The 71,186-nt window shown below is 41.0% G+C and overlaps 1 protein-coding gene across 1 annotated transcript; it reads right to left on the bottom strand.

The window, feature by feature from the left end:
* Positions 1–12,446: 12,446 nt before the first annotated feature.
* On the bottom strand, positions 12,447–68,110 carry LOC122640277 (calcium permeable stress-gated cation channel 1-like). Its single transcript, XM_043833426.1, has 12 exons — positions 67,733–68,110; positions 57,530–57,876; positions 54,396–54,542; positions 53,042–53,177; positions 52,214–52,315; positions 50,093–50,212; positions 49,894–49,974; positions 33,733–34,076; positions 32,301–32,552; positions 25,385–25,709; positions 13,660–13,893; positions 12,447–12,946 (listed from the first exon to the last, which is right to left on the bottom strand). Exons 2-12 carry the CDS (start codon positions 57,841–57,843, stop codon positions 12,695–12,697), a joined length of 2,307 nt encoding a protein of 768 aa, XP_043689361.1. The 5' UTR covers positions 57,844–57,876; positions 67,733–68,110; the 3' UTR covers positions 12,447–12,694.
* Positions 68,111–71,186: the final 3,076 nt, after the last annotated feature.

Raw genomic sequence — 71,186 nt, 5'->3', positions numbered from 1 at the left:
CCGAGAAAACTTGAACCAGCCCTATTTAGTGTGCTTTAGGGTTCACTTGGTTCATTCCAAAGAGCCAGAAAACCAGAGAGAAAAGAGGAAAAGAAGTGAAACTGAAGAACTGATTTCAGTGTCGATTCATCGTTGAATCAAGTTGCAAACAATGTAGGATCTCGTTTGCATTGAGAAGATCGAAGATTCAAGAAAAAGTTAGGGTTTCAAGCTGAGAAAAGGTAAACCCTAAATGCTTTTTTGGTTTATTTTTAGTTTTTGGATGTTTTGATCCATTAGAAAGTTGCATAGTACAGCTGTTATGCTGTAGGAATGAATTTCGTACAGAGAGGATAAGTTTCCTCAAAGTTATGTGGAAAAGAGCAGTAAAAACCCTAACTTTAGGGTTAGGTTTCCCAATTTTGGCCATTTTGTTGTCCAGTGCTGCCTAGATGCCCTAGTAGGGCTAAATAAATGATTTAAGTTTGGTCTGGATGATGGGAGATCATTTCCACCATTCCAAGAGTATAGAAGAGGAGATATTGATATTGAAATGGTATTGTAGTGATCCAGGTTGATCCACCGGTGATAGAGGAGCATCAGTTACACTGCTAATGGGATCCAGATTGATCCACCGGTGATAGAGGTGCATCAATTACATTGCTAAAGTGTAGTTGAGAGATAGTACAGTTGTTGTAAGTACAATATAGACACTTACAGACAGATACACAGACAGGTGAGGGGAATCCTATTCATATCTTGCATGTTTTCCCAATATTGATTACTTTATCATTGCCCCTATTCTACTGTTTTATAGAAATAAAAATGTATGGTTTTATGTTTGAAAGCTTACTGTGGCATGATAAGTAACAATAAGATACAGAACCGAACTGAAACTGAAGGTTGCAAATGTCTATTCCAACAACAGGAAAGAGAGGGATAGTATAGGGTCCCTCAATGTCCATTAAGGGATAGTAGAGGTTGTTCTATCAATGTCCTATCCATCCTGGGGTTGTTACAGGTATTGTGAACTAGAAGTGGAGGTAGGTAAAGAACAGTAAAGGAGCATCAGTTCAAAGTAAAGTACAGTAAAGGAGCATCAGTGCTCGAGTAAAGTACAGTAAAATAAGTAAAGGAGCACCAATGCTTGAGTAAAGTACTATAAAGAATAGCAAAGGAACCCTAGTGGTTCGAGAACAGAAAACAAAGTAAAGAACAGAACAGTAAGATCTCGTGACTGCCAACCCTTTCCAGTAGGGGTTTAAGTACTGGATGAGGCACAAATAGACCTCCCTTCCAGCATATGACGGCGATACGTAACAGTATGCTGGGGGCATGCGACGGCGATACATAACGGTACGTGTGAGATAGGTCTTCAGTGTGCGACGCTGATACATAACGGTACACTGGAGATGGCTATCAGAGTATGATGGTGATACGTAACGGTACTACTGATAGCGAGATATAGGCCTCAGAGTTATGATTTACAGAGTGGCAGGTCACTGTGAGACAGTTGGCCAGGCTTAAAAGGAAAAGTAAAAGACAACTTAAACATACGAAAGTACAGAGTGCATTGTTATAAATGCAAGTATGTTAGTTATATGTTCAGATATCATATTTCAGTTTTATAGTTGTCACAGTAGCATGTTTATAGCATGAGATTATCAGTACAACATGATTTGCTAGTATAGCATGTTTGTTTTACATTCATGAGTATGATATGAATTGTGTTTTTCTCACGGGGCTAGTTAGCTCACCCCACATATGTGATTCTTTTTACAGAGCATGTGCATGGGGAGTGCAAGTGTGTAGAGTGCACAAAGAGAGCCAGGGAAGTATACCATACTCCCCGAGTAGATGATCAGTGTGAGAGAGATACCTCCGAGATTAGATATTTTGTGTAGATACACTTTTGTATAATACATAGTGTTGCGTTAAGAAATCGTCCGGTGGTCCCTTCAAGTGTCGTAACCTGCAAAAGGACCAGAGTGATAAAGGAGAACCGTTGTGGTTCCGGCCTAGGACTCTCCGATGCCAAAGTCAGATCTCTTGAGCAAAGAGATGAATAGTAGAATTCAAGATGGGATTATGGGGTAGAGTACCTCCCTTTTTATAGTTGAGCATGGCGGTGTGGAGAGTCCCAGTTTGATGGCGAGTGAGCCATAGAGTGGATAGAGACCCTGGGTAGCAGGGCTCTTCCCTGGTTGGCCGTCTCCCTGCGGGAGGGAGTGTCCTGGCGGTGTTAGGGTGGATAGACACCTGCGTGTGGTGATAGCTCCTTGGCTCTTTGAGTCCGTCTGGGCGACGTGACTTCTAGGCGGTGGCCTAGAGTCCTAGAGGTAGCATATGTCTATAGTGATGACTGGATCATAGGCTAGGTGCCTTGACGTCCGCGTAGGTCATGTCTGGAGAGGTCGCGCCCATGGTAGAGGTTGCGCCCGAGGAGAGAGGCCACGCCCATGGGAGAGGCTGCGCCCGTGGGGGTCACGCCTGCAGGTGAGGCCGCCCTATGGGTGAGGCTAGGCCCGTGATCTTCCTTGAGGCTTACGTCCGAGCTGGTTCTCCCTTGATTCTGGAACGGGTTACTTCGTGGACCGGGACACGTGGTAGCCTCTGATTGGTTCGTATAATCTTGGATGTATCATTTGCCCCCCACTCTCTTGGAACGAAGTGTTTAAGAGAGTAATGCTTTCATGTAGCGAGGGGTTTTCCATGAATAAGCTTCTTTTGAGGGGCTTGCTGGTAAATCTTCTAGTGAGGTGGGAGAGGTTGTAGGTTTAAACCTCTCCTCCTACACCTTTTTATTTATTTATTTATATATATCTCCTTCCTTCTCTCTTCTTTTTCACTTTTCACTTCTTACTTTTTCTCACCATCTCTCCCTCACTTTTTGAAATCTTGTCTCTTCCTTGTACTTGTTTGACCTTTGTCTTTTTGGTGCCCATCATGTGTTTATTTTTTAACAACATAGAATACTGTGACCTTTTGGTTCTTTCTCTTTTGGTCCTTGGCCCTAGTGCATGCATAGTACTTGCTTGGTGCCTTGCTTAGTGCTTACTTGTGGTCACGTCCATCGCGTGATTGTGCTTCTTCGTTCAAGGTTTCGCCCCGTCCAAGTCTGCACTTACCCAACCCGGTTTGGGTTTGGGTCGTGCCCGAGGCCACGCCCATGTCTACATGAGAGGCTGCGCCCATCAGTGCCCGTATGAGAGGTCGCACTCGTGACACCAGAGGCCGCGCCCAGGGCTGCGCTAGAGGTCGCGCCTGTGACACCAAGCCACGCCTGTCCATACCCGCGCTAGAGACCGCGCCTGTTTGAGGCTACGCCTGTTTGAGGTCGCGACCGTCCATCCCTTTGAGGTGAAAATTCTCTCTTTCTTTCTTTCTCTTTTTTTTTTTTTTTTTGGATGTGCCCTTCGTGAATTACCTCTCATAGACTTGTTGGTTAACCTTCGCAGCTGGTCTTCTTCCTTCTGGTGTCAGCTCCTTGTCTTTGGGGGAGATCACTTTCTAAGTAAGTAATCCATCCTACTGTTGTTCATGTTGTCTTCTAGTGACTCTGACCCTGCCACGGTCGTGGTTGGATCCGTTGAGGAGTCTTCTTCGGGGTTGTTTTCCCCCGCGGATACTTCTTCTTCTTTGCCTTCCCCTGTTGCTAGTGATGGGGAGGAGGTTTCTGGAGACTTCGCCCCTAGTGGGGGTCGTAGGGCCTCCAGAGCTTTTATCTCTGTTGGTGATCCTAGTAGTAAGTTGGCTCACATTCCTAGCGTCTTGATTTCCTCGGACTTGGCGGTTCACGTTCTGGAGAAGACCTCTGATTATGACTTCTCGGGGTTCCCGGAGGTCACTTCACTGTTACCTGCGACTACTGCTGTGGCTCGTGTCTCTCCTGAGGATGGTGCTGTGGTGACAGAGGAGGGTGCAGTCTTGCCAGAGGAGAGTGTTGCTCGCCCCGCTGAGGCCGATATGATGTCCCCTACTGGGTCGGATGTCGCCCCTCCATCAGATGCTCCATGAGTTTATGGATGTTTTTGAATGTTGAACTTTTTGGATCTTGAACTTTGGATTGTGATCTCTTTTTGGCTTGTATATACTTAACTTTTTACCTTTTGATATGGCATGCCTATGATCCTTGTTGCTTCGATGGTTCTCTTACTTTTGCGACCTCAGGTGGTCTGTAGTCCTTGGTGGTATTGTGCCTTGGTGGTCAACGGACTTTGGTGGCTAACGGGCCTTGGTGGCATAACGCCTTGGTGGTCAACGGACCTTGGTGGCCAACGGGCCTTAGTGGCATAACGCCTTGGTGGTCAACGGACCTTGGTGGCCAACGGGCCTTGGTGGCATTGCGCCTTGGTGGTCAACGGACCTTGATGGCCGACAGGCCTTGGTGGCATAACGCCTTGGTGGTCAACGGACCTTGGTGGCCAACGGGCCTTGGTGGCATAACGCCTTGGTGGTCGACGGACCTTGGTAGCCAACGGGCCTTGGTGTGGTGGCAGTGATTCGACTTGAGTAGTAGAAGACGAGTATTCCGAAACCAACTCTCTACTTCAAATGAGAAATTTTTTCAAATTATCCTTAAACAAGATCGCCATTTATTTCTATCGCTACTATCACTTTGGTCTTCTTTGCTCATTGTTGCTTCCTTACTGATAGTACTTCTTCAGGTGTTCTGAGTTCCAAGTACCGTCTACCTTCTTGCCCCCCCGGAGTTTTCAAGCGGTATGTCCCTGGACGTATCTGCTTGGAAACTATGTAAGGTCCTTCCCAGTTTGGTGATAGCTTCCCTTCCTTCCGTGGCTGCGATGCACTTGCCCTCCTTAGGACTAGGTCTCCCTTGTGGAATAACCTTTCTCGCACCCTGGCGTTGTAGTACTTGGCTGTGTGCTGCTGGCATGCCACGTTTCTCAGTAGTGCCTTCTCTCGTACCTTATCCAGAAAGTCTAGATTTGCTCGTAGTCCATCTGCGTAGGCCCTTTCGTTGAAGTGCCGTACTCTATGGGACATGGCGAGGACCTCTACCGGTGCTAGTGCCTCTGTGCCATATGCCAGGCGGAATGGGCTTTCTCCTATGGGTGTCCTTACTGTGGTGTGGTATGCCCACAGGACATTCAGTAGTTCTTCGACCCACTTCCCTTTGGTTTCTTCCAATCTTTTCTTTATTCCATCCAGTAAGGTTCTGTTGGTGACCTCCACCTGACCATTGGCCGGTGGGTAAGCTACCGAAACAGGCCGATAGTCAATGTTGTAGCTCTGACAGAAGGCTCTGAACTTGGGGTTGTCGAATTGCTTCCCGTTGTCTGAGACTATGATCTTTGGCACACCGAACCTGTAGATGATGTCATCACGGACGAACTTCTCCATGTCATTCTCTGTGATTTTGGCCTCTACCCACTTGGTGAAGTAGTCTATAACGACCATCAAGTCTTTGCGGTTGCCTGATGCTGCTGTGAAGTCCCCCAAGATGTCGACCCCCCACATGGCAAAGGGAATGGGGTTGAGGATCAATGTAAGTTTGGTGGTGGGTAGGTGGGGTACTGGGGGGAACAATTGACATTGCTCGCAAGCCTTGACGTACTGTATTGCCTCCTCTTGCATTCTTGGCCAGTAGAGTCCCTGTCGGAGGATTTTATAGGCTAGAGCTCTTCCTCCCATGTGGTTTCCGCAGATCCCTTTGTGTACCTCTGCCAGGGCATACTGTGCTCCCTTAGGTCCTAGGCACCGAAGCAGTGGTGCTGTGGCCCCCCTTTTGTACAGTACTCCGTCCAGGACGGTGTACTTTGCAGCTCTCATCCTTATCTTCCTTGCTTCGACCTTGTCTTCTGGTAAGACGTCGTTTTGTAGGTAGTTGAGTATAGGGTCCATCCAGCTAGGCCCTTCCTCAATCTCGTTGACTTGCTTCTCCTGGTATGATGGTTCATGCAATATTTCGACGTACACTGTACTGGCCAAGTTTCTGAGTTCGTCATTGGCTAGCTTGGATAGTACGTCGGCAGTGGCATTCTCGATCCTTGGAACTCGAGCCATCTCGAACTTCACGAACTCCTCGATCAATTCTCGAGCACGTGCTAAGTATGACGCCATTCGATCGTCCTTCGCCACGTACACTCCATTCACCTGGTTCACTACAAGCTGGGAGTTACTCCGGATGGATAGATGTGTGACCTGGATGGCTTTGGCCACCCGGAGTCCAGCAAGTAATGCTTTGTATTTTGCTTCGTTATTGGATGCTGGGAAGTGAATCCGAGAGCATACTGGACTCGGAATCCTTCGGGGCTAGTGAGTATGAGGTCTGCCCCGCTTCCTGTGGAGTTACTCGAACCGTCCACGAACATCTCCCACGATCCCCGATCACGCTCTTCTGATTCCTTTGCTTCTGGTTCTGCCGCTGGTAAGGTGCATTCAACGATGAAGTCTGCCAAGGCTTGGCCTTTGATGGCAATTCTGGGTTAGAACCTGATGTCATGCTCACTCAACTCTATTGCCCAGGCTATCAATCGTCTGGAGACATCTGGCTTGTGGAGTACCTTCTTCAGCGGTAGGTCAGTGAGGACTATGATGGTATGGGCTTGGAAGTATGGTCGTAGCTTCCTAGCCGCGATCACTAATACATAAGCTACTTTCTCGATCCTGGTGTATCTGGTTTCTGCATCGATCAGCACATGACTGACATAGTAGATAGGTCTCTGTATCCCCTTTTCCTTTACCAGCACTGCGTTGATCGCTACGGGGGTCGCTGCCAAGTAGATCTGTAGTTCTTCATTGGGTTCTGGTCGCCCTAGCAGTGGTGGACTACGGAGGTATTCCTTCAACTCATCGAACGCCTTCTGGCACTCCTCCGTCCATGCAAAGTCTTTAGGACTTCGGAGGTTCTTCAACGTCCTGAAGAACGGCAGGTACTTGTCTCCCGATTGTGACACGAACCTGGAAAGGGTAGCGATCCTTCCATTCAATCTCTGTATCTCTCTGACTGTCTAAGGTGGTGCCATCACTTAGATGGCCGGATGGGTTGGCTTCTATTCCCCGTATTGAGACCATGAACCCCAGGAATTTCTGTGACGTCACCCCGAAGGCGCACTTCGCAGGGTTAAGTTTCATCTGGTTCCTTCTCAGCACAGTGAACGCCTCTTCCAGGTCAGCCAGGTGTTGATGGGTTGGACGCTTTTCACGAGCATGTCATCCACGTAGACTTCCATGTTGCGCCCAATCTGTTCCTTGAACATCTTGTTGACCATCCTCTGGTAGGTGGCCCCTGCATTCTTCAGTCTGAACGGTATGACACGGTAGTAGTAATTCTCCTTGTCTGTTCGGAAGGCGGTATAAGACTTGTCATCCTCATGCATGAGGATCTGATTATAGCCAAAGTAGGCATCCATGAAACTTAGCATCTCGTGTCTGGCGGTGGCGTCAATCAGCAGATCGATCCTGGGTAGTGGGTACTCGTCTTTTGGGCATGCCTTGTTCAAGTCGGTGTAGTTGACGCACATTCACCACTTCCCATTAGGCTTGGGTACCATGACTACGTTGGCGAGCCAGGTAGGGAACTTGTCTTCTCGGATGAATCCTGCTCGGCTCAACTTCTCGACCTCTTCTTTAATACCTGCTTGTCGGTTGAGGGCGAAATTCCTTCTATTTTGCTGGACGGGCTTCCTGGTTGGGTCTACATGCAGTCTGTGCTCTGCTATGGACCTGGGTATGCCTGGCATGTCTGCAGTTGACCATGCGAAGACATCCATGTTAGTCTGGAGGAGGTGCCCCAGCTCTTCTTTCTGTTCATCGCTTAATAATGAGCCAACCTGTACGACTTTGGAAGGGTCGTCTTTGCTGAGTGGCCAGGAGATGAGGTCCTCCACCGGTCTTCCCCTCTTTTCTGTTAGTTCATCTCTCTGGTCACTGACCAGGTTCTCTATGCACAGTGCCATCCCCCGTGTGTTGCCGTTGTTCTTCTTCACGAAGGTGGCATAGCAATCTCTGGCCTTCTTCTGATCACCTCGAACTTCCCCCACCCCGTTGTCAGTGGGGAACTTCATCTTCAGGTGGAGTAGAGACACCACATCTCTAAGGGCTATCAGGGAAGGTCACCCTAGGAGGCCATGAATGACACCACTGACCTGACGACCATGAAGTTTACCATGATGGTCACCTGTCGAGGGTGCTCTCCAAAGGTGACGGGTAGCTCTATGGTGCCTCTGATGGAGGCTGTAACGCTTGAGAATCCATGGAGGTAGGTGGGCTTTGGCTTGAGTTGATCGTCTACGAATCCGAACTTGCGGTAGGCTTCTAGTGAGAGTACATCCACGGACGCCCCTGTATCTATCAACACCCTGTGTACGGGTCGGTTGGCTATCTCTACCTGTACTACCAGGGCATCCTCATGTGGAAAGCTCATACCTTCCAAGTCCTCATCCGAGAAGGAGATTACCGTCTTGGTCTTTGCTATCTTGCTTGGCTTCTCTGCTACTCCCACGAACCTGGCATGGGCTTTAGCCTTCCTGGTTGATTCTTGCCCCGGTACTCCAAGTATGGTGAGGATGGGGGCTCCCTTGGTACCGCTGGGCTTTGGCACATCTCTTCTTTCGTCAGTGCGGTCTCTCTCCCTATCTTGGTCCCCTCTTCTTTCTTCCCTCCTTGGTTCTCTTTCTCGGTCACGTCCTTGATCTCTTTGGCCCGAACGGCCATCACGTCTCCCCTTCACGTACTTGTTCAAACTCCCTACTCTCACAAGGCCTTCTATCTCCCTCTTCAGTTGGTAGCAGTCTTCTGTGTCATGCCCATAGTCTTTATGGAAGAGACAGTACTTATTAGGGTTGCGCTTCTCAGGTCCTGTTAGCATGGGTCGTGGCCATCGAATTAGGTCACGGTCCTGGATCTACATAAGAATTTGGGACCTGGTGGTGTTCAGCGGTGTGAACTCTGGAATAGTGGTAATAAAACTCTGGCTTATTTCCACTAAAGCCATTCTCTACCTGTAATAGTCGGCTTATTACCACTAAAGCCATTGTTTTATATGACTTTTCATACAGTTTTGAGATTTTTTGATTAAGTTAACATTAGTTAAATCATGAAATTATCATTTCCTCACCTGCATTCCTCCCTTCTCAAGAGCTGTGGGCAGTTTCCGACCTTGGAGCCATGGCAGGCATGTGAATAATCTTGATACTGAAATCTGTCCCTGTTGTGGTCAATGGTGAGGCCAAAGATGCCATCTGGCCCTACTTCTTACAGGGTCCTCAGTGAGCTTGAACAACAATACCATTTTCTTTTTCTTTGACACCAATAATTGTTTTTGTGTACTTTGATTACCTAAAAATATGAACATAGTGAATCAATGCCAATTAAACCCCTGTGAGTGAAGAAAAATAAAATATCCACGGGAATCAATATAAACCCTCACAACTTTCGGGCTTCGGGTTCAACTCTGAGGATCTTTGAACCTGAAAAAAAAATCAACAATTTTATTCTGGATATAGAAAACTCTGCAAAATTTGATCAAAACAAATGAAGCCAATTAAACCCCTGTAAGTGAAGAAAAATAATTTATCCACAGAAATCAATATAAACCCTTACCATTTTCAGGCTTCTGGTTCAACTCTTAGGACCTTTGAACCTGAAAGTAATTTTAGTCTGGAATAAGGAAAACTCTGCAAAATTTGAACAAAACAAATGAAGATAAGCAGTATCATGATTGTGCATCCTTCAAAAGTGCAGCACTATATCAAGAAAAAGAGAGATCTCTGCTACTTCAAGTACAGTCTTTTGAATGGCAGAAAGATTCTCCCATTTAGAGAACATACTCCCATTTAGAGAACATAGAGACAAAGATACAAAATGTAAGACAAACAGAATAGACACCTCTACCTTGAGCTACCTCATTTCATCATCTCCATTAAGCAGTTTAGATCCCAAAGTACGATATCCTGTGTCTTTGCATGGAGTAGATGAGGATGGATTGGGACTATAAAAGGAACCTGATTCTTCGTATTTTACCATTGGAATTCACGCCAAACAAAGGCCATGGAAAGGGATTCTAAACCAGACTTTCTTTTTCCAAAATATTACACTAAGAATTTCAAATCCTTCATAATTACCAGCTCCAGAAATATCAAATACAAAAATCACTGAAAGGCAACTAAACAAGACTCCCAGATAACAATAAAACAGGGGGGGGGGGGGAAGAGATAGAAAAAGAGGGCCAAAAAGGAGCTGAAGGAAAACAACCTCCTATAATCTGATCTTCCAGAACTCCATGAACCCACACACAAAAGCATAAAATTGAACCTCAGATAAAAGGAGAATCCCCCTTCAACTATTCGAAGTGTTCTGTGAATGCTATGAGAAGACCCATCAGCCCAACCCTATTGAGAATCTTATATGAAGTTATGAGTAGTCACATCAGCCTAACAGAAATTAATAACCTCATTATAAGGAATATATTTGTATTTTTTCAAATGAGTCGTGAGAATTGATAGACATGGGTTACACAAATCAGAAGATATATAGACAGTGCCTTTTGTCTTCCAAAAGTATAACTTATCAGTTTATAGTCCTACTAACCCTGAATTGCACAGTTAAGGATCTTTGCAATAGGGTTCATTGCAATGAGTGGTCACTAATTGCGGTTAGAGTCAAGATTTTTGCTTCAAATGAACTTATGGTCGTTTACATCATGAGTAATAGAAAATTACAAAAATGTATAATTAAACAAGAGAAACACTTAAGAAATAATGTTCAAGAATATGGCAGTGAAAACAGAGGAAGATGGGAAAAAAAAAAAGACTGGCACATAAGAATATATTCAAAGGAGTCTTTTGTTGTGGTTCTATAACTATTGACAGAAAAGACAGAAACACAGGCACATAAAACCACTCAAGCAAATGATGTACGTGCAAACTACAAGAATACTTTAACAACAAACTATAAGAATACTTTTTATATGAAAAGGAGGGCATGGCCCTTTTTTGTTTGCTGGTGGGGGGAGAGCAGGGTTGGATGCTCCAAATTTTGGGAGGAAGCCTTTGTTTTCCGTCTTTTTGACAGAGAGTTAGGCAAAAGAGGCCAAGGGAAGGGGGTGGGGCGGATCCCCTGTTTTGCTGCTTCTAAGAAAGAGCAAGGCCAAGAGAGGGTGGGATTTTCTATTGTTGGGTCATTTGTCTTTCTTGTTAGCCTAGGGTTTTCAGAAACACGAACGCATGAACCCAATGAGGCTAAAAAGGGAGAGAGATCTATATCCAATAAGGGAAAATAAAAAACCCTAGGCGAAGAGTGATATCAGGAAAACACTACCTGCAACTTCGAGTCTGCGAGCACCTCTCAATTTCAGACCGTGGACTGGAAGTCTACAACAGCAAGCTGATAGTATTAGAGAAACTACAAAGCAATGCATAAGGAAAAATGATAATTATAAGGGGGTGGGGGAGAGATAGCCATTACATGAGAGTGAGGAAGAAAGTGTTTACCGGGGATTCGATGGGCTCTTTCGAGGGATTTAGATGGAGACAGGGTATTTAAGATTTAAAAAAAGGGGTAACGACTAACGGTACCAGGGATTCAGGAAGAATAAGAACAATGAAGAGGAAAGGTAATGAGGGAGAGAGGGTATTTAAATAAAAAAGGAGGGTAAAGAGATCAAGTGAAAAGTTTGCCACGAAATGCGAATTCGTACTTTTATATAATAGTACAACATATATATATATATATAAAACCAAACTAGAACAATGTCGAAATTTAACGCATTAGTAGGGATGAATCCCTTTCTTCTTTGTTTCAGCTCTTCAAGGGTTTTTTTTATGCTCTTATTTCTCTAGGTGTTCAAGTTGAACAACTGAAATTGAAAACGTTGGGTTTTCTTTTGGCCCTATGCTGCCTGAGTCAACCAAGGTTATTTTCCTGGGCAGCATTTCTCCTTTGAGGTAATTGATTATAACCTTGAAACTATGTCATGTGAGGCAGTAGCGAGGATGTTATTTCTCCTTTATTTCCTTAATCTTAATTTGCTTTTATTTCCATCATTTCATCAATTTAGCTGTTTAAAAGCTGTCAAGTTAAGATCCTCAAAAAAACTATAGTTTTCAGAATGTCGTACTCAGGACACTTGCCTGCATTCAGTTGTTCTCGGGCCACCGGCCACATATACTCATGCTATGGCCCGCATAAACACACAGGTAACAGCGCTATGTTTGGAACACAAAAAATGGATGCAATAGAAAAGAAAACATAATAACACAAAAAAAAAAATGATAAAACCAGTGATGGATTGATGTGTCTGTCTTCTTTTTCAAAAAATTTCAGAAGTTTTATTTTCTTTTCTTACCTTCCAAACATAGCTCAAAAGGACTCACTTGCAAATCTTGAGCCCCTACTTCCCCAACCCATTGAATTTTGGTTCAGAACTAACATTTATGGTCTTTCACTTCCAGCTTGAGGTTTTTTATTGTTAATTTATGGAATACTTCCAGCTTGAGGAGGTATCATACAAGAGGATCCAAAAAGGTTTATACAAGAAAACTAATAAAAAGACTACAAACACAAATTCTCCAAGTTCCACACTACCTGATGACCATCCTTAGTAAAATGGAGAACTATTGATTGACAATTGTGTATTGGGTTGGTCAAGCTGTTAAAACCAAAATGCAGTTGCACCTGTCTACTCTTCTCTATACTATGTAAACAGTAATCCCCTCCTTGTGTATGATTTACAATCCCCATTCTCCACCAACTACTGAAACTTAACAACCTCATGTAGTGAGGCTGATGATGAACCACTGTATTTGCTTGGTACTGGTGTGTTCCTTTGGGAGTGGCGTTTTGTGGGGACCAGCACACTCTCCTCTTTCCAATCTTTGGCAACTGTATCAATCCCATCATTGTCGCCCTTGAAAATTGGATGAATATATGCATTTCGGAGGTACTCTTTCAAATTCAGACTTGGATCCCTTGCACGTTCCAGTGTATCTTTCATCATTGCCTCCTAATATCCAAAAGCAAGGAACCAATAAGGAAATTGCAAGAAAGAGAATAGGATTTAACAAGCAAGAAAAATGCCAAGTTTAACAGAATGATGCGAAAATAAGCCTAATTCATGCCTAGTTTCCTTTCAAAATTATAGCTTGCTTCCTTATTGATCTATTTCTTTAGTTAAGGAAACATAATAAGAGTGTAACTATTATTGAGTCCCAGGAAAGAAAAAGCAGCAGTCTCATAACAACACTAAGATCTCCTAACAATTTTATAGTTTAATTTTGCTGTCTCCCAAATCAAGTTGCACTGTGTATACGCCACAAGACACAACAGTGACTCCAGAACATAAAGTACGAAGATGGTGAAAGCAACACATAGGGAAAAAAGATGACTAAGATTGCAGATTATTATATGTAATAAGGGGTAGGGATCAAGATGACGCCTGTGCGTATTGACATTTCCCACGCCAAGCCAATGAGCACACAGGAGGGAGTGCCTCAGGAATTGTATATAGGGAGGAGAGAGAGTGCTAGTTAGGAGAGTGAGATGGTGTGTACTACCAGAACTGTATACATTATTTTCCCATGTAATAAATAGCATTCTTAATTGACAAGAACAATTACAATATAGAAAATATTAACCAAACAGCATAAATTTTCATGAGTATTCATGCAGAAATCCAATGAATAAGTAAAAGTGTTCATACTGCGACTTCCAACAAACCTGTAATGGGTATGCTGTAAATGCAGGTGCATAACGACCTTTGCAGAATATATGGAACCATATTGTTAGAACTGGAAGTGCAATGAGAAAGGGTGTTGATTGAGCCGCTTGCTTTGTACTCAACAATCCCATCAGAAGCAGCTGTGAGACGATCAACGCAGCAATAATACGTCCATGGACATCAGGCCAGAATGCTGCAGCGCTCTCATATTTTTGATTGTAGACGTTAATGATCTGCAGTATCAAATAATTACATCAATTAGGAAAAGGACTTGACAATGTGCAACAATATTTTTTTAAGAAAAAGTTCTCTTTTCTTCTGAACATCAGATGGTAGGTGTCATTACACACAAGAGAGTTGATAATCATTAACAACAATGAAATATCATCACCATCATAAATTTATTGAAATTGTTCAGTGCCAACTGCCAACACAGAATATAGAGAGAGCCATGATTAAGGGAACAGAATGAAAGCAAACAGAAATACTGCTTATGAACCTCCCTCGCCCCCCCCCCCCATAAAAAAAAAAGTTAAACTTTCTGTTGAATTATGTACACCAGAATACCGTGAGGGTATTCTGGTCTTTTGGGTTTTTTTTTTTTTTTTGGGTGAATAAAAATTCATTACCAAAGAGAAAAAATACAGGGAGACCCCAGAATACAGGGGAGGAGAGGAGAAAAAACAACCAACAAAACAAAGGGCACGCAGGCCCAACTAATGGGGGATAACATAGAAGAGGAGAGTCCCCAGGAGGCTATAATATGCCTGTTCCTAAGGGAAGAAACACAAGAAGAAGAGGAAGAGGGGGGATGGGATTTAGTGCTGACTCCAAAGAAGATGGAGTCCCAAATCTGCCTGTAGGATCTAGAGTTGGAAGTCCATCTCCTAATGTTGCGCTCCATCCAAATATGAGAAATAGTAGCTCCAAAAGCAAGCTTTCCAATTCTGTCACAAAGGGAATTGCCCCCGAAGGTCATGTCAATCCACACCCATTCTCTTTGAAAAGGGAGAATTCTTCTTCTTCTAGGCCAACATTTGCGAAGAACCTCATACCAAATAGCAGAAGAGAATGGGCAGTCAAAAAATAGGTGCTCTACAGATTCAATGCCATTCCAACAAAGACAGCAGCAGGAAGGAGAGACATTGATTTACCGATGAAAGATAAAGGACTGAGTTGGGAGGCAGTTTGTAAGAGCGCGCCAAACACAGAAGCTATGCCAAGGGATGTGCCCTTTGAACCAGACAATCTTGTGCCATGCAGCAATAGGACCGCTGGATCTTATGAGGTTCCAAGCAGATTTGGAGCTGAAAATGCCTGAAGAAATAGGAGTCCAAGTGGTCAGATCTCCCGAACTGACAGGTCTTCTAAATTCTAATAATAACAGGAAGGGCATTACAAATGTCTGCTATAGTAGGGATTTTTATGTCCTATGTAATTTATTCTTCAATTATAAATAAAAGGCTTGGGGTGATCATAAGATCATTCAAGCATTACATCTCTAATTGTTCTATTAACATGGTATCAGAGCCAAAAATTCTGATCTAGGTTATAGAGCAGCCGACCTCTTCCATCGTCTCTCTCTCCTTCCTTCCCTTGGTTCTCACCCTTCTCAAAGGACAGCACTAATGAGGTGATCAATTGATCTAGTTGCTGCCCTCCACCTTACCTCCATGATTTAGAAGCTTTTTTTGGATAGATAGCTGCTGTTTCCCTTCTACGATTATTGGAGTCTTCATTTTTTTTGGAGATCAAAGTTCTTCTATTGGAGACCGAGTCTTCCCTTGATGAAGATCCATATCAGGCACTGGGGACAACATCCATCTTCTTTTTTCATCACCAACAAAACTTTTTTTCCCCATATCAATCTCAGCTGTCAGGGTTTTACAAAACCTGACACATCGATTTTGGGGGTGCACTTGTTAGAAGAAGCTGATTTTTTTAGGGAAGTTGTATCTTTCTTAAAGGAGTACTCAACCTTAATTTCAGCCTGTTTCATTGAATATTTTTGAAGATATTGATTTTCCACCTGTTTCAAAGTCGATTTTTCCTATATATCGATCTGAATTTTGGTGTTTTCTACCTGCACCAATCTGCTACTGGATATTTTGGTGATTAGATTGTGTGATAATGTCTGATCTTACAACTGCTACCTCCGGAGTTGAAGGACAGACAAGGAATGACTATGTTGGAATATGTACTCCAGAATACCGTGGGGGTATTATGGTCTTTTTGGGGTAGTTTTCTTCTTCTTATATTATTAAGTTTGTGTCGGCTATGTGGGTTTTAGTCCCACATCGCCTAGTTTTGTCTCTTTGTAATTTCACTTACTTCTAAGCTATTATTTTCTCTCCTTCTCTCTTTCTAACCCACGATTCTGCCAACACTATCTCCCTTTCGCGGCTGCCATTAAACTCAATGGTAACTAATTACCTGATGTGGCCCAAATATACATATTTGACTATTGCTGGTCGTGGTCTTACTGGACATCTCATTGGAACTACTGAGAAGCCAGTTGATGATGTCCTCTTCAGGATCGGTGGGTTTTTTTTGCTGCACTCCATGCAACCGAAGCTTTCTAGTGGCTATTTATTACTTGATACAGCCACTCAACTATGGACTACTGTAAAGGAAACCTACGGACAGGTGGGGAATGATGCTCAGATATATGAAATACGTAAGAAGCTTCATGACACTATACGGAAGGACTTAAACATCTCACAGTACTATGCTGCCCTTAGGAGTTTATGGCAACAACTGGACCATTATTCTGATTATCAGCCTACCAATGCAACCAACATTGCTGCCTATCGCAAGCATGTGGATAAAATACAGGTGTATGACTTTGTTGCTGGTTTGAATGTTGAATATGATCAGATCCGTGTTCAAGTACTTAGCAGGTCTCCTTTTCCACCACCCTGGAGTAGTTCCATGCCTGGGTTCATACTGAAGAGAGCCGCCAAGTTGCTATGTTACTGTTGGTTGAATCGTGAATTAGAAAGAGAGAATGGAATAATTTATGTTCATTGATAGGTAAGCCCCTCTATTTATAATAGAGAGGAAAATACAAAGGGACTGAAATAGGTGATGTGGGACTAAAACCCACATAGCCGACTGTAGACATAATTACCCCTAACTAACTATCTCTATAAGAGCAGTGACTTAAACCTAATAACATAAGAATTAAACTACCCCAAAAGGACCAGAATACCCCCACCATATTTTGGATTACATATTCCAACACTCCCCCTCAAGCTGGATTATACAAATAAAAGAAGAAGGAAAATCCAGCTTGAACTAAATAAAAAAAGAACTCCATAATAATGCTAACTCTCACCCCTCAAGTTGGCGCATATAAGGTACTAATGCCTAACTTGAACAAAATGGGAAGAAACTAAGTTGCAGCAGAATCCAGCTTGACATATGAATGCAGCTCCCAAATAAACCTTCAAGAATTGGAAATAATTGATCTCCAAAACCTGGGCAGCCTTGATCAGCAAACTTTCACCAATCTTCAACAACTGTCCAGTGATGAATCTCTGACTGATAATCTTGAAGATAAGTAACTAGGGTAGCAAGCAGCAGAAACAAATAAATCAGGCAGCAAATGATCAACCCAACTGTAGAACCTCATATAGGAAGGTAATAACCAAACATCTTCAATACTCTTCATCTCCCCCTTACTGCCAACTTAACCCAATAATGAAGGATACCCAATAGCAATGGTGGAGAAGACTGATCTCAATACTTTGCACCAATGTTCCTACAAGTTCTGCTTTCTGCAATGGCTGCAAGTGTATTGTACATAATCCCCCCCTCACGTGTAGTAGTACACGTGGACAGATAATGGAGATTATGTAAGAAATAGTGCAAAAATACAATATTCCAAAATTTTCCAAAAAGGTGCCAAGGGTAATGGATAAGGAAGAAATGACAATTTAGAGAATACCATAAACTTCCAAAGTGGTTATGGGTATATGCCAAAGGTATGGTATGGGAGGTGGTGAAGTGAAAAAAAGTAGTGGGATAATGAATCACGGAGAAAAACAATGCAACATATAAATTGTCAACCATTTTCAAACGATCAAACAAACTCCTTAGATGGAAACTCTTGCAGGGGAGAAACACCTAACTCCAATATTCAGATCTGATAAGTAAATAGATCTGATTTGAAGTAAGGAAAGACTCCAATCTTCAAGGCTTGATCAATCTTCAAACAAGGAAGAAAAAGTGTGCAAAACTCCAATTTATAAACTCCCACATGCAAAATAGGACTGACAAAGATATCTGGACAGCAATTGATGTAAGAAGCTTCAACAAAAAACTTGGATCAGATCTGAATTAGGGAACAATGCTAGGATCAAGCTCCTAAGTAAGCCGGATATGAACCAGAAAAGCTTCACATAACTGATTAGGTTCGTAGTTGCAACCAATAACCATGGAACACACTGTTGTAATCCCAAATAAGCTGATCTCCAGGGTAGTAGATTCGAGTCTTCAATAATGAAAGAAATTCAATCTCCAATAGTAAGATACTCAGTCTCAATAATAGGGCAGCAGTAGTCCTCATAAAGGTAGCAGTAACATGTCAACTAGTCATGCTTACAGAAGCTAATCAATAGAACCAGCAAGGTAAGCAGGTAAGCTCCATAGAACCAGTAAATTTAAGATAAATAATCCAATAGATCCATAGGTAGTTGAAGCAGCTAGCCACATAGGAACCAAAAAAATAGGTTGATAGTTGAAAAAATCGAGCCATAAGTGTGAACCTGATCTTCTTTTAAAAAAAACTCCAAGAATGATGCTGAAATTTGGGTTGAATACTCCTCTGATGGTGATAAAACACTCCTAAAAAAATCAGCAAGAGAGGACTGCCCTAACCCTTAGATCGATTATAGTCAGGGTTTTGTAAAAAACCCAGAAACTTGAGATCGATTGGAGGGTAGGGGGCTTCAAAATACTGATGATGACTTGTCAAAGTGTGATGATTTCAAGTAATAGATGCTGTCCTCAGCTGCTTGAATGGATCTCCAATACGAACAACCAATCTCTTGTAGTTTGAGACTTGATCTTCAAGAGGGAGAAACACCCAAAAGTGCAGAAAAACTAGGGTAGCAGCTATCTTAGGTAAAATACTTCTTCAAGCCATGAATAATTGAAGTAGATAGCCTCTCTTGATGGTAGAAACACCTCCAAAAAAATTACAACAGCAGCAAACAACCCTAACCCAAAAATCGATGTGTCAGGGTTTTGTAAAACCCTGAAAGTAGAGATCGATTTGGGTAGGGGTCTTCTAGAAAACTTGGATAGGAGCAAGATTGAGGTCGAGTTGTCCTAGTAATGGAAGTAATCAGCCCTCCAAAAATCAGCAAAAGCTAAAACCTGTAACCCTAATTTCGATTGGAGTCAGGGTTTTAGCAGGTAACCAAATTAGCTAGTTAAGAAAGTAGTAGGTTAAGAAAGTTTTGCTATAGAAACAAATCCAGCCATCAAAAGGGTCCAAACTTAGGTCGAGTAGGGTTTGTAGTAGTAGGGAATCACCCCTAAATAATCAGCTGCATCCGAAAAGGGAAACCCTAAAATCGATTGGAGTCAGGGTTTGGAGTCAGGGTTTTGAAAAACCCTGACAAGTTGAGATCGATTAGGGTAGCGCTGGAAAGGTTAATGAATGATGGAGAAATAGAAAAAAAAGGGAAGGATGACATTTAAATAGGGTCGGAAGGTGCTGGAAAAGAGAGCAAACGGAGCTCCAATGGTGGAAGGTCAGCCTTCAATAGTGATAGGAAGTTGATCTCCAAAAAATTCTGGAAAGCTCCAATTCGCAAAGATGGTTCCAGCAAAATTTTAATTGAAAAAAATAGATAGAAGGGAGGAGGGCAGCAACTAAATCATTGGATACTTTATTTACCTCATTAGTGCTGTCCCCTTACAAGGATGAGAAGAAGAAAACCAGAAGAAGGAGAAACTGAGAAAGGGAGAAGAAGGGAGAAGTTGATTGAGGAGGAGTAGGGTTTTTTCCTCTTTTTCTAACCTAGATCGGACCTGCTCTGATACCATGTTGGTTGAATCGTGAGTTAGAAAGAGAGAATGAGAGAATGAAATAATTTATGTTCATTGATAGGTAAGCCCCTCTATTTATAATAGAGGGGACAATACAAAGGGACAGAAATAGGTGATGTGGGACTAAAATCCACATAGCCGACTGTAGACATAATTACTCCTAACTAACTGTCTCTATAGGAGCAGTGACTTAAACTTAATAACATAGGAATTCTAATTCCCCTAAATGACCAGAATACCCCCACAGTATTTTGGATTACATATTCCAACAGTTACATTCCCCTACTGAGAGATCTGCCCTCCAAACCGGATCTGGTTCTATGTTATCTAATAGGTCTCCCTGCATTGCTGTTGATTCCACCAAGGAGGTCGTGAAATGTGAACATTGCAACAAACCCTATCATACCAAAGCCACCTGCTGGAAACTCCATGGAAAACCTGCCGATTTTGAGGCTAAAAGTGGTCGTGGAAAATCTAAAAACAAGGCTAATCATACTGAAGCTGTTACCACTGCTCCCACTTCTGACCTTGGTCTCTCCTAGGAAGAACTACAAGCTTTTTGTCGTATGTTAAAGGCTTCCGCTGCATCTACTACATCGACTCCTGCCAATTCTTCCACACCATCAGGTTCCAATTTTGCCCGTTCAGGTATTTTGTGAGGCTTGTGTTCTGGCCAAACAGGTTCGTTCAACTTATTCAATTTCTAATAAAAGAAGTCTTCCTCCTTTTAATCTGGTTTATATTGATGTGTGGGATCCTAGTCATAAGCCTTCTCTTTCTAGCCATCGTTTTTGTTTCCTTTATTGATTATCACTCTAGGAATACAGGTATATATGATGCACAGTAAAATGAAGTTTTTCGTGTATTCAGCATTTTTATAAATTGGTTTAGACCCATTTTAATGCCACCCTCAAAATCTTGAGTGACAATGGAAAAGAATAAATGGAAGGTCAGTTCCAAAAATACCTAGCTACCCATGGGATTATTCACCAGACCAGTTATGTTGATACACCAGCCCAGAATGGAATGGCAAAAAGAAAAAATCGCCACTTATTAGAAGTGTCGATGCCCTTATGTTTGCCCGTCATGTTCCTGTCCAATATTGGGGAGATGCTGTCCTCACTGCAGCTTACCTAATTAATACGATGCGTACTCGGGTCCTTGACTCTCGTACCCATGGTTCAAAATTTCACGAAATATTGCTTAAATTTTGGTATATTTCGGTAATTTCGATACTACTGAGACGAGATGGGTTTCCGAAATGAAAAAATGTTCAAATTTCAGAATATTTTGGTAAATTTCGGTATATTTCGTTAAACAATGTGTATTTAACTATTTATACATCAGGGTCTGACCATATAATGTCAATCAAGGGTACAAACCCAAAACACCACTTTGAGTTCATTTTTTTGCAATATGAAGGTTTAAATGTGTTTATTAAGCTTAAATAAGGGTGTACATGAAGTATCAGGCCTTAATATGGCAAAAAACCCACCGAGATGGAGTGCCGAAATATGGCAGAACAAATACTATAGTTCGGCAAAATTTTGGTATAGTTCGGAAATCTCGACCAGCCCGAAATGGTGAGACGAGACGAGATTTTAAACCTTGCTCGTACCGCAGCTGAACTTTTACATGGCTCCTCCTTTGTAGTTCTCTCTAAGGTCTTTGGCATTGTCCGTTATGCTAGGGATACTTGATCCCTTGGTAAACTTGAGCTATGCGGGCTCCGTTGCATATTTTTGGGTTACTCTACAACCCATAAAGGATACAAGTGTTATTATCCTCTCACTAGACGTACTTTGGCGAGTATGGATGTTATTTTCCATGAGGCCCTTTCCTATTATTCATCACCACCTCTTCAGGGGGAGAATCTTATTGAAGAAGTGTTGACTCTTGAGGCTCCTCTTCAGTATTCCCAACCTGTGTCTACCCCTGATCCTCCTGCTCCACCTACTGCTGCCTCTATTATTGTCCCTCTCTTTGTCTCGGGTGAAGGGGATCCTATACAAGGGGAGACTATGGATAATGGTGATGATGAAGTTCTCATTCAGGGAGAGCTCACTTCAGTTCAAAAAACCATTGGTGAGTTTCAGAGGAGAATTGATGATTCTAATCTTAAAGTCTATCAGAAAAGCCGTACCAGAAGCAAGCAGCTTCAATCCACTGCAACACCAGTACCCCCATCCAATTACCAACCTTGAATCCAGAGCCTACTTCTCCATCTGGTAAGACCCCTTCTCCTGAGTTACCTATTGCTCTTCGCAAAGGTACTAGGGCTTGTAGTCAGCATCCCATATCTCATGTTGTCTCTTATGACTCTCTTTCTTCATTTTTTCGTGCATTTGTTTCTTCTATTTCTTTTGTTCATATTCCTTAGAATTAGCAAGAAGCTTTAACAGATTGAAAGTGGAAGTCAACAATGATGGAAGAAATGAAAGCCTTAAAGAAAAATGACACATGGGAGCTGGTGGCTCTTCCACCAAGGAAAAGACCAGTTGGATGTAAGTGGGTGTTTGTGGTGAACCATAAGCTGGATGGGACTGTGGATAGATATAAGGCACGACTCGTGGCAAAGTGGTTCACTCAAACATATGGGATTGATTATCAGGAGCCCTTTGCACCTGTTGCAAAGCTGAATATTGTCTGAGTTTTGTTATGATGTTATCTAGTATTGTCAATCTTAGATGGGATTTAAAACAGCTGGATGTGAAGAATGTGTTTCTCAATGGAGAGCTTGATGAGGAGGTATATATGGATATTCCACCGGGGTTCTCTTGTGACAAAACCCAAGGCAAAGTGTGTAAATTGAAGCGTGCACTTTATGGGCTGAAGTAGTCACCTTGAGTGTGGTTTGACAGGTTTCACAAGGCTATGATCTCTGTAGGCTATAAACAGAGTAATGCTGATCACACTCTCTTTATAAAAAGGGTGGATAAATTAAGATACTTCCTTGGAATTGAAGTTGCTAGGTCTTTTGAAGGCATCTTTCTCTCCCAAAGGAAGTATATCCTAGACTTATTGACGGAAATTGGTTTATTATGATGTTACTCTTTAGATACTCCGGTGGATGCTAATGTTCGTCTTAAAGAAAAGGAGGTGAATCTGTTGATAAAGGCCGGTACCAAAGGTTAGTAGGGAAACTAATTTATCTCTCACATACACGTCCAAACATTGCTATAGCAATGAGATTGTCAGTCAGTTCATGTGTGATCCCTACTCTTCCCATATGGAGGCTATTCTTCGTATTCTTCACTATTTGAAGTCAGCTGCAGGTAAAGGCATTCTCCTGTCTCCTCATGATCACCTTCAGATAGAGGCCTATACTAATGCTGATTGGGCTAGGTACTGCACTTTATAGGTGGCAATCTTGTCACTTGGCGCAGTAAGAAGCAGAATGTGGTAGCTCATTCTAGTGCTGAAGCAGAATTTCGTGCTACGGCACAGCGTATTTGTGAGTTGTTATGGCTCAAGGGTTTATTACAAGACCTTGGTGTTCCTGTTCGTCTCTCTATGATGTTGTATTGTGACAACAATGCTGCAATCGACAATTACTTAATCCAGTATAACATGATCGTACCAAGCATGTTGAGGTGGATAGGCATTTTATCAAGGAGAAGTTGGAAGATGGACTGATTTGTGCTCCCTTTATGAAGTCTGCTGATATGTCCACCAAGGGATTATTTGGAAAGTTATTCCATCCTGCTTTAGTCAAGTTGGGCATGTTTGACATTTATGCTCCAACTTGAGGGGGAATGTTGAATAATGTATTACCAGAATACCGTGGGGGTATTCCGTGTTTTTGAGGTTTCTTTTACGTACGGCCGACTTTCTAATAGAGTCTTCCAGAGTAGGGACAAATCTATCCTTTTGTAATCTTTCTATTTATTAGAAATAAAAGCACTTGACTGACCATTCAGATCATTCAAGCATTCACTCAATTCTGTTCTGTTAACACTTCGTTACTTGAAGTCAGCTCCAGGGAAAGGGATTCTTCTGTCTCCTCATGATCACTTGCAGATAGAGGCATATACAGATGCTGATTAGGCTGGCTCTCCTGACAAAAAGTCTATCTCTAGGTACTGTACCTTTGTAGGTGGGAATCTTGTCACCTGGTGCAGCAAGAACCAGAATGTGGTCACTCGTTCTAGTACTGAAGCAGAATTCCGTGCTATGGCACAAAGTATTTGTGAGTTGTTATGGCTCAAGGGTTTTTTTTATTGAGCGGGTTAGAAGCTGGGTCAAAGAGGTGAGCCTGCCCTCCAAGATAGGTTGGCAGGGATCCGCTAGGGACGATTCTACAATGGTTCGGTATTTTGGACCCCCCCAATTAAGCTGAAATGCCCCCGTCCCATCTACTGGTGCCCCCCCTTTCGATCTGTTAAACTGAATGTGGATAGCGCTTGCAAAGGAAACCCCGGTCGTGGTGGAGGAGGAGGGGTCATTAGGGACAGGAATGGAGTGGTGCTGGCAGCCTTTGCTAATTTTTATGGAGACTGCACTAACTCATTAGCAGAGCTCAGAGCCCTGAGAGATGGATTGCGGCTGTGCCAGGACCTCCAGTTGATGGAGGTGGTGGTTAACTCTGATTCTGCCAACACAGTTAGAATGGTCACACAAAAGAAGTGCATATTATGGAAGGGTTGGTACTGGTTCAACGAAGCTTTGGAGGTGATCTCCACGACTCATGCTCATGTGGCCTTTGCGTTTCGCGAAAGCAACAGAGCAGTGGACTGGCTGGCTAAGCACGCTTGTGATTTGGGTTTCTCGGTCACGTACCACCAGGGTAGTTTGCCGGGTGGGAGCTTCCCAGGTATTATTAGAGAGGACAAGGCAGGAATGCCATTCTTTAGATTTTAATGTGCAGGTTTTTTCTTGTATAGGGAGTGGAATTTCCCCTTTTGAGGGCTGTGAGTGCTGTTAGCTTTGGGCTGAGGTAAGGTGGTATGTCCCCCTCTTGTTTTCTTTGATTATTTTATTGGATATGAATAAAAGCTAGGGGCTGGCCCAGGTGCCAGATAAGTTTGGGGTAACAAAAAAAAAAAAGGGTCTACTACAAACCCTTGGTGTTCGTGTTCGTCTTCTTATGATGCTGTATTGTAACAAGAAGGCAGCAATCAACATTGCTCATTATCCGGTACAGCATGATTGTACCAAACATGTTGGGTTGATGGGCATTTTGTCAAGGAGAAGTTAGAAGGACTGGTTAAGGACTGGTTTGTGTTCCGTTTGTGAAATCTGGTGATCAGCTAGCTGATATCTTCACTAAGGGATTGACTTTCTGATTGTTTCATCCTATTCTAGTCAAGTTGGGCATGTTTGACATCTAGGCTCCAACTTGAGGGGGAGTGTTGAATTATGTACACCAGAATACCGTGGGAATACCGTGGGGGTATTCTGGTCTTTTGGGGTTTATTTTTATTTGTAGCCGACTCACTTAATAGAGTTGACTATAGTAGGGATATTTATGTCCTATGTAATTTATTCTTCAATTATAAATAAGAAGCTTGGGGTGATCATAAGATCATTCAAGCATTACGTCTCTAATTGTTCTGTTAACACTTTTCAACACTCAAAAAGTGAAGAGCCACACTTCGAAATTCAGATATAAGAATATAACAACAGAGAACCCACAAAACTATTCATACCAATGTAAATTATTACCTGATGACGGAAGACGACATATGCCAGGCCAAAGAATACTATTATGAAAGGAAGAAGAATGGGTGTGACCACAGCATAGACGAGGCCAAGTAAGAAGTAGAATTGTATTTGAGGTTCGCCTGTATTAAAACCAAGACTTCCTGGATCCATTGCCTCTTCTCGATCCTTTTCAGTCTTCACCAAGAAGAAATTCTTCAATTGAAAGATTATCAATGGTTTTAACCTCAGAATTTCTGTCGCAATTCCAGCCCAACCATCAACCATAATGTAGGTAATGAAGAAAGTTGCTTTCATTGGAATTGATACACCAATTGTTATAGGAATTCTGCACTAATTAACAAACTTTGTTCATACTTGGTATCTAAAGCTAAAGCAACAGTATACTTCATAGCCAAAAATTTAGATGGAGCAAACAATTAACATTTAAATAAAAATATATTAGATGATGCTACATAGAACCTGAATTGTAAAAGCTATATTCGTGAATTCTTAAATATTAAAGAAAGTCAAGTATTCCATACATTATGATCACTTGATCAGGTAGGACGAAATATGAGCTACATATGATATTAGGGTTGCCAATAATTTCACAATCATGATATAAAACAATTTATGTGAATAGGACAAATGAGGCCTTCCATGGTTGAAAATATTCTCAAAGATCAGTTATATATATATTTTTTTTGTAAATAAAAAATTCATTACCAAAACCCCAAAGGGGAGAGAAGGGAGAAGGGGGAGGGGGGAATATACAGGGGAAAAGGGGGGGGGGGAGAGCTATACAAATCTCAAGCTCTAGAAAGGGCTTGGAGACTGAAAAGGAGAAACATCTAATCCCCAGGATACAACAATGTGCCTGTTCCTTGGGGAATAAAAATGGGAACTATGAGGGAGCACATTAAGTTTGGAGCTGATCAAGTCGAATGAACAAGAGTTGGAGGTCCATCTTCTGAGATTCCGCTCCATCCAAATGTGAGAAATAGCAGCCCCGAACACACGCTTAGCAATAGTATCACTGATAGATCTACCAGAAAAAGTCATATCCAACCACAGCCATTCCCGAGCGATGGGTAGGGGCAGGGTTAAAGTATCGATCCGTATCGTATCGGCTGATATGTATCGGTATCGATCGGTATCGATACAATACTGACCAATACGTCTCTTTTTACTATATATATATATTGTATCGAGTGTATTGATGTGTATCGACTGATACGTGTCGATACAATACGATACGATATGATACGATCGATACGTATTGATATACTCGATACGTACTAAATGTACAGTTTTTTGGGGGTTTTAAATGTCTTGATACGTATCGATATGTATCGATACACATTCACTTGAAGCACATTTTTCACTAAACACGAACAGAGAGCACCTACAGGCGGAAAAAGCTTGTTCCAGCCAAGGAGAAAACCCAAAAAAGTGGATTTTAAGCCCTTTTTCACCCAAACCTCTTGAGGGCTTCCATTCCATAGTGAAAAATGATTCTAATAGAGAAGGAAGTTCCTCATTTGCACCATCCCACAACAAAAAATCGAAGATTGAAGGAGTTCTTGAAGGGAAAGGTAGGTTTTTTTTTTCAAAAAACTTGATCTTTTGTTTTAAATCTTGCATTTTAGTTCTTTTTTTTTTTTGCTATGATTTAAGGAGAATATGTTCAACTAACTATTAGACGTATGCTTTGTATACATTTGCAAATATTTGAGCTCAAGTCTACAATTTTTCACCCAAAAACGAAAATGGCTTCTAAAAATGATTTTTTTTTTTAATTTCTTCAAAAAACTAGAACCTATGCTTATGTGTATAATAAATGTACCACATTATATACAGATCTATCATCTTGAATGAAGATTATATTTTTACTTTATAATCTGTACTTTTTGTTAGCTGTTTCTGGAAATGCATGACAAGACTTGGATTGATATTATTTGTATCATAATGTACTATATTATGTCATTTTTTAATTTCTAATTCTAAAAAATGAAATAATTTGAAACTAATTGTGGAAAATAATAAAAAATGATTAAAGTTTGTTTAATATACTTTGCTAAGTACATGCAATGCATGGAATGCATCATATAGACATATACTTGTATACGTTATTGATGTTTGGATTTTAATATACTGAATACTTATGTAGTTATGTACTATTCTACTTATCTTTGGTGTTTAGGACGATGCAGCGACAACAAGACATTGAGTGGTCTTATTGTATCAAAATAAACAACAGATTGCATACAATGTGCAACTTCTCTAACACTCAGCATCTTTGAGGTGGGGTAACTCGGCAAAAACAACACATGGCAGGAGGATATGGAAATGTTGCCAAGTGTACAAAGTGACTTGTAGAGTTAAGCAAGGCAATGCAACAACACCTTAGAGATGCGAAAAAGAAATCCACTCAAGTACAGGAGGATGAGGATGTTTTGGTAGAAAATTTGATGGAAGATTTCGAAGATTATGAAGGATCAAATATGGAAGCGGAGGAGGACCCAGAGTTGGCATGGGCAATGCGACAGTCAAGACATGAAGCAAGAGAGAAACAGTGGAGAGCTGAGCAATTGATTAGAAGTCAATCAGCTCGACCCCAACATCAGGGCCCTGAAGAAGTTGGTGTTGGCTCCTCATGTCGTCCATATGTAGGTAAGGGTAAAGAGCCTGTTGGCCTTAGTAGAGCAACCAATGTCAAGGAAATGTTTGACCGGTTTACTAAGAGTGGTAAGGGTAAGAGAAAGATATCCGAGATATGGATCCTAATGTTTACAGACCGAGAGATGATGGCCAACAGAGGATTGAAGAAAGCTTTTCAGCCTAAAACATTGAGTAAAAGGATAGGTAAAGCAATCTCCAGATGGTTCCATAGTTCCATGATTCCACCACACAAGGCCAAAGATCCCCACTCACACCTTATGAGATTGCTGGGCCTTACATGGATGATATTTTGCAGAAGGTGCATGCGTATATCGAGAGGTTCAAGGAGAAGTGGCCTTTATATGGAGTGACCATCATGTGTGATGGGTGGAGTGGGCCGACAAGATTATCCATCATCAATTTCCTTGTATATTGTGAGGGTCGGACGATCTTCCACAAGTCAATCAATGTATCTAGTGAAATCAAAGATGCCCATTACTTGTATAAGTTAATGGATGAAGTTGTGGAAGAGGTAGGAGAACATAATGTTATTCAAGTAGTAACTAACAATGCAGCAAATTTCAAAAAGGCCGGTCAATTGCTTATGTTGAAGAGGAAGCATCTATTTTGGACACCATGTGCAGCTCATTGTATAGATCTGATGTTCAAGGACATAGGAGAATTCCCAAAGGTCCAACGGGTGGTTGCTAATACTAGGAAGATCACCAATTTTATTTATAATCACAGTTGGGTTTTGGCATTGATGAGGAGGCACACAAAAGGGGATTTAGTGAGGCCTGCAACCATAAGATTCGCAACAAATTATATAGCATTTGATAGCCTCCTTCCCCAAAAGGATGGGGTGCTTAAAATGTTCACCTCTTCTGACTGGTTGACTAGCAGTTATGGAAGGTCTGAAATTGGGAGATATATTCAAGATTTTGTTACCTTCTCAAGGTTTTGGGACATGATGCGCCGACTTGATAATATTATGATGCCACTCTTTTGTCTTCTTCGAGAGGTTGATGGGGATAAGGAGCGGATCATGGGTAAGATGATAGAGGCTATGAAATTAGTTAAGAAGAAGATACATGAGAATAGCCTAACATCAAACAATAAGTATTTGAAAATTATAAACGAGCGATGGGAAAAGATGCTGGTTCAAGATGTTCATCGAGCAGGTAATCTTATAACTCAACCTTATGTAGATGGCTTTGGTTTCATTTTAATTACTTACTAAGTTACTATTTATTTATTAGTATTTTAGGTTTTTAACCATCAATTACAAACCATGTGCAACATATTATTTGAATCCGGATGTTTAATACGCCAATAATATAGGGTGTAGACCGGATCTATTAGAAGCCATAAAGAGAGTTGTCAACATATTAGAGCCAGATGTGGCCAAGGCCACACTTGCCATAGAAGAGGTTAGTAATACATTAATGTATAAAAAGATTGAGACCAAGAATATATCACAGAACTCCTGATTTTGCTGATAGAATGACTATCCATGCTAGGGGCATACAACGCCCAGGTAAGTTAGGTTTAATAATTTATTATGTTATTTAAAATTTGTTTCAAACTTTTATTTTTTAATATTTCATTTATTATTGTGCAGCTGAGTGGTGGCTCAATTATGGGGTTACTAGTGCTCCGCACTTAACAACAATTGCAATTCAGGTGTTATCCTAACGACATCCTCTAGTGGCTGCGAACGTAATTGGAGTACATTCGGGTTGATACACACCAAACCCCGCAATCGTCTCAGTTATACGAAGTTGGAGAAGTTAGTCTATATCCATTACAATATGAAGTTGAAGTTGAAATATTTAGAGTTGGAAAGAGAAGAGGATGAAGTAGATGTCAACCCAATCGACATCAACCACCTACTTGACGAAGAAGATCCAGTTAAAGCATGGATAGAGGGTACCGATAAGGTATTGGTGATGGATTAGTTAAGTGAGGATTGCCAGACAACTACACTTGATCCAATCATAGAGAACATCATTCGACAATTTGATGATGATGAAATACAGGCACCATCACAAGAACAAGATCCTAATGTTGAAGAGGATGTCAGTAGCCCTGACGAAGGTTTAATTAGGAGGACAAGGTCAGGTCATCCGTATGGAGGAACTCAACATGATCTTGATGATGATGATGCAGGCGACGATGGAGATGGTGGTGGTGGTGTTGCTGCTGTTGATGATGATGATCATGCTGATGCTGATGCTGCTGCTGCTGATGATGGTGGTGGTGGTGGCGGCCATGGTGGTAGTGGTGGTGGTAGTGGTGGCCGTGGTGGTAGTGATGGTGCTGGTGAACATGGCAACATGTTAAGAGAGTCCAAATTTGCATGCTAGTGAGACAAAGAACCAGTCCATAAAATGATAAAATCCCCAATGCCAAAAACTTGGAAGATGCAACAGGATGCATGTTCCATCAAACTAAGAACTCATCATACAAGGAAGAGAATCCTAAACACACGATCATCAAGATAGGGGCATAGAGATTAGTGACCTCTAGACCCCTTTCATGGTTCTACACCCTCTAGAACTCCATTCTATAGAGCTCTAGGGTACACTCTGTAAAACTAAAGTACTCATGACATGGCTCTGGATATTTAGTCCTGAAACTGCAAGCTTAGGGAAACAGGTAATGGTTGCCAAGTGTGTACAGAGCAATGCTTGAGACAGTGGTGATGGTTTACCACTCAATGAGATGGACTGCACATGTATATCACATTACCACCATATCAGACCTAAGATGGACAACGGTGTCCATTTCTAGACTAACAAATGTTGTGAGGTTAATATGATCAAAAGGGTTGGGATATAAGGATAGAGAATAGAGTTACAGTAGGAGCCCAATGGAAGAGCATAAGTTGTCTACAACCTGTACATCTCAATCAGGTGAACCATGATGCAGGGAATGGTTAAAGTTTACAACTATGGGAGGATTTGTGATGGGATAGGTGCTATCTAAGACTTTGTTCCAAGACTAAGCTCTCTTATAAATTATAATAGAAACATATATGCGGCATAGTGTAGTTTAGTTCCAACAGGTGGGATTAGTTGGAATCTTACATCCAGAAGAGGTTTCTGGGAAAAGAATAAGAGTGCATTTAGTTAAAAAAAATCCACCTACCCAGGATGTTAATAGATGTCGCCCACATGGATAAAAGATTGTTTATTGTTGCATGTCAAATTGTAGTTGAAGATCAAGAGAAACTTACAGAAGATTTTCTGTAAAAAATGCTTTGGAAATCCAAAGAACCTCTGAAATGTAGGTCATTGGGAGGAAATTAGGTGTAGACATTAAGAAAACTAACGAAAGTGCCATGGGTGATTTGTTTCAAAAGAGATTGCCAAAGTGGTTCCTCCTCTTCTGGCAATATTGTGGTATCTTTGGGAGGAAAATAGTAGGTTTTTTCAGAATCATTTCTCCGAGTTACAAGTAGTCAGAGTCATTAACAAAATCAGGTTGTTTGATTTCCAATGTCATGGCAGCGAATGAATTATGTAAAGACCATTTCAACTGATCAAATGTCTTTTTCTGGATTTGAGACCTTTAATTTTCTAAAGGATTGTGAGAAATAGGGTGATCCATGATGGGTTACCTCCATGTGAGGAAGTAGTAAAGCTGAACTCTAATTGTTGTTCCTTATGTGTTTGACTTAATTTTCATCTACTGCTTGAGTCGTCTAATTAGCCTGAAGCTATACAGACCATTGATTTGCATATTTTAGCTCTTCTAGTTTTAATCCAATCATATTCAACATTTCATTAGTATTAATGTTTTTTATTTCCCGTTCTACTGATTTTCCCTACCTCTAGCCTCATCAATTGGATTCCCTCATTAGGTGACCGTATGTGCCATATCACCCCAGGTATTTTGTTCATTCACTCATCTAGGCATCTTTCCTGATTCAAAGAGCTTCATTGGTGTGTTGGTATTTGTATTCACAAATATGTTTTGCCAACCCATTGTTGGTTGATGAAAACTTGTAGTCCTTCATACATCATCCTGACAAGGTGATAAGAGGTATGACAATATGGGATAAGAAGGAATAGAGAACCAAGGCAGCTCAAACTAGTGATGATTTTCAAACCAATTTATAATATACTTTTCATGCTGTCAGAAACCCAATGAAAAGACTAAATTTAAGGAATCCCCCCCCCCAATTCTAACTGTAACTATAGCAAGATTTGTTGTAAATATCACACAGATGAATAATAAACCTAATATTGCGACATTGGTGAATCGAACATACTCATTTGCTGACTGGTGGATAAAAATATCTAATTGTTGAAGTGCAGTTCCTGTGATTATGCTCCCAAGAAATAAATTAACAAATATGAAAAGATAATACAAAGTAGCAGATCTCCTCTCCAAAGCTGATAGGGATATAAAACCTTCAAATTTTGACATCATCATCAATATTGTTGGCAGAAAAATGAGGAAAACCTTTAAAGCGATCCCAGGTAGAAAACCTTGGATGAACGACTTAATGAAACTGAATCTCCTGCATGAAGCATAGGTTACTGTAAATATGTATTACTAGTAAAAGCATTGAGCAATAAAGCAAGTAACATGTAATTTTCTAGATTGTACTTATAAGAAACTAAAATCCTGAAATAAAATCTAGCAGGTTGAAGATAACAAATCTTTACAGAACTACAAATTGAGAACCACTTTTAAGTTCTCTTGATGACTGGAGGAGATTGCAAAAATCAAAACATCTGAGCTATTCAGGATTCCTGGTTGCAGATGCTCCAAGATCTATGTTTTGAATTGCTGGATGTAGATATTATCTGCACATGGAGACTTACACAACCTAAAACATTGGAAGATTCGACCTCTAATCTAAATGCCGCCTCTATTTTGAGATCCTAAAATTGAAGCATCAAAGTCTGATTGGAGAAGTTGGACAGGGACAGAAGATGGAAATTTAACCAAGTTCCATATTAAATCTCTCATCCAACACAGGAAAGCAGCCCAATAACAAAACGATCTTATCACGGAGATGTTTGGTAAGGTTTGGGCCTGTCGTCCAAGTTTACTTGTCCTTCTTAAAACTGGAAAAGTGAAGGCCCAAACCTGAAAGGCTCTTTGGACCTTGGAGTCTACTCCCTGTGGCTATCTGATGCTTTAGAAGGGAAGAAAAAACAGTCTTTGATGACTCCAAAAAACTAATATAATAAAAACCTTCCTGGCTTCAATTAGAAAAAAATTGCAAGAAATCGAGTGGCTTACTTCAAATCTTAATTGATTTACATTGCAGAGCAGGTTTCTTTTTTCTAGCCAGGTTTTGTACATTCTGTGCTTTGCGTCTATTCTGCTTGTAAGGACTTGGCTCACACAGTGCAATCTTGTATCTTCTTCTGGCTCTTCATCACCTTCCTTTCTAATACAATAATTTTGAGTATTTCACATATAATTTTGTTTTCTGGGGGTGGGTTTGATTAGGCATTCATAATACTATCTGTGAGAAATTAAGGTTTTCTAGTAGCTACAGAAAATATACGACTAGACATTGGTAACAAATCCTTATGGTACAATCACATGCTATATATACAGTACAAAACTAATGTAATGTAATGTTCATAAGTATTTTGAATTTCAGAAGCACCGCTTAATTCCATATTTTGTAATGCAAAACCGTGTAAGTAATAAATTAAGAATGAAGCATAAGTGGAACTCACGTCTGTTCAAGCATGGGTGTCAAGAACGGAGCTGCTTTCTCGATTCCTTCGATATTTGCAATGGACTGAACAAAGAGTATTGGGATCATAAAAAAGAAGGCAAGGAAGAAGAATGCAACAGAAATAATCAGCCTCCTAACTGTGAGTGAAACAAACGGGATGGCCAAATTGCGCCAATAAACATCATGGGGTTCTGGAGCCCACTCAGTCAACCATATAGTCGGGTTTCTGGATTGTTGAGTTTGAGCACAGACAGCAGCACCCCAGCGAGTTTTGAAGGAAACAAATGCTACAGGCATAATTGACTTTGGGTCGTTTCTAATCTTTCCTCGCTCTGCCTCTATCTGAATACGGACCAGTCCATCCAAAAGGATTAAGGTCAGCTTAAATAACACTGCTCAAATTGCACAGGAATAAGAGAAAACACAATGTCTAAATACATCAACCGTCCATTTTAAAATACAACTCAATCATAATGCTGGGAGACTCATTTTAAACCAAACTGCAATGTAAAATTGCATAAGAGTTAGGCATGCAAGGTTTTTATTCCCAAGATGACAGGTAATATGGCATGGTTATCTTCATGGGGACATTTCTGCTCAATTTGGAAGACTGAACAATTTCAGGCCATGATGAACAGGAAAAAGAAAAAGGGGGAGAGGGGGGTGGGGTTTAGAGGAAACTAGACAAACGCCCCCAAAAAATTGTGACCTATGTCACTATCTGAAGGAATTTATGGTAGTAGATCAGCCCCCTCCCTGCGCGTTTTGATGTAAGATGAACTTGAAGAAGCAGAATGGATGAGACCATAATATGAATAGCTTAATATGATCGAAGATAAACACGATTTTCCATGGCCAGAATTATCCAAGAAGAATAACATGGGCATATGACAAGAAAGTCTTAAGATTGAAGTTTCAAAATTGGGGACTTAGTGCTCAAGAAGAACAATAGCAAAGAGGATAAAGGACTTGGGGAGCTATAAAGCCTTTTTTTTTTTTTTTTTAATATTACAAAATTATTTGGATATCATCATATAAAATTATAAATCAATCAAGTCTTACTGAAAAGATCAAGGTTTTAGTTTAGAGAAATTTACTGACCCCTCCCCTGCACTTTTCCCTAATTAAACTTTCCTCCCCTTGACTTTCAATTATTACACCCCCCTCCTCTATAGTGTATAATCTGTTATAATTAGACCCAGCCCGTTAGTGTCCGTACGTTAAGTCGTGACGTGGCCAAGGAGAAAAAAATTTAATCCAAAAATAACCGTGGGTGCATGTAATACCCAAAATACCCTTCCTGCAATCCTGCCCCATCACCTCCCCTCCTTAGGTTGAATCAATCTTTGTATTCTCTGTTAATTCCACTTCTAGTAGTTTCACCATTAGCCTTCTGTGTTCTTCCGACATCTCTACTTTGAATTCCCTTGTCAAACCCAACTCCTGCAAATTCAATATAATTTTTCACATTATGTCTCTTGTGTTTGGAGAAAGATTGTGAAGTTTAGGCCCCATGCTCTTGGGTCTATTAATTCTTTGATTGATGATGGCGCTTCTACTCGGCTTTGGTTGGACAACTGGCACCCTGCAGGTATTCTTCTCCATTTGGTAGGGGACAGAACAATTTACAGTTTGGGCTCTGACAGGATGGCTTTAGTTTCTTGCATTATCCGGGATTCTTGTTGGGATCCCTCTTCCCCCTCCTCTCCTTCATTGGATCTTATCTGGTCAACCCTCCCTACTATCCAAAGGTCCTCCTCTGGAAGAGGTGACAGGGTCGTTTGGAATGCTGCTCGTTCAGGTATCTTCAGTTTGAAATGTGCTTGGAATCTTTTAAGATCAAGTGGTGAAGTTGTTATTTGGCGTAAGGTTGTTTGGTTCCCAAGCTGCTTCTCCAGACATAGTTTCACCCTATGGCGTGCTCTTCACTGCTGCCTCCCCATGCAAGGCTTTCTCATTAGTAGACACATTCCTGTATCCCCTTGCTGTATCCTCTGTTGGGATGGTCTCAAAGATGTGGACCACCTGTTCTTCAACTGCCCCTTCACCTCAAGGATTTGGGCAGGGGTTCTTGCTCGTTGTTGGCCGGTTCATCGTCGGATCCTTCCTTTCCACCGGGAATGGATCTGGGTTGATATGACCTTTGCTGGGTCATCTTTTTGCGACCGTGTGGGTAAACTTGCTTTCAGTGCTTCTGTTCATCACATCTGGTGGTAGCGTAACCTAAGAAGATGGACTTCCAACTCCAGATCCCTTCATCAGATTTGGGACTCCATCTCCTTTGACATTAAAAGCAGACTGTCAGCTGTCCCTCTTAGATTTGTGGATAACTCTAGAAATAGACACACTGTAACTTCTTGGAACTTCACCCATTAAGGGTTGTTTTGTTTTGCGGAGTTTTTTGCTCATTTCTTGTTTCCCCTTCTGGGGTCTCTCTTTTGGTAATATATTTTTATTCATCCAAAAAAATATATAATTTTCATTCCTTAACAATTTTACAACATATGGGTCAAAACAATTTTACCAGATACTGTTAAGTTCAATTAAAATACCTTGATGTTTTCAATGAGAGATGCCAAGCTCTTGATCTTCCTATGGGGCCATCTCTTGATATGGAGCTCCCTGCATCTTTTCTTCAACACTGTCAAACAAACCTTCATTTCTCTGGCTCCCGTAGTTATGGGAAGATTGAAATGCTTCTTAATTTCGTCCAATTCTATCTCAATGGACTTGGACCTTCTGTTATACTTCCTCTTCCCATCTTCATTAGCCGTCCATGAACTAGAGAATCCACGCTTTCCCCTTCGGTTTTGCTCAACTTCTCACTTTAGCAATAAAAAAGGGCGTACCCAGTGCACGAGGCTCCCGCCACTGCGGGGTATGGGGAGGGTCATAATGTATGCAGCCTTACCCCTGCTTTCACAGAGAGGCTCTTTCCAGACTTGAACCTGTGACCACTTGGTCACAATGGAGCAACCTTTACACCAAGGCCTGCCCTCTCACTCCAGCTATCTCCAATGGATTTGTTTCCATTGGAGTCACTGACTACCTGCTGAAGTAAAGGTGGTCGTGCTTCTTGTGGTGTTGGTGGTGGCATATTGATGATGCTCATAATTTGAAGCAAAACAAAGATCGAACCAGACGAAATCATCAAAATCTTGAAATTCCAAATTCAAATTTTTGTAAGTGGTGGGAGCTGGCATGAAATCAACTCTATTGCCATTGATGAACCAACAAAGCCTTGAGTTCAGGCTTCGCTCGTTCACCGAGCCAGCGGTTGCTGATCATCAGCTGCTTGAGAAGAGAAGGAAGGAGCAACAACAGATTCAAACACAGGTGCAAGGCTCTTCTGGGCTTAGGCTCTACCCTGAGACGTCTCCTCCTGTCCCACTGAAGCTCAGCAGGCGATGGGAGCAAACCACTGCTCCAACTGGGGGTAGACCTATCGTCCTCATCATCGTCCCAGCAGCAGGGAAGTGAAGGCTTTCATCACCAATTGACCTCGACTATTATCCCTTCGGTTGCATAGTTCAACTATACACCTGTGAATTTTTGAAACGTATTTTTGTATCTCTGTCATTTCCGATTTTCAAAGCATTGCTGTGAATAGAGATACAAACCAGAAATGAAACCCACTGCTGCAACCCGTGGAACACAAACAAAGTGGAGGAGAGAGAAAGAGAGCAGCAGCAGCGGTGAACAGAGTGGGAAAGGGGGTGGAGGCGGCTACCTCCCTTTATTGGAGGTTAGTGGTGGTTGAAGAAGTGGTGGATCCCACCTTTTATATTAAACCAACCATAAGTCTATAACTAACACCAGGCAAGGTAAAATAGTCTTTTCCAAACTATAGCTAACAGCAGGCTAACACCGTCAGCCAGAGGGGGTCCGACTGTAATAATGGAAAGTCGAGGGGAGGAAAGTTTAATTAGGGTAAAGTACAGGGAAGGGGTAACTAATTACCGTGGATAACCCAGGCATCTGATTTCCATGTCAATGTCCTCATGTTCTCAAGTGTTAACGTCCTCATGTTATAGTCAATTAGGCATGGTATTTGACTAAACTAGGCCTTATCCCAACTGACTGGGGTCCGCCACATGAATTTTGTTTCTAATGCAGGCCAAAGAAAGAGACTTTATTAAGCCCAAAACAAGTTATAGGTTTGCTTTGTATTTTTTTTTTTTGGATGAATAAAAAATTCAATACCAAGGAAAGAAACCAGGGGGGGGGGAGGATACTGTTGAGAGATTAGAATTAGGAAAAGTGAATGCTTGGATATCTAAGACAGACCCCAAGCTCTATATTTATAATAATCCAAAACATTACATGGACAGAATTGCCCTTACATACTAGAATGAATAATGAAGAGCAATAAAGAGGTAAATAAAGAGGTAAATAAATTGGTAAAAAGAGCAGAATACCCCCACAGTTGGTGTACATAATTAAACACTCCCCCTCAAGTTGGAGCAAATATGTTAATCATGCCCTACTTGATTAGAATAGGATAGAACAACTTCACAGACAATCCCTTGGCAAAAATATCAGCAACCTGATCAGTAGACTTCACAAAGGGAACACAAATCAACCCTTCTTCCAATTTCTCCTTGATGAAATGCTTGTCCACTTCAACATGTTTGGTGCGATCATGCTGTACTAGGTTTTGTGCAATGCTGATTGCAGCTTTATTGTCACAATACAACATCATAGGAAGATGAACAGGGACACCAAGGTCTTGTAGCAAGCCTTTCAGCCAAAGTAACTCATAAATGCTCTGTGCCATAGCACGAAACTCTGCTTCAGCACTAGAACGAGCAACAACATTTTGCTTCTTGCTATACCAAATGATAAGATTGCCTCCTACAAAAGAGCAATACCCAGAGATAGACTTCTGATCAGCAAAACCAGCCCAGTCAGCATCGGTATATGCCTCTATCCGTAGGTGACCATTAGGAGACAAAAGAATGCTTTTTCTAGGAGCTGACTTCAAGTAGTGAAGAATCCGAAGAACAGCCGCCATATGAAAAGAATAAGGGTCATGTATCAACTGACTCACAGTACTCACAGCAACAGCAATGTTTAGACGTATATGTGAGAGATAAATAGCTTCCCCACTAGTCTTTGGTACCGGCCTTTATCAACAGGTTCACCCTCCTTTTCTTTGAGATAGATAGTAGCCTCCATAAGAGTATCGGATGGGTGACACCCTAACAAACCAGTTTCAGCCAACAAGTCTAGGACATACTTCCTTTGGGAGAGAAAGATACCTTTAGAGGATCTGGCAACTTCAATCCCAAGAAAGTCCTGTAGCTTCCCTAGATCTTTAATTTCAAACTCCTAGCCAAGAAACTACTTCAACCGGTTGATTTCATTACCATCGTTGGCAGTAACCACAATGTCATCCATATAGACTATAAAAGCAGTGAGTTTTTCACCAGCCCTCTTTATAAAGAGAGTGTGATCAGCATTACTTTGCTTATAGCCCACAGAGATCATGGCCTTGTGAAATCGCCTAAACCATGCTCGAGGTGACTGCTTCAGCCCGTAAAGTGCTCGCTTCAGTTTGCACACTTTACCTATACTACTGTCACAAGAAAACCCTGGTGGAATATCCATGTACACCTCCTCACCAAGTTCTCCATTTAGGAAGGCATTCTTCACATCCAGCTGTTGTAGATCCCATCCAAGATTGACTGCACAAGATAGCAAAACCCGAACTGTATTCAAACTTGCAACAAGAGCAAAGGTTTCCTGGTAGTTGATCCCATATGTCTGTGTGAAGCCTTTTGCAACTAGACGTGCCTTATATCGATCCACAGACCCATCAGCCTTTTGTTTGACCACAAACACCCACTTACATCCCACTATTTTTTTTCCTGGAGGAAGGGCGACAAGATCCCAAGTATTATTTTTCTTCAAAGCGCTCATTTCTTCCAACATTGCTGCCTTCCACTGTCCATCTGTGTAAGCTTCCTGCCAATTTTTAGGAATGGAAACAGAAGAAAGAGAGGACACAAATGCACGAAAAGATGGAGAAAGAGAACAATAAGAAACAAAGCGAGAAATAGGATGTTGGGTGCAAGTTCTAGTACCCTTGCGATGAGCAATAGGTAGATTAGAAGGAGAGGTCTTACCAGGAGAAGGAGGAGGATCTGGTTCCTGAGCCGGCAACTGGATAGGTATTGATGCCACAGTGGATTGATGCTGCCCTCTTCTGGTACATCCCTTTGTATAGGTGATAATGTTAGAGTTGTCAATTCTCTTCTAAAATTCACTGATGGTTTTCTGGGCTGGAGACAGCTCCCCCTGACTAGGAACATTACCACCATTATTCCCTACGAGCTCCCCTTGTAAAGGATTCCCTTCGGATGAAGGGGCAGCAGCCGATGGAGATAGGGCAGTAATCATTGGAGATGGGGCAGCAGCTAAAGGAGATGGGGCAGCAACTAAAGGAGATGGGGCAGCAAGAGGTGAAGGAGGAGATGAAGGGACATCTAATAGAGGAAACACATCTTCACTAGAGCTCTCCCCCTGAAGAGGTGGTGAAGAATAATATGAAAGACCCTCATGAAAAACGACATCCATATTGACCAGAGTACTACGGGAAAGTGGATGGTAACACTTATAACCCTTCTGGGTTGGAGAATAACCCAAAAAGATGCACCTCAACCTATGAGATTAAAGTTTGCCTGGAGATCGTGTATCCCTAGCATAACACACACAACCAAATACCATGGGGGGAACCACAAAAGAGGAATGTCCATGTAAAATCTCAGCAGGACTCCGGGAGTCAAGGACACGAGAAGGTAACCGGTAAATGAGATAGGTTGCAGTAAGGACAGCATCCCCCCAATATTGGGACGGAACATGTTGAGTAAACATCAAAGCTCGGGCCACTTCTAATAATTGACAGTTCTTCCGTTCAGCCACACCATTTTGGGCTAGGGTATCAACACAACTGGTCTGGTGAACGATCCCATGATCAGCAAAATACTTTTGAAATTGTTTATATGTATACTTGGTTCCATTATCACTTCTCAAAATTTTGAGAGTAGTCTGAAACTGAGCTTGAACCATTTTATGAAAATGCTGAAAATATGAAAACACCTGGTTTTTTGTATGCATAAGGTAAACCCATGTGTGTCTAGAGTGACGATTGATAAAGGAAACAAACCAACGATTACCAGAAAGGGAAGTCTTACAACTCGGCCCCAAACATCAGAATGCACCAAATGGAAAAGTGAAGAACTCCTTTTATTAGAAATGGAATAATTTGAACGTGTCTGTTTGGCCAGAACATAAGCCTCACAAAAAAAATCGGTCTTATCACAGTTTTTGACCAAAGTAGGAAATGAAGATGCTAAAATTCCTATTGGAGGATGACCTAGTCTAGAGTGCCACTGGTAAATTTCAGAAGAGACCAAGGAGTTCTGATGTGGAGATAGTAATGGGGGTGGAGTGAGACGACTATCATCAAGCTGGTACAAGCCACCATGCACTTTACCCAATCCAATTGTCTTCCCAGAGGCTACATCCTGAAAAAGACAATGGGAAGGAAAAATAGTTACTTTGCAATTAAGGTCACAAGTAATATTACTAATAGAAAGAAGGTTAGTAGTAAAATTAAGAATATGCAAAACAGAAGACAAAAGAAGAGAGGAAGTGCAGTTGATGATTCCGTTTCCAGAGATGGAAGAAAGGGAACCATCCGCTACTTTAACTTGTCTTTTCCAGAAGTGGGAGAATAACAATGGAAAAGACTAGAGGACCCGGTCATGTGATCGGTAGCTCCAGAATCAATGATCAAAGGATGGGAAGCTACTGAAGCATAATGACCACCAAATGAAATACCTGACGGAGCAAAGTTTGAACCTGAAGGGGTAGGTGAATTGGCAGTAGCTGATGTAGTAGAGGCAGCAGCAATGGAAGACTTGAGCACACGTAGGAATGCCTATAGATCCTCCTGAGATAGGCCAGTGTCAGTGGCTTAACGATGGTGGATCCAACAGCCTTTGGCCTTTCAGTGGGCAATGACAGTGGTACGCTCAGCGTTATTTCACAACCTGAAGGGGTCAGTTTGCAAGTCTATTTTGCAAATGGACCTATGCCGTTGGGTTCCAAAGATGATGGTTATGTCTCGGCCATGCCTGAACCTGAGGTGGGGTGACAACAAATGGTGGAGAGTTTGAGAGCCTTTAGCTCCACTCTGGAGGAGAGGGTTAGGGTGACACTTGGGAGGTTAGAACAAGGGAACAGTGCTTCCGCACTAGCAGGTCGCCGGCTCCGCAGTCGTGTGCATCCCAAAACTGCTTTCCTTGGAGCAGCTGTTATGTATGACAGGAAGAAAATTAAGAAGGCTAGGCAGGGAGGACATAACAGGGATTCGGCCCAAAGACGTGTTACGAGATCGATGCAATCGACAGCAGCCCCTCGCGATGTGTCCTTATGAGTTGCATCTTTTGGAATGCTCGAGGTGTTGGAAATAAGCCGACTATTAGGCGTCCTGAAATCTTTGGTGAGTTTACACAAGGTGGACATTGTAGCTATTCTTGAACCCAAGGCACAGTGCGAAGGCAAGATTGGTGATGAGGAGGATTGGGCTGGAGTCTTATCATGTGCTTGACAGGCTCTGGATATTTTGGAAGGCCTCTTTGATTCCGTGTGGTGGAGGAGCATGATCAGTTTATTACCCTTGAATGTAAGGAGGCCAGTAGGGGGACTTTTCTTTTTTCCTTTGTCCATGGTCGTTGTTCAAATGTGGAAAGAAGGGTCTTGTGGGAGAGGCTTGAGGTGTTCTCGGGGGAGGTATTGCACCCTTGGGCAGTGGGAGGTGATTTTAATGTGGTTGTGTCCCTCCTTGAGAAGCTGGGTGGTCGTCCAGTTTGCTCTCTCTCTGTGGAGGAGTTTGGATCATTTATGAGTAGGGCTGCCCTAGTTGATGCGGGCTATGCTGGTAACATGTTCACATGGACAAATAATCAAGTGGGGGCAGGTAGGGTGATGGCTAGGCTGGACAGATTTCTGGTTAACACTGCTTGGCTGGCTACCTTCCCAAGTAGCTTTGTCACCCACCTTAACAGAGCATGTTCAGATCATGCGCCCATCGGGCTTTCTTTTATGATGGCTAGGCAGCAGGCTTTCTCTTCCTTTAAGTTTCAACAGATGTGGCTCAGGCATCCAGGCTTTCATGATTTCATCAAGGACCAGTGGGCTCGGCCGGTCTCTGGCTCCCCTCTCTATGTGCTGTTTTTTAAGTTAAAATTCCTTCGTAGTGCGCTGCGAAAATGGAATAAGGAGGTCTTTGGCAATATACACCAGAAGGTGAGGGACGCTGAGGACTCGGTGTGCAGAGCGGAGGTGGTTTTTTACCAACAAACCTCCGATGAGTCCAGAGAGGCATTGGTAGCAGCTAAGGAAATTTTGAAGGAAATTCTCCTACAAGAGGAAATATTCTGGAGGCAGAAATCCAGGGTAACTTGGTTAAAGGAGGGGGATCGAAACACGAAATTCTTTCACACTATGGTGAATGTTCGAAGGAAGCAGGCTTGTATCCAGAAAATCAAGAGGGGGAATGGACAGTGGATAATGGACCCTGAGGGGATCTAGGCGGAGGCGGTACGGCATTTCTCTGACATCTTTTCATCTCAAGATTGTGTGGTGGATGTTGAACTGCTCTCTGTGGTTCCAAAGGTTGTCTCTGAGGTTGATAACGCTAGTCTCCTTGTGTGGCCCATGAAGGAAGAGGTCAAGGGGGCTGTTTTCTCTCTGTCTTGCGAGAGCGCACCGGGTCCGGATGGATTTACTGGCTATTTCTTTACCTCGTGCTGGGAGATCGTGGGTGAGGAGGTTTGGGCTGCGGTCCAAGATTTCTTTACGGGAGGGGAGCTTGCCAGGAGCTTCACCTCTGCAAACCTGGTCCTCATCCCTAAGAAGGACAACCCCGAGGTAATGTCTAATCTTCGTCCTATTAGCCTCTGTAATTTTGCTTACAAGATTATTGCCAAGATCTTTACTTCCAAGCTGGCAGGTATCCTCCCTTCATTAATTGCAGAGGAGCAAGGAGCGTTTGTGCAAGGCAGAAGTACTCATGACTCCATATCCATTGTGCAAGAAATGGCCCAGGACATTAACTGAAAAACTAGGGGGGGCAATGTTATTCTTAAGCTGGACATAGCGAAGGCTTATGATCGATTGGAGTGGGACTTTCTCTGGCAGGTCCTCGCCAAATTTGGTTTTAGTGACGCCTGGATCAGCTTGATTAAGAAGATGGTTGACAATTGTTGGTTCTCTACAGTGCTAGGGAGCAAACAATCGGGCTTTTTCAAATCTTCTAGAGGGGTGCGGCAAGGTGACCCCCTCTCGCCAGCTCTTTTTATCTTTGCTGAGGAGGTGCTGAGTAGGGGAATTAAAAACTTGTTTGTGGAAGGGCATGCTTCCTTTTACAAGCTTCCAAGAGGGTGTCCGGGGATTTCTCATTGCCTGTTTGCAGATGACACTATTATCTTCTCTAGGGCGCTCAAGGGTTCACTTAAACAGATCATGGGTCTCCTCAGCAGGTACGAAGGCTTCTCGGGTCAGCTGGTTAATAGACAGAAAAGCTGCTTTGTGTTGAGTGGTTTGGCCACACCGGCTAGAGGCCGCTTGGTTGGTGAGATAACTGGTTTTCCTAGGAAATCTCTCCCTATTACTTACCTAGGAGCACCCCTCCATTTAGGGAGGATGAAGATTTGCTTGTTTGATGGGTTGATTGAGAAGATTAGATGCAAGGTAGCAGGTTGGCAAGGAAGGCTGCTTACTGCAGGAGGCAGGATTACTCTTATAAAGCATATCCTTTCCTCAATTCCAATTCATGTTCTTGCGACACTGGCACCACCCAAGGCGGTGTCTAGGCGGGTCTATGGGATGTTTGCTGACTTTCTATGGGGCTGCTCAGAGTGGGGGAAGAGAAAATATTGGGTTGGATGGCATAAAGTTTGTAGGCCAGTTGGGGAGGGAGGGTTAGGGATCAAACTGCTGGAGGATGTTGAACTCTCGCTTAGGCTCAAAGGCCTGTGGAGGGCGCTAGGGGAGCGCTCCATTTGGAGTGATTTTTTCAAAGCTAAGTTCTTAAAAACCAGCATGTTGTTCTATCAGAGGCAAACAGAACAGGCTCAAAGTCTTGGAGGCATACTTTGGAGCACAAGGAGGTCCTGTTATCGAATTCCAGGTGGCTGCTGGGGGCAGGTAATATTCTCTTCTGGCTGGACAACTGGACGGGTTTTGGTCCCCTAATGGACACTGTAGACAATGGTCTTGGGGTTGATATGGGGCTGAGGGTGAAGGATGCCTGTTGCGAGGATGGCACTTGGAAGTAAGAAGTGTTGGACAACATTGATTCAGAGGCCATAAGAGAGTATATTTCATCAGGTTCTTTTTTCTTGTCGGGAGGTGAATATGTGCTGGTTTGGGCTCTCTCTAGTAATGGCTTGTTCTCTACCAAGGCGGTGTGGGATGTGGTGCGGGGTCAGTCGCCAACAGTCTCCTATGCGAAGTGGATATGGAATAGCACACTCCCGGTGAAGATGGGCTTCTTTTCGTGGCAGCGCTGAATGGAAGGATACCTACAGATGACTCTTTGATGGCAATAGGTATTCCACTGCCTCGAAATGTTGTTCTTGTGGTAGGCCTCGAGGGAGACCACGGACCACCTGCCTTATTTCCGGAGGCACGGCGACTAGAGTGTGGGACCACTTCTCCAGTTTGTTTGACATCACCCTTCTTCCCACTCAGGATGCGAGGAGCAGGGTCTTACTCTGGAAGAGTTTAGCAGGTGGACATGGTCTTAGTGTTGTTATTACTGGGATTCTGCCATCCCTGATCATTTGGGAGCTATGGAGGGAGAGAAACTTCAGAGGACATGATGACAGGAGGCGGACAGCCAACTCCATTATTGCTTGCATCAAAGCCTGGGTGAGGGAGTTGCCCTACCCGACCAAGGTAGGCACCCACAGATCTGCTAGGGAAACCTTGATCTTACAGCGTCTGGGTCTTGCAGCTCCCATCGTAAAGTGCAAACGGCCCATCCCAGTATACTGGTGCCCCTCCTTCTACTCGGTAAAGTTGAACATTGACGGAGTTTGTTCTAGTAACCCTGGCCTGGGTGGAGGAGGTGGGATTATTAGAGACCAGAATGGGAAAGCGCTGGCAGCCTTCTCTAATTTTTATGGGCCGAGTACCAGCTCACTGGTGGAACTCAAGGCGCTGAGGGATGGCCTAAGGTTGTGTAAGGATTTGGGGTTCACAGATGTTGTGATTAACTGTGACTCAGAGGCAACGGTTAGAGCAGTCAATCAGAGGAGGGGTAACTCATGGGAAGGATGGTATCACTACAAGGAGATTCATTAATTATTAGCTTGTACTCGGGCCAACATCACTTTTGCCTACCGGGAGAGCAACAAAGCGGCTGATTGGTTGGCCAAACACTCTTGTCTTGCGATGACTTTTATTGTTTATCAACCGGAGAGCTTGCCGGGTGGTCCCTTTCTGGCCATTCTCCGTGAGGACAAAGCTGGCCTTCCTGTCCTACGAAGCTAATGGCTTGGTTGTTTTTACTCTTGTATGGGGTGGCTGTTCATTGAGAGGTGTGATTTTGTCTTGGGAAGGGGTTAGGCGGAATGTCCCCCCCTGTATTCTTTATTATTTGCTCATTGATTTTAATAAAGGTTTAGGGGCCAACCTGGGTCCCAGGTAATATTCGGGTTAAAAAAAAAAAAAAAAAGGCCAGTGTCAGTAGTAGGGGTTGTAGCAACAGACTCAGAGTGATGGACCTTCTTGTTTGGTTTCTTCTTGGCCCGTTTGGCTTCAAAGTCAGCTGGTTTCCCGTGAAGTTTCAAACATTTGTCCTTGGTGTGGTAGGGCCTATTACAATGCTCACAAGTGACTATGCCCTTGGTAGAACCATCACCAGAAGGGGAAGAACCAGCAATCATAGGAACAGCCGTGGAAGCAGTTTGGAGAGCTGATCTCTCAGTAGATGGACGATTGAGCATGGCAGCCCTACGGTTCTCTTCAGAGGAGACCAAGGCATAGGACTGTTCAAGTGTGGGAAAAGAAGAGTGGCCCAACACTTGAACTCTAATCTGATCATAATCCACATTTAATCCAACCAAGAAGTCATAAACCCGTATCTTGTCAACATGCTTCTTGTAAAAGGCAATATCACCAGGAGTGGAAGGATGGAAATCAGAAAAATGGTCCAACTGTTGCCAAAGGCTGCGAAGAGTAGCATAGTACTTGGAGACAGTCAATTCCCCCTGAGTGGTATGTAGGACCTTCTTCCGGAGTTCATAAACCTGGGCATCATTGCCAAGCTGTCCATATGTTTCCTTGCAAGCAGACCATATCTAGGTAGCATTATCAAGAAGAAGAAATCCACTTGCAAGATCTGATTGCATGGAGCCAATCAGATAAGACATGAGAATACCATTATTAGAGATTCACCAGGTCAGAGAAGGGCCAGCTTCAGTTGGCACAACAGTAATGCCATCAATATGGCCAGTAAGCCCACAGCCAACAATGGCAAAGTAGGAAGAGCGAGACCATATCAGGTAATTGCTCCCATCTAGTTTGATAGGATTAGGAAGAAGATCACGGGGTTCATTCCTACTGTACATATTAGCAGCAGAAGTGCTAGTAGAGACTTCAGAGTCACCCATTACGCAGTAGAAAGAAAAAATCGCAGAGATGGGCTATGGTGATGAGAAACCCAATAAAAACTCCAAAATAATGGCTGAAAATTGGAGGGGAGACCTCTTTAAATATAAGAAGAGTTGTCTCAAAAAACCAGCAGCATTTGACAGAGAAATCCTTGAGATCGACTTTTTCAGGGTTTTGAAAAAACCCTGATTTTGGTGAAATCGATGGAGGGCCGGTTGCAGACAAAAAAACACCAGATAGAGCTGAAACTTGGATCGAGTGTGCTTCTAATAGGACTAAAGTACTCCTCCAAAAACCAGCCCCAATGGAAACCTGAAACTCCTAGATCGATATTTGTCAAGGTTTTGAGAAAATCCTGATTTGACGAAAAGAAATCGATCTAGGAGGTCTTCAATCTTGTTGGAGATAGGAACTGATCCAAAGAAGTAAACACTGCCGCAGTTCTTGAGTCTTCAATGAGGTAGATTGGTCCCTTGGAAAGAAGTGGAAGCAATCCAAAAAAAACTGAAGGAGCAAATATCACAGGCAGCAACTGGAGTTGGAACTTATCCCTATTGATCAAAGAACCTTATCATAGGATGAGGTAAAAGAGGGCAGCAACTGGATCTGTCGATCACCTCATCAGTGCTGCCCTAGTGGGAGAATTATGGAGAGAGAAGATCAAAACAGTAGAGGGGGGTGGGAAGAAGAGATCGAGAGTGAAAGGGAGAAGGGGGGAAATCGAGAATGGAAAAAAAACTCCCTAATTCGAACCTGCTCTGATACCATGTTGAGAGATTAGAATTAGGAAAAGTGAATGCTTGGATGTCTAAGGCAGACCCCAAGCTCTATATTTATAATAATCCAAAACATTACATGGACAGAATTGCCCTTACATACTAGAATGAATAATGAAGAGCAATAAAGAGGTAAAAAGACCAGAATACCCCCACAGTATTCTGGTGTACATAATTCAACAGATACAAAGGACAAGGCCAAGCCATTACAAGGGGAGAACCCCGGAACTACAAGAGGCCGAAAATCCCCGCACTAAACAACTCAAAAGACACAAAAAGAAGGCCAATAATACATATCGAACTATCCCGGCAAAAAAAAAAGATTAATGATATCCAAACTTAAAGGCAAAATCTTCTCAATATTGGCAGCGGCATAATCCCGAATAAGCAGCTTCTTGCGGAAGGGGGGGCACTTAAGTCATGACGAAGGTAGACATACATGGGCCGATTGGGAGGAGCAGAGGCCTTAGGGGGGGCGGAGGGACCAAACAATTGATTACAGTTTCTTATTATGGTTTGTTATTTATTCCCCTTATTGCAATGTTCGAAATTTCGATCGATGACGGAAATTTTGCAAAATATTTCGGTTTCGAGCTGGCTCAAAACGAAAGAATAGTATCAGGAAGATTCTAGAGTTTCTACCGAAACGAGAAATAAAAGAAAGTGAAATGTTATATTCCTGTATATATATATATCGAAATGTCGATTTTTCATTACAAATTTCGATTCATACCTGTATTTCAACCGGCACCTCTGTGGCTCTGTGTTGGACTTCGAGTGTTTCTTCAGGCATAACATGACATGACCATCATTTGTGATACAGTAGGAGGAATGGTTTTGGCAGTGGAAACAATCTTCTAGTGGTTTTGAAGATCCTCGGAACTCTATGTGGCACTGACATAGGCATAGGGGTGTCAACAGTTGTACTTATTATTTATTATGTGCCTATGATGACATTTTTTGACACTGGGGTAACTGAATGGATTTTATTCATTCTTAATACATATTTCAATTGCTTTTATTGAGTACTGAGTTTTATAGTACTAAATTATGTGTAGAATAGTTTATATAAGATAAAGGATACAATACGTTGCAGCATACAATAGCAACCTAGGGTCCAAAGCCAAACGACCATTTTGCGTGTGTTTTTTTTCTTCCAATCTAATGGTTTGAATATGTATAATAATGCTTAAATAGGTTCAATTGTTTGACCACTGAAATGCACATTTCTTTTTTTTTTTGCCGAATATGTGTAATATATGAATATTTGAACCTTGCTTTATTGTAGCCATCACTATAATAGGATTAGGATATTCCTACCCTGCCTACACCAATTTCACCATTGCACTCTAACTAAAAGTGTGTCGGACACAGATGTGGCTCTTATTTTGAAGTGTTCAGGTAACACAATAGCAACCACAAAGACTTAAATTAGCTAGGGAAATAGAAGCTATTGGAGATTAACCATTAACAACATATTCAACCACATATCAATATATGGACGGTGAATCACTGTAAGGAAAACTCGTTGAGCTGAAGTAGGACAATTAGGTGTCTCTCTGTAACAATCCCACAAAATCAAGATGGCATCATGGCATAGAATTACAGCTAAAATTATGGTCTTCGGGTTTATTTCCAAGGAGAAAAGAATGGGCTTCTATTAAGACCCAAGTATTTTGAGTGAGGGTACTTACATCTTTTGATAGTTGATCAATCTTGGACGTGTAAAAATCGATTGCATCCACTTCTTCTCCCCAAAGACCAAGAAAACCAGTCTGTTCAATGAATCAAGATAGAAGTTCACAATGAAAAATAACAGAGTATTCCAACACAAACAATAGATACATATATCTTAACCTTACAAGACATAGTAAATATGACATATAGCCATACCTTCATGGATGGCTTCTTAGATATATTTCTAGAATATTTGAGATGAAAGTAATCTAACCAGTTCTGCATCTTCTTCTTCTCTTCAACCAAATTGGAAAGTTTGTTTGCATCGTACACAACCTGAATGCAGTTCTCTAACTGAGAATGAAAGCATAAAATATCTTCTCCTCCCAATAACAATTAGTGCCAAAAAAATTTATGCAACAAAGTGTCTAGATAACAGGAAAGGGAATCATATGTAGCCATTAAACTTATACTTGCACTAATACTTTTTTTACTTTCTGGTTTAATACTTGCACGAGTATACAAAAAAAAGAGGAAGCTGCAAGAAATTCTGAAGGTAAGAATGCTCATGTTTACAGAGTAACAACCTGCCAAAAGAACATCTTATATTCTTGTTGCAGGTCTTGCATTGATATACATGTTTTTTTGAGTTTCCAATCAATTCTGAAACTTCATTTCTCCAGGCTGGGGAAGACTGGGTCTCCCCTGTTTGGCTGAATACATTCCCTACATGATTCAGCAACATTTCCTTTAAATTCTTCTACCTTTACCATTTTGAGATTTTCTTTTAGCTCAATAAGTCAATGGTCACTAAAATTGAATAAAACTTTGGAACTCATCTGAAAATTTCTCCAAGAAAATAAAATCTTGTCACTGGCTTATTATAAGTCACGTTAAGTTGTATTTTTACCTTTTGTTCTTTTTATCTTTTACCTCCCCAGGGAGGCATATGCAATTTCAAGAAGTTGTTAATGAAGAAAATAGGTGAGTGAAGACTATTCTCACTCACCCACGATTTCTCAACTCTTTTTCCTCCTTCTCCTCTTCTCCTTTTTCTTTCCCTAGCTGTTAATCCTTGTTCCTTTGCTATCGATTCATAGCTAGTTTCTAACTTTAGTTTGGTGAAACAATCTTCTCCTAAAGTAAACCTGGGTAGACGTTATCAGAGAGAAGTTGGGCCACATGCTCTTCTACGCATCTTTTTTTTTTTTGGATGAATAAATAATTCAATTACCAAAGGGAGAAGAAAAGGAGGGGTAGAGAGGATACAAGCAAAAGCTGACACAAGCCCTACCAAAAGTAGGGACAAGACAAGGGGCAAAGCCCAACCCAAAAAAAAAAGGCTCAGAAAAAACAAGCCAGGCAAACCAAAGAACCAAGCCCGGCTCGAAGAAGGCCAACTAACCCGGGTCAATAGGCTCACCGCTTAGAGCATGAATCACCTGAATATAAAATTGACCTTCTTCTCATTAGGGTTGTAGGGAGGAATGGGAGGAACCACCCATCTCCCACTTTGATTCTTCAAAACAGAGGAAGGACCATAAGACGGGCCACTGTCTATTGCTTCCGAAACAGCATCAACGAATTAACTTCAAGCACTACATGGATCTCACCTCCTCGAGCTACAGAAACTTAATCGAAGTCTTGGGCATTGTGCTTCTCAGATTGCAAAAGCCTTAAGCTTGATTCGTTGGTGACCTGTGGCTGGCTTCCAACATGGGTAGGAGTCCTATGTGTTCTTGGTTGACCCTCTCCAATTGGAAGGAACTGACCTCCAGCCTGGCAATGGGGTTCACTAAGACCGTTCACATTTGTAAATTGAACACCTTTGAGACTGTGGTGTTCACATTGGAAGGAGTAAGCGGATCTGAAAAAGGGTCTTTCCCTCTCTTACACAAACTGTTCTACGCATCTTTATGTCATGTGTAATGTGTATTTGTATCAGAAAATAGGCGGACCTCATTAAAAAGTAGCCGGGCCAGATGCTCTGCTAGGTATCTTTATGCAAGGTAAAATATGCACTTGTATCCTACCTCGCCCCCATGTCTCTTAATTTTAGTAAGCTTCTAGCTTTTCAGCCCCCAAGAGGGTGGATGGGTATTGACAGACTATATCTATTCCCTGGAACAATTCTCCCATTTCAAAATGTAAAAATAAGTTACACCTTCTTGTACAAGATACACAATTAAATATAAATAACTTGCAATAACTTAAAGATTAGCCTCTCCAATGAAGAAGAAAATGAAAATTTTAAACACAATCATTTAGCTGTTTCCTGTTCATTCTACCTAGGATTTCAAAGTATGAATAAAGTTATGTGAGTTTGCAGGGACTAACCTGATGGGTGAGATAGTGATCTGGATGGTTTACAAGAAAAAAGTGCTCCACAAACTCACTAACTGATTCATCAGGGTCTGGAGGCACATTTCTTACAAGGACCTGCAGAGGATCAAATTTCATTTTATATCTTAGGAATATGAAGCACTTTTTGAATGGGTAATTAGAAAGCATAACAGAAACAAACTTCTATCTAATTTTTCACTTACATATAAAGGTCCAAAGTTCCAGCAATTTGCATTAGCTTTTTAAGGCAATACAAAATCTTAGAGACTACAAAATTCCAGAAAACAAACACAGCTAAAAGAGAATATGGATTGGTACCAAGAACACATTCTAATCTATTTTGTGGATGCTGTGAAAATCTTGACTTTCTCAATATAATGACCTTCTGCAACAATAGCCACCAGTAGAGAGACTCCCAAGAAGGGGAAAGGGAAACAATATAAAGTTTTAAAACAGGATCTACTCTTCCACCCAAATGCCCAAACAAAATAAACAGCAAAAGGAGATCACATTTGTAAAGCCAAGACATCAAATCAGTTGACTCCCTTAATGGAACTTCTGCAGTTCAAGATGCGAGAGACTATAAATATGACACAAATAACTGCTCTAAGTTGTCTTTGCACATTATCTACATTCCTTGAACAGATTGAGTGCTGGTCAAGCCTAAGCAGATAAAATGCTCTTTCAATAGAAGTTTCTATCGAAAATACAAACAAAAATAGGAAATTACAGGTAATGAAAATCCTATAGGAACAAAAGAATTACAGAACTAAACCATTTTTAAAATGATAACAAATCATGAGAAACTTGTGTTAATCTTACTGTAAACTGGTCTGGAGCACGTTCCTCTGATGCAAGAAAGAGCAATCGCATTGATTCCACTGTTGCATACTCCTTTTGTAACATATAGCATGTCCAGAAAGTAAAGACATAAGCCATTACTAAATGGGCCCAAAACCTGAGGAAGAAAAAAGGTGTATATGATACACTAAGGAAGCAATGCAGATAGATGCAAGGCTCGGTAGTAGGTTAGTTAGTTAAACATGGCTAATATACAAATCAAAATTAAAGAGTTCCTGCTTTTGAATTCTGTATGTCTTAGATTAGAGAAACTTGTGCAAAGAGTTGAATAATTCATAATAATATTTTTGATCTATTATACGAAATTCTTCTGCAGAGGCAATATAAGAAAATGGTGAATACATGGATCTCGAGTATTATTGTACTAAAAGGGGTCAAGAGACAGTTAAATCATAAAGACAGATATTATTCATGAAAACAGCAAATCTGTTATCCAGTCGATACCCCAATCAATTGAGAATGATCATCTCTAACTAGTTAGCAAGTTCTTTTTCTTTGTACAATGCTGGTGATTATAAAAAAAAAAATCAAAATTATGTAAGCAATAGGATGGCTTGGAACATCCAAACCCCTGCAATTATTTCAACGAAAAATACTAACTTGATGGTCAGGAAATTAACCAAACCATCTGATCGACTGTCAGAAGAATCTCAATTTTCCCTATCCCAAAATTTTTGGGTTTCCCCAATGAGGCCATCCCAACAGGGAAATTCAGATAGGACCGTTAGGTTGACAAAACCTTTATTTAAATGTAGTTCATCCAAGAAGTTGCTCATCAACTCAACAGAATGTCAACCAGAGGCTCCAAATCCCAAGCAGAAAAGGAAAAGCTTTATTAGAACGCGGCAAGATTCCCCAAAGAGTAGGAATAGAACAGGCAGCATCTATTTATAAAGACTCCCAAACAAAACTGATGTCATCTGAATGTGTTCTCCTTTGAAAATTTACCAAACACAAGAGGAAAGAGTACCAGGATGAGATGCAGCAAGAAGAAAAAATTCAATTAAAATAAGAAAGCTAAGTGGATTTATTATTAAAAAATGTTTTAACTTAAAATATAGATTCACCTTCTGTGGATACTAACTTTTACGATATATACAACAATTTCTTATATATCAAAGAGTTTAGAGTAGTGCATGGTATAGAATACAATGCAGACGGAATGTAAATGATGGCCATCAACACAAAAGCGTAATGTGTGTGTATACATATATATTACAGTTCTCATGTAACACACGATCTGATGCTGCTTAAAATCCGCCAAAAAAAAAAAAAAAAAGAAAGAAAGAAAGAAAGAGAGGAAATGGCAACAGACCTTTCTGATCCTGCTGGAATATTTGAAATAGAGAGCTCGTCTATGCTACTAAAGACCATATTTGAATGCTGAAGGGTGCCATTGGTCCAATTAATTGGAACCAAGATTGCGAAAGCAAGGAATGCAATAGGAACAAAGATTTTAAGCCTGCAGGGAAGGGGTGAGGGGAGAAGAGAATCAGCACCATATCATATCCAAAAAAAAAAAAAGAACTAAGAGAAGAATTTGTCAATGAGTATGCAGCAAGATCTTGTTACAACCGCTTGTCCTAAAAGCTTGAGCTATTAAGTAAGGGCAACAACAATGTATATCAACACCCCCTGCACATGACATGCACTCACACGGAAAACAATTAGTGGTACCGAGGTGATAATGTGTCGCGGAACCCTGTTCCATTTCCAGGGATCGAAAAACTTGACCTCCCTGCTCTGATACCATTTTACAATGCTTATCCTAAAAGCAAGGGCAACAACAATGTACATCAATAGAAGACAATGCACGTCGAAAATTTCAGATATCTCGGATATCTCGACCTGCTTGAGAAGAAACTACTCTTGTTTCTTCTCAAACACTATGATGTTGCATTAATGCACGTCGGTTCCTTCAGACCATAAGTGGACTTGATCCAGCATGTCATAGTTCATATCAATAGACAGTCACAGACTCACAATATTGTATTGTTGGGACATGGAAGACTATGGTGTCTATGACATAGGTATTGTTCACTGTAGTTGGTTATCTATTTAATATGCATTGTTCATTGTACTTTGTAGTTTTTACTTTAAGTCCTTAACTATTTCTTAAATAATTATTCAATATAATGTGTCTTCATCCATTATTGCATAATTTACTCGTTTTATTTGCCCATTAATGAGTCGTCTCATAGCACTCAAACAATCTCATAGTATCTGCAAATACATCTGGCAGAGACACTCCACAGACAACCTGAAGAACAGGCATATTGCAAATTTTTGGGGCCTTGACATTGCCCTTTTGCGGCCTTCCTCCTCTGCGTAGGCTGGTTAGCCGCCCGTTTGCCCCCCCTCTCCCCTTCTTCCTTTTCTTTCTTGTATATTGGTTCTCTTTCCCTGCCCCCATTTGGGGTTCGGTAATATACTCATTTACCAAAAAAAAATTGTGTATAGGAAAATATTACATAAGGATTCAACATTTACTACCAGCCAAGGGTGCAAATCCAAAGCACAAAATTGGGTGCTTTTTTTTGTACAATTTGAAGATATAAATATGTTTATTAAGCCCAAAACAAGCTTCTCTTAAAGTTTCGGAGCCCACTATGACCATTTGCCCACTAAAACATCAAAAAGAAACAAAAAAAAATGCATTGTCTCACCGAGATCTCAAGAATCTCGACCTAGTCGAGACACCTCCTCGAGACGAGTTTTTGAACATTGCTTGCAACTAGATACATTCTTAACCCACTAAGAAAAGCTCATTTTAAAGGTTGCTAAAACTGGATACTTAATAGGATTTGAGTAAATGGATATGTCCATTCGATACTGCACTGCATATTATACTAACTGGGATCTTTTTTGCAAGAAGCAATTATCTTGCAGAAGAAAACTTGAAACAGAAATAACTTGCAAAACAGAGCTTCAGCAAGGGGGTTGCACACAGATCAAAAGATGAAAAAAAAACAGTCAGCTACCAGAGGCAACCACTGTCACCAAAGCCAGTCATCTAGGCATTTAAGCTGTTGTTCACCAAAAGTAGTAGTCTAGGTCACTTTGTTATTTATATCTATAAGGTTATTCAAATTGTCTAGTATATCAACTTAAAATAATTTAAGCATTACCCTCATTTTATAACCTATAATATTTTTGTATCTCTAAGAGGATAATCATATACCCAAGGTAATCATTTACATTGCCCATACTTAATAGTTCGAGCTTTTAGGATAAGCGATAACGCACAATACAGATCACTGAAAAAAAGTTGTTCTAGATCATCTGATCCAAAATGGATTGCTTAATCAAGACATTTGTATTTGCTCCAACATCAGGATTGTTTTAACTTTTCATATGGAGGTCGTTTAGACCACATCAAGTGGATGGTCCATCTGGAACTGTTATTTTATTGGTCAGACCTTGATATGGTATTGTCATTTCCGAACCATAGGATGAAATAGTTCATTTCAGACCATACAAACATGGTCCAGTTAGGACCACCAGAGGATACTGTACACTAGTACACTTGATGTCATATTGGGGATGGTCTGAAGTTCACAAAATGTTTAGCCAAGAGACCCATAGAAGATTTAAAACCTTTCATTTATTGTCTTGCATATAGATTTGAAGCAAGGATTTAAAGATCAATGTCACAGAATGGATCATCCCACCAAAACTGATCCAGATCGTTCCAGACCAGACCATTTGAACAAAGGATTGGTCAATACCGTGAGAAAATTCCCAACACTAGCATTGGATCTGCCATTCCAGTGTTAGAGTTGTTAGTATTTTGTATAAGGGTAGTTCTGTCACTGTCTTGTTATAAGACATGACTTAAGTTGTATTTTTCCTTTTTCTTTCCTTGTTTCCATTTACCTCCCTAGGGAGGTCAATGTAATTCCAGAAGTCACCAATGAAGTTAATATGTGTGTTGAGAAATCTCTCAACACACAATCGTATTCTCTCCAAACTTTCTTCTCTTCTTCTCTCTTCTTCTTCTTCACCTTTCTCTTACCCTACTTCTTGTATTTACCTATTCATTAATCTTAACTTGGTATCAGAGCAGTCCTTCACTGGTTTGAGAGTCGACTAAGGCTCTGTTGGTCTTCTTTTACCTCTTCTTGGAACCCTAGAAAAGTAGAGGGTTCCATTAGAGGCTGTATTATGTGAAATACCAACTATACGTCATTCTTTGGAGTTGCTTCTTTCAACCCAACAATAATGGAGGGAGTTCTCTTGCTCGTGGAATGGATTTTAGGCCCTAGAAGCTGGACAGAGCATTTCCGCCAGCTGTATAGTGTTCTGCTCATCTCTTCCTCAACTCTAACATCCAGTATACATCATAGATCAGATTGTTTCCTCCCATATGGACATGGATATGGATAGAACAATCTGATCAATCTACCAAAAGAAGAAAATAAGAAAAAATTGATATCTATTGGAGCATACCCAAGCAAGTAAATCCTCAGGTAAACAGCAGAGTCCAATCCAGCATGGTCAATGAGCTCAAGTTCTGGCATTCGCAGTGCAGCTGGCATCCATTTTAGAAACTTCAAGTATGATCTAAAGTCCAAATTGACAAATTTGTTTACAATTGCCCCAGAGTCTGAAGGACTGCTCCTCAAACCCATGAGATACCATTTCGAAAAGTACACCCTGTCATTGATAGGTTGGATTCGTAAGATAGCAAATGCCAAGAAGAAAACAAATGCACTGAGAATATTGATAGCTGCTGCAACTCCTATGTCTCCAAGTGTAGCCATCTAAAATTTCAAAGAAAAAAGACACGTATTTCCCTGAAAATGAGCAAGATAGTAAGCAGTTAGACAATATGTATAAAGCAAAATATGTGAACCATGACAAAAAAGAATACTGTGCAAACCAACCAAATCAACCTTCCATCTTATTTTTTGAATATGAAATACAAAAGCATCATACAACAACAACAAACTCAGCCTTTTCCCAACTGAATGGGGTCGGCTACATGGATCCGTGCAAACAAAGTAAGGAAAACTGAGGTTTACATAAATAAAACGAAAGTAAGACGAATGAAGAAATAAAGAAATGAGAGACAAGAAAAGATAAGTGAGAGTAAGAGGGAAGAGACAAAGGCTACGTCAGGAGAATCTCAGCTAAATGGGATCGGCTACATGGATCCTTGCCCTCCAATAGGCTCTATCCGAGGTCATACTTGGGATAAGGCCTAGACTATTCATGCCCTTCCTCACTACTTCTTTTATGGTCAGTTTAGGCCTGCCCTAGCTCTTTTAGCTCCTTCTCAATCAGGAGCAAATCACTCCTCCTTACTGGGGCTTCCCTAGGCCTCCGTTGAACATGGCCATACCACTTCAGACGACTTTCTCGGAGCTTGTCATTGATTGGGGCAACTCCCAAATCAGCTCTAATACATTCATTCCTCACTTTATCCTTCCTAGTTTTGCCTCACATCCATCTTAGCATTCTCATCTCTGCCACACATAGCTTCTCTATATGACACTTCTTAACTACCCAACATTCCGCCCGAGACATCATAGCCGATCAGACAACAGTCCTATAGAACTTTCCTTTAAGCTTTAAAGAGATATGTCGGTCACACAACACTCTGGTCACACCTCTCCAATTCATCCATCCCACTTTAATTATTTGTGAAACATCATCCTATATGTCACCTTCTTTGTTTATGGTTGACCCCAGATATCTAAAATAGTCACTTTGCGGTATGTCTCTCTCCTCAATTTTCTGTTAGAGTTTATGTAATAAGGGTAGTTTGGGCACTAGTTTAGTATTTTATTTTCTTATGTTGTATTTTTCTTGTTTTACCTTTTACCTCCCTAGGGAGGTGGTTGTAATTATTATTTCATATTAATGAATCAAAAAAGGGAGAGGAAATATCTCTCTCCATTATTCGGTTGCCATCTCTTTCTCTTCTTCTCTTCTCTCCTTCTCTTCTTACATCCTACCTTCTCCTCTTATCTCTTGGATTAATCTTTACACCATTTCCAACTTGGTATCAGAGCACTCTCCGATTCTGGTTTGAGAGTCGTTCTACAAGCTCACCGTCTTCTCTCCCTCTCTTTGGAACCCTAGGTTACAAAGGGGTTCTGCTATGTGGAAAAATTGATGGAATCATGCCATGTCTTGAAGCAGACTATAGAAGCACCAAGATAGGTATTCAGGTGAAGATTTGACTATTTGAATCTCAAATCAACCAAGGAATGTTCAGACTGGGTTACCACGAGCCCCTGAGTTTATAGCTTGTATCTCCTTCATCCTACATTTGTTGAAGTTTAATCTTGCCTCATTGAAGTCGCCCTAGGCTCCTCTTTCAAGCCCCCAAAAGCCTGGTTGCAAAAGAAGAAAGCTCAAGGCCTGCAACTCATGTTTATGCTGCTGCTACAGTACCACCAGCTTCTCCCTCTTTTTTTCGATTCTCCCTTATTCCACCATATTTTGCAGTGGGAGCAGGCTTGTTAAAATTGCCCAGATGCACCCTTTAAAGTCCACCAGCTTCTGGTTTACTTCTCTGTTTCATCTTTACAGCCTTGTGGTGTGTTGAATAGTTGTTGTTGGTTGAAGGAGTACCTTATTTGAGTGTCATTGATTATTATGGAATGAAGCTAGGCTGCAAATGGTACATTTGATTCAACTATTCTCAAGAAACTGTTGTTTGTTCGCTTGCTGGTGGTAAATTTGATAACTGGTTTGTTTCTGCTTTTGGGTTGAGTATACTCCCCATTACAACGATTTTCAAGAAACTGTTGTTTGTTTGCTGCTGGTGGTGGATTTGATTACTGGTTTGTTTCTGCTTTTGGGTTGAGTATACTCCCCATTTGATTTGGGTATCATCCCCACTTTCTACGTGTGTTCTTACATTATGTCAGAAGTCAGAAGAAGGGGCCAAGTGCCACCCCGGGGGAATGACAGGGATAAATTCAGTTGTCATCACTGTGGGAAATCTGAGCACACCAGAGAGAGTTGTTGGATGCTTTATGGCTGTCCCCCTGGTATGCATAGCTGCAGGAGAGGGGGAGCCATCGCACATACTATGATGATTAAGGTTAAACCTATGAGATATCTAACGGGACTACAGACAAACATCAGTTCTCTCACTCAAGATGATATTGTAGCATTTAGCAGGGTTATGTCATATCTAGATAGCTCTTCTTCTACACCTATAGTGTAAGATTCTTCAGCTTCCACCTTACAGGCCTCTACATCTGCTTCTTCCACTACTCCTTCATGGGTCATTGACTTTAGAGCCACTGACCATATGACCGGTATATCCCAGTGTTATGACTCCTACACTATTTGTTCTGGTAAGGAAAAGATTAAGGTCGCTGATGGTTCTCTTTCTTCTATCTCTGGTAAGGGTAGTGTCCGTGTTACTTCTTCTATTTCCCTTGACTCCATTCTTCATGTTCCTAAGTTTATCACTAACCTCTTTCAAGATTTGGTGACAAAGAGGATTATTGGCAGTGGACGTCAGGAACAGGGAGTCTATCTTTTTTATCCAGGGACATCCCCCTTACCTACTACTCAATCTTACGCATGTGGGCGTAATGACAATTGTATTGTTGACTCTGTGATGTGGCATCAACATTTTGGCCACCCTTCTTTCGGTGTTATGAGGACAAAATTGCCACACTAGTTTTCTTCCATTCCTTCTTCCCATGTGTTTCAGTGTGAACCCTATTTGTTTGCTAAATATTGTCATTCTCCTTATCCTTATCATAGTAATAGATCCAATGTCCCTTTCCATATTGTGCACTCTGATGTTTTGGGGCCTTCTCTCACTACTTCTTTGTTTGGTTTTATCGTTATTTTGTTTCCTTTGTTGATGACTATTCTCATTCAACTTGGACCTTTTAATTGAAACAAAAAAGTCATGTTTTGTACTCGCATTCAAATTGTTAGTTCTGATAAAGGGGGAGAGTATATGTATGGGGGCTTCAACAGTTTTTTACTGATCATGGCATTATCCATCAAGTTGCTTGTGTTGACACCCCTCAACAAAATGGGGTGGTTGAAAGGAAAAATCGCCATTTGTTGGAAGTCACTAGGAGTCTCCTATTTGGCATGCATGTTCCCAATACCTTTTGGTCTGAAGCCCTTCTTCTGCTGCCTTTTTAATCAATCACATGCCTACTAAACTTCTTGGTTCCAAATACCCTTTAAACTTGTTGTCTCCTCAGACTCTTGCTTTCTCTCTTCCTCCCAAGTTGTTTGGGTGTGTCTGCTATGTCCATGTCAATAAATGTGCTCGGACTAAGCTTGACCCCAAGGCACTCAAATGTATTTTCCTTGGATATTCCACCTCTACCAAGGGGTATAAGTGCTACCATCCCTCTTCCCGAATGCAACTTCTCTCCAAAGATGTCACCTTCTTTGAATCTATAGCTTTCTTCACTCCTTCTCAACATCCTCTTCAGGGGGGAGAATAATGGAAATGAAGAGGCTGTTTATATCCCTTTCCTCTCCCACCTTTGCCTACTTCCCCATTTCTGTTTGATATTGAGAAGCACAAAGAAGGGGCTGTTATTGATACTGATACTCATTCAAGTATTGATGCAAGAAATGAAAAAGAGTTCGTTGTGTACAAAAGAGGTGAATGCTTAAAGGGAAAGGGAAAGAAGACCTGCCAAGAGTCCACTTTACATTCACATCCTAAGATACATCCTCCTCAGTCAGATAACATCCCTTCTCTTCTTTCTGATTTAGACCTTCCTATTGCTGTTAGAAAAGGAAAGAGAGCTTGCACTAATCTTGTAGCCCAGTTTGTTTCTTATGATGCTCTTTCTCCTATAGGTGTTGCCTTCACTACTGCCCTCTCTTCTCTATTTCCATTCCCAAAAATGTTATTGAGGCTATGTCTGACCCAAAGTTCTTCAAGCCATGTCTGAGGAAATGATGGCCCTTGAGAAGAACTGTACTTGGAAACTGGTTGATCTTCCCAGGGGGAGGGTTCCAGTTGGATGCAAGGTCTACACAGTCAAGTACTGATTAGATGGTACAATCGAGAGATAGAAGGCCCAGTTGGTGCTAAGGATATAGTCAGGTGTACGGGATTTATTATCAAGAGACATTTGCTCCTATAGCAAAGCACAACTCAATAAGAGTTCTTATATCTTTGGCGGCTAATAAAGACTGGCCATTTTATCAGTTGGATGTGAAGAACGCTTTCCTCCATGGTGATCTAGAAGAGGAAGTGTACATGCAGACTCCCCCTGGCTTCAAGTTTCCCTCAGCTGAAGGTTAAGTGTGCCTACTCAATAAGGCACTATATGGTCTCAAACAGTCCTCGAAGGCTTGGTTTGAGAGGTTTAGACAGGTCATTTTGAAGAATGGGTATTCCCAGAGCCAAGCGGACCACACTTTATTTACCCGGCAAGGTAATGGTACCATCACAACCCTTATTGTCAATGTTGATGATATTGTAGTGACTAGAGATGACATGGTTGAGATAGCTAGGCTGAAGACCTACTTGGCTCAACAATTTGAGATTAAAGATTTAGGTCCCTTAAAGTACTTCTTAGGGATTGAAGTGTCAAGGTCTAAGAAGGGAATAAATATATGTCGAAGGAAGTTTGTCCTAAACTTGTTGAAAGAGACAGGGATGTTGGATTGCAAACTAGGAAACTCTCTAATTGATCAGAATCATAAGGCATAAGCTAGGAGAAGACTATGGACCTTCCTTTGTTGATGCAAGGAAATACCAGAGGCTTGTAGGGAAGTTGATTTATCTCTCTTTGACTCGCCCAGATATCACCTATGCAATTGGGGTAGTGAGTCAATTTATGCATGCCCCCAAGAGTGGGCACTTGGATGTTGTATACCGGATCCTCAGATACTTGAAGTCCTCTCCAGGAAAAAGTCTCCTATATGCCAAGTACAACCATTTGAGAATTGAAGGCTACACTGATGTTGATTGGGCTGGTTCAATTTTTGATAAGCGATCTACATCTGGCTATTGTACTTTTGTGGGAGGTAATATGGTCACATGGAAGAGTAAAAAGCAACTAGTTGTGGCTCGGTCAAGTGCAGAGGCAGAATTTAGAGCTATGACTCATGGAGTATGTGAAGTCCTATGGTTGAGATGGCTGGTTCAAGAGTTGGGATTTGATACTGAGGCACCTATGAGCATAGTTATCAAGGCGTCGCCTAGATGGCCGCCTTGGATACCTTGGTCACCTACTTGGTGTCGCCTTGAATTTTGCCCCTCTCCACCGCCTTGGGTCACCTAGATGCTGTGACAACTCTGCCTATGAGACTCTATTGTGATAACAAGGCTGCCAATAGTATAGCATATAACCTTGTGCAACATGACAGAACAAAGTACATTGAAGTGGACCGACATTTCATCAAGGAGAAGATTGACTCTGGCTACATTTGTACTCCTTTTGTTAAGACAGACGATCAATTAGCTGACTTCTTTACCAAGGGGCTCGTCCCTCATCAGTTTAGTAGCCTATTATGCAAGCTAGGAATGTATGACATTTATTCTCCAACTTGAGGGGGAGTGTTAGGGTTTATGTAATAAGGGTAGTTTGGGCACTAGTCTAGTATCTTATTTTCATATGTTGTATTTTTCTTGTTTTACCTTTTACCTCCCTAGGGAGGTGTGGTTGTAATTATTATTTCATATTAGTAAATCAAATAGGGGAGAGAAAATATCTCTCTCCATTATTCGGTTGCCATCTCTTTCTCTCTTCTTCTCTTCTCTCCTCCTCCTCTTCTTACTTCCTACCTTCTCTTATCTCTTAGATTAATCTTTATCCCATTTCCAACTTTTTCACCATGTCATTATCTGTCATAGTGTGAGTGTGTGACTAAAGTTACACATCAAATAATCCGTCTTTGATCTAGAAATTTTAAAGCCCCTGTTTCCAGGGTAGATCTCCATAGCTCTAGCTTAGCGTTAATCCCTGTTTTGTCTCATCCACCAAAACGATATCATCGGCAAAGAGCATACGCCACGGGACCTCATCTTGGATGCTCTTGGTTAAATCATCCATGATAAACGCAAACAAATAAGGGCTTAAGGCTGATCCTTGATGTAAACCAATTGTAATTGGGAATTCCTTGCCTAGACCTCCCACAGATCTCACACTAGTTACCACGCCCATGTACATATCTACTCGACACCCCTCTCTTCACAAGAACATGCTGGATTAAATCTCTAGGGACTTTGTCATAGGTTTTTTCTGGGTTGATAAAGACCATATTGAGGTCTTTCTTGCTAGCTCTATAACCTTCCATGAGCCTCCTCAGTAAATAGATAGCTTCTGTCGTGGATCTACCCAGCATAAAGCCAAATTGGTTCTCCGAGATATGAGTCTCCCTTCTTAGACGGGCTTTAATAACCTTCTCCCATAGTTTCATTGTATGATTCATTAGCTTTATGCATCTATATTTATTGTAGCTATGGATATCCCCTTTATTCTTGTAGATCGGAACTACAATGCTTCTCCTCCATTCATTTGGCATTTTCCTTGTGGTCAAAATCATGTTAAATAGATTGGTTAACCAATATACCCCACATAGTTATCAAGGCGACGCCTAGGCGTCCAGGCACCTTGGTCTACTTGGGCGCCTTAGTCGCCTACTTGGTGTCGACTTGCTTTTTTACCCTCTCGAACGCCTTGAGTCGCCTAGACGCCGTGACAACTATGATACCCCACAATCGCCTAAGGTCTTCCACACTTCTATTAGGGTCTCATCTGGGCCTGGTGTCATTCCTACTTTCATCTTTCCTAAGGCTTCTTTAACTTCCACCACACCAACCTTACTTATATATCAATGTGTGTGGTGTCTCGGTGAATACTGCAATCCTCCAAGTCAATCCTACTCGAACTATCTCCATTTAGTAATTCACAAGTATAGTCATCTCATCTCTTCGCAATGTCCTCATCCCTTACCAACACTCTTCCATCATCCCCTTTGTTACATCTTACCTGATCGAAATCTCTACTCTTCCTTTTTCTCAATCAGATTAAGCCAAACATCATATCTTGGTTTATCAATCAGATTAAGCTAAACAAATCCAAACAGAGAAGAGCACGATAGAAATACTGAAAAAATATAGTTTGATTGACATTTCAGAAGACATTAAAGCATTTTTACATAAAATCAGTGGAGAAAAACAAGGGGCCTTCATGATCAAGATTACAATAAACGGATAGAAAGCCAATGAGAAATCATTTGGTAGGCTATTCTAGACATTGGTGTCAATTGAGAGTGTAATTTAGGTAAAGGAGACTTCTAAATATTTAGAAAGCATTGTATCTGACATAGTAGAAGAAGGGTGGGGTAGATATCGTTCTAGCACAGACAACCCCGAATCCACAAGGTAGGAGAAAAGGACGAAAACGTCAATTTTCCAATAAATTTCAGAATGATCCTTACAAACCCTAAAACAACCTTTTATGAAGGTGAATACAATTCAAAATTCAAAAAGTGCGCCAATAATTCAAAATTCAAAAATTGTGCCAAAAATTCGAATTTGAAATCCAAATTTCAAAACTTCAGCGGGCTTTTTTGCCTTCGAAACGCGCCCGGATGGTCAAAAAAAGCATACAACAGCGCCATAGGGCTGACCCCGGTACAGCTCCTCGAGATCTTCGATCTGATATATGATTCGACCCCTCTTGTTTAGTACCTCCGACCACTCCGGGTAGACTTTTTCTGGTCCAATCGGCTCAAGTATTCTTCTGATATTCCTTCTACATCAGCATCCTAGATAAGCACTCCATAGAGTATTAACATACATATGTGACATCAACTATAGAGTTATATAAACAGTGAACTGAATAAGGTTTCTTCTCCTTCTCTGTTAGCTTTAATTGGAAAATAGAGTAGAACCTCAATAATATGATGGATCTTGTCCAAGAAATGGAAAGAAACAGATAATTGAAACAACTAAAAAGCTAAGAAGGCCCACAATTTCTGTATTCATACAGGTTTTTATTGTAACCAATCCAGGGTGTTGATGGCACCTACTGTAGTGGATGCATTGCCGAACAACTCACAGCAGCCACATTGCATATGGATACACTAAGATCATGCGAACAAGCTATGCACAACATTACATCTTTCAGATACTAGTACTAAGCACAATGGATAGAAAATATAGCAATTAATTCTCCATTTCTTCAACACAAAATGCCAAAATGTGGAGAAAAAAACAATTTCTTACACCTCTGTTGAAGAGGTGACAAATTTAACCTTCATGTGGGCTATAACCCACCCTGAACCTTTGGTTTTTGGAAGAGTAGACAATTCTAGGTGACTTTGTAAGGGAAGGACACTTGTTCAACACAAAATGCCAAAATTGTGGAGAAAGAAAATACTTCTTACACCTCTGTTGAAGGGGTGACAAATTTAACCTTCATGTGGGCTATAACCCATCCTGAACCTTTGGCTTTTAGAAGAATAGGGAATTCTAGGTGACTTTGAAAGGGACGGACCTTTCCAAAGAATATAAAAGGATACTGACTCCACCAACACTCTCTACCAACTGTACAGAAGCTGAAATCGCAGGATAGAACAGTGGTGCTAGACACAACTTGAGGGCCTGAGAGTTGAATCTTGAGAAAAAATTTATATATTTTTTATTTTTTTTTCAGGATTGCTGTTGCTAAACCATTGTTGCAGAGTACAGCAGGGATCTACTTAGATCATAGTTCTCAAATCTTCATTCAGGTAATACCATGTCAATGAGTTGTCAATGCCAATGTTTTAAACTTCTTAGTTTGGTACGTCAACAGAGTGGTATACTTCATGTTACAAGACCAGGTTTAGCCCTTGGGTTGTACGTTCAATAAGTCATCGTTTATTGGAAATATGGCGAGCATCTGGAATAACTAGTGAATTGCAACTCTATTGTACCACAATTGGTACATTGGTCTTTGCAGCGTTAATGCTTTTTGCTGGTCGGTTCCATTATCACAAAGCTGCTCCAAATGGACATATTGGTCCACGTAAAACTGGACGCAAAATACCAAAGGGAGTTATTCATGTTCAAGCAAATTTTAACAATACCATTGTGACTGTTACAGATGTAGAAGGTCGGGTGGTGAATCCGATACAAGGAAAAAAATTTCCAGTGTCGAGGGAAGTGAGACCACACTCTGACCATGACAAGTAGCACATTTGGACTTTGTAAAGCCCTATCAACCTACAATTCCTCATCCTTTTTGCAGCTGGAAAACAAAAAAAAAAATTCAACACAAATGGAGACTGATCCGTTTCTCATGTTTTTCATAAAATTTAGTACTCGGTAATTTAGCTTTTCTCATCTAGGATTAGTTGGCACAAGAAGAGACCTGATCGAATCCGAGCCCCTCCATGTAGGTTTCTCAGTTTTACTCATTCGAGTCTTTCTTGAAGTAGAACTTTCAGATGATAGTGACTAAGTACTCAGTAATTTGGTATTCTATTTGAACAGATAAGTTTTATCATTGTCAAGAAGAACATCACTTTTATGGATTCGTAAGCAAACAATTTAATTTCCAGAATTATGAGACGAACCACAAGTAAATAAAACAGAATAAAAAAATAAATTCATCAGAGAGAAGTTCAAATTGTTCATACTCTTTGAACTAACCTTCCGAACTCCTTTTCGTGATTGGCAAGCAAAAAGACCAAAACCTCAACCTGAAACAAGAGATGGCTATCGTCGATGTAGTTCTACTGCTGAAACTACCGATGGACCTTGTCAGGAGGCAGAGAATACCGGATTCAAAGAAGACAACGGAAGGAGAAGAGTTCAGTTTGCTCCAAGCTCAATCAAAGCTAAAACCATTAACATTACAGTCTCTGCATTCACCAGGAAAAGCGAGATTCTCGATAAAATACTGCTAAGATACTGATTTCTCCTTTTCTAATTCCTTCTTTTCGAAGAACAAAGGATGATGACAGGTATCACTGTTCCTGTTTTAAGGTGAAAAATCACAGAGAAATGAAAATAAACAGTAACAGATGAAACCATGAAATGGAAAAAGAATGAATCCTTAATCCTTACTTCCTCTTAAGATTTTTTTTTATTTTTTATTTTTTTTTTGGATCTTAAATCGTATTAATCGATAGTTTAATAGTGGATTGGTGGGGATTAGTTCAGTTTCCGTTGACGGCAATACACTCGATGTTGAGGTTGGCATCCCTAATGGGTAACGGCTATATTTATTTTTGTTTTTTCTTAGGGACTCCACGTGCTAAGGTGAGATGAACACTATTGGAAGCGCTTACTGGCATGATATACACTTAGATTTCAATCCGACGGTTGAAAAGACCAGCACAGGTACACAATTAAACACGTGATCAGCAGTGGATTACGCGGATGGTAGGGAAGATCCATTGACAGTGACACTCCAAAAATGGAAAGATGAAACGTTTCAAGTCATTTATCATGCTCATGGTACACGTCATCTCATAAATAAGGAACGGTAGCAGCCAATACCGATTTGATACTCATTTGGATCGGCTAAAAAACGAAAAAATATCAATCCCTTATCGGCTTGGATTGATAAAAAAAAGTAAAGAATACCTAATTTTAATGAAATAATAGATAAAATAAGAAACAAACTTATAATAAAAATGTAAAAATCTTAGAAATAATTTACAAAATAGTTTTTTTTTTTTTTTTTTTGTGTGTGGTTTTTTTGGTGAAAAAATTCACCAAATACGATACCAATCCTAGAATCAATTACAATTACCATCCTAATTCGGCCATGGATAGGTAACGGCCTTGGTCAACTATTATTGTCTTGGTATGTTGGTGGACAGGGGATGGTAGGAAAGTCAACATTTGGCATGATCCTTGGATTTTCGAGTTACAAGGTATTATATTCCTTTTAATATTCCACCTCACCCACGTTTCGTATTTTTTTTTTTTTGATAAACAACTAGTAATATTGATTCTCTAATTTCTAACAGAAGTAGAAACCTTCAACTCATTTACAGCACATTCCCCAAACATGTTGCTAATCACATTGTTTAGGAATCGGTATTGGATCAATCGTATCGGTATTGATATTGGCCGATACCAATACCTGGCCAATAACAAATCAATGATATGGTATGGATAAAAGGGGAAAATGGTTAAAATCAATGTTGGTATCGATATGTTCAAGGGAAAAATTGTTCAATACTGTTAATACATATCGGTATCAGTATCAAATTCCAAATTGACTAAATCTAGATTGTTATCTACTAACTCTGTGTTTGGTATGTATTCTTGGAATGAATGCCAGGTCAATTTCATATTTTTGGATAATAAAAACAACTAAGAAGCAACCAAGATCTAGAAGCTTAACAATTAACATCCATTTTAATTTCAAAATCTTTTTGAAGAAAATCCTCCACAATATTCTTTCTACCGGGATGAAACTCAACCAATTTCTAGAGTGAATGAAACATGTCTTTTATAATAATGAACTTGTGCAATGGCTTTCAAGAGAAGGGAAGAAGCATGACCTTGAGATTGTTTCTCTTTTTTGTTTGATATTTTTGCATCCTTTAAACAATTTCAGTGTGTAAAACTCTTAAGAAGGATAGGTCTTCTTTTAGTTTAGCTCACTATCTAGCAAATCAAGGCTGATTATTTTTTTTTTTTTTCATACAAAAAAATCGTTATTGTCTTGCACATTTTTTGAATTAATATATGAAATGGTAAAATTTTATCCTACTTTTAAAAAAAAATGTTAAAATAAAAGGGCAAAAAAATAAAATTTAAACTTCTTTTCACCGAGCACAGTTACAAAAAATCCAAAATTAAAAGAATAAAAAAAGATAGATTCATGGTCTAGGAAATATTTCTCAATCTTTATCATAATGGGATCTCTGATAGCTATAATCTTAATAAGGGGGAAAAAAATCCCCACGACATTGGAATAGAGATTCCTTCCCACGTAATCTCACGTAATATGTTATGGTCCACATTGTCACTCTCTCTCCTCAAACAAAATATGAGTCTCCTATTTCCTATCATATCATTGGTGTGGTAGTCATTCTGGTGTAGTGGAAAACCTCTACCCTTAAAAGAAAGATCAGAAGTTGACAAATGTCCTCCCCTAGAGGAAATTAGGGAAAGACATGTAAAATGTGTGTCCAAATTAGGGAAAGATATGTATAGTGTGTTCCGGCAAGGAAGAGCATTACAATATGAATTTTAAAAAAAAACCAAAGAGGTTTCCTTTTTAAATTTTTAAGATTGGCAAAAGTTTTTCTTAGATAACTCTAGAGTAGTTTTGGACTTACACCAAGTTCTGGAAAGATGATGTGATATATATATATATATTTTTTTTGGTGAATAAATTCATTACCTAAACGAAGAACAAGGGAAAGAAGGGAGGAGGGAATACACAAGGAGAAGAGGTGGGTGAAACTATACAAAGTCACGAACCCTAGGAAAGGCCAGAAGGCTGAAGAAGAGATATAGGTAAACCCCAAGATACAACAATATGCTTGTTCCATGAGGAGCCTACAATAGATCTATGAGGTAACAAGTGAATATTAGAACTAACATTTAAAAATAATAATAATAATAATTGGCATTCCAAATCATATCATGAGAGCGGGAGTTAGAAGTCCATCTTCGAAGAATCCACTCCATCCAAATGTGACATGACAGTATCGAACATAAATTTACCAACAACATCACAAACAAAACTATCGGAGAACGACATATCCAACCAAAGCCACTCCTTAGAGAAGGGAAAAAGTCTCCTACTAATGGGCCAAAAAGAGTCCAAGACTTTTTTCCAAACTAAGCACGCAAATGGGCAACAGAAAAAAAGGTGATCGAAGTCTTCAATACCATTCCAACAAATGATATAGGAGAGGGAGACAGAAACTTAACGGTGAAAGAGAAAAGCTTGGGTTGAACGCCAATGGTTACAGATTCTCCAAACAATGAAGGTGTGGCCGGGTATATGACCTTTGAACCACACAAGATTATGACAAAGGACAAAGGGACCATGGTATCTTAACAAAATTCCAAGCGGATCTCAAGCTCAAAAGGCCACCATGGGAGAGGCGCCAAAGGAGATGAATATCCATAAATGTATGAAATTCTTGTACATGTGCTAGATTTACCCACATTAAATTTCAG

The sequence above is a fragment of the Telopea speciosissima genome, chromosome 9, assembly GCF_018873765.1.
Source record: "Telopea speciosissima isolate NSW1024214 ecotype Mountain lineage chromosome 9, Tspe_v1, whole genome shotgun sequence".
NCBI classification, from domain to species: domain Eukaryota; kingdom Viridiplantae; phylum Streptophyta; class Magnoliopsida; order Proteales; family Proteaceae; genus Telopea; species Telopea speciosissima.
The sequence above is the reverse complement of the archived record's forward strand: the minus strand, read 5'-3'. Positions and strand labels throughout refer to the sequence as shown.

Excerpts from the sequence above, each read along its gene's own strand:
- LOC122640277 (XM_043833426.1), bottom strand. The coding sequence starts at position 57,843 with ATGGCTACACTTGGAGACATAGGAGTTGCAGCAGCTATCAATATTCTC. Across the intron at positions 50,213-52,213 it reads ATCACTATCTCACCCATCAG|GTTGTGTACGATGCAAACAA; the intron begins GTTAGTCCCTGC and ends AACTGCATTCAG. Across the intron at positions 34,077-49,893 it reads TTGATCAACTATCAAAAGAT|ATAGAGGCAGAGCGAGGAAA; the intron begins GTAAGTACCCTC and ends GTCCGTATTCAG.